At 40.0% G+C, this 60,948-nt stretch overlaps 1 protein-coding gene across 1 annotated transcript; it reads left to right on the top strand.

Annotated features, from left to right (window-relative positions):
* The first annotated feature begins 1,731 nt into the window (after nt 1-1,731).
* Nucleotides 1,732-55,809, top strand: ZDHHC21 (zDHHC palmitoyltransferase 21). The gene is made up of 8 exons (XM_074954106.1): nt 1,732-1,827; nt 12,621-12,824; nt 15,032-15,130; nt 18,461-18,572; nt 21,331-21,469; nt 35,917-36,033; nt 54,794-54,837; nt 55,345-55,809. The coding sequence occupies exons 2-8, from the start codon at nt 12,671-12,673 to the stop codon at nt 55,475-55,477; spliced, it is 798 nt and encodes a 265-aa protein (XP_074810207.1). The 5' UTR covers nt 1,732-1,827; nt 12,621-12,670; the 3' UTR covers nt 55,478-55,809.
* The last annotated feature ends 5,139 nt before the right edge of the window (nt 55,810-60,948 follow it).

Below are 60,948 nucleotides of genomic sequence, written 5' to 3'. Positions count from 1 at the left end.
TGAGGCACTGAGTTTATCCAAGGTGGCGCCATCTCACTGTAAAATCAGAGGGTGACTTTGTGGAAGCAAAGGGAGAGATGCAGATTTATCTTATCTTTTAATTTGGGAATGTATACACATTTCAGGGTACTACTGACGTTTAATGTGCGGGGGAGGAGGGAGGATCAATTTAAGATTTAAATCAGTATTCGGGAAATAGCATTTCAGCAAAATCTGGACAAAAGAGGTCTCTTCAGGTTTTTCTACTTCCCTTTTTGCTCCATTTTTTGTGAGTAAAGCCCATTCTAAAGTGATCAAAAAAGTGACAATATAAAAATGTCTTACTCATATGTTGTGTGTGTGTTTCAGTCATATTTGCTTGTCTTATTAAGAAAAACATGCCTGTTTGCACTCCAGAACCAATATAACGTTCTATTCTTTCTTATGCACCATAAAGAAAATTGTCAGCTACTGGAATCACAGAATCGTTATGAGTGCTGCTTACATAAGAGGACAAGACAACACACTGCACATATCTTACATGCTGCATTTGAATGAGTTAGGCCCTGTTCCTCCACGGATTGCCCTGTGGACCCCTGTACCAGCCCAGACCAGAGCCCAGCTGTCTTCAACTGGGGTTTGCACTGGAGTCAACTGTAAGCTCAGGGTCTTAAACGGTATGTTTTTGGGGAAGGAATCCTGTCTCACTACTTGTTTGCAACATGAATATATGCTTATAGTATTACATAAAAAACAATAACAATAATAAGCTTGTTTTCCACATCAAGAATGCTGGTAGTTGGAATATTAATCTTTAGACCTTTAACCTGAGCAAACTTAATATGGAAGCCAGAGAGAAGATAAATATAGAACCCCCAGTGTGATCTGCTATAAGTGTATTAATTCAGCTGTTGGTTAAAATTTTTTTCTGTTCTACCTTAAGCAGCAGATCTTATTTCTCAGTCACATCTGTAATGTGTCTGTCAGAGTCCCACATGACAATTAAAAAACATTATTCCTTGTTGTCCATGAATAAACACATTTCTTCTCTTCCTCCCACAAGAGGAATGCAATGAATACAAGCAGAGATATTCAAGAGAGAAAGAGGACATTTGTGCATGCATAGCTTTCATGTGGGAGTGCATATACTGCAAGCCTGAAGTAGGACTGTTCCTGCTCCTCATGATTTCAAAGGTCTCACATTATTTGGTGTTTTTCTTAAAGCCCCAACTCCTGGAGTCAAGTGATTTCATGAAAACCTCAGCTTTCATTTCAAACTGGTTAGTTTATAGTCCTCACGATTACAGAGAAAAGATTGAAACTGCCACCTGAATGTACCCAAATGGCTCAAAAGACAGAAAACAAATAAAAAAGAAAGCCAACTATATTATGTCTCTTAATCCTGTGATTTTTTTTAAGCCAGTCTCATTATTTTGGGGAGGCCTGAGGCCACACGGCCTTTGGAATGCTGGGGGGTCGGCAACGCTGGGCGTGGAACGTCTGACTCGGACGGTTTGTCACAGGGGCTTGCCCCACATATCACGCCACCCCCAGGTCTGCCGCGGCTGAGGACAGGGAAGGGCGCGCGGGCGAAAGGAGCGCGCGCGGGGCGGGAGTAGAACGCACCCAGCGGCCAGCAGGGCGCACTCCCGCCCTCAGCGCGCTTGGCCGCGGCGCTGAGTGTGTCCCTATTCAGCAAACCGCCGCCCTCCGTGCGCGCAGGCGTAGAATCCTGCGGAAGCGGAAGGTGGTGGAAACCGACAGAGATAGAGTCTGCGGCCGGCGGTTGGGTGAGCGTGGGAGCGGTCGGGGTGGCTCCTGCGGGGACGGTTTAGCCCCCGCGTACGGGTCAGTTCTGCCTTGTGCGAGGAGGGGGCGCTGTGGGCATTCCCAGGGGATTCTGCGGGGGTGGGGGTGTCAGGAGGAGTCTGGGGGCTGAGGCAAGGGCGGGCTGGTGCGGGGGGGAGCGCTTGAGTGTGGGTGGTCGGGGGCAGGGCGGGAGTGGGAGGGGTGGGCGAGGAGGCGGAGTGGGGGGGTGGCTGGTGGGGGGAGCGCGGGAGTGGGGGGGCTGGCTGGTGTGTGGGGGTGGCAGTGGGTGCAGATATGGTGGTTGCGAGGGTCCCCTGGGTAGGGCACTGGTCAGGGTCACAGGGGTGTTTCCCCAAGCCTCCAAAAGGTGGGAGTCCTGCTGAGCCTGATACTCCAGGTCACTAATTCCAATTCATCCGTGGCTAGTCCTGCCAAAAAGCTGCTCCCATGTTGGTCTTAATGGTTTTAGCGTAATTAGTCCCCATCCTTTCTGCCTGTGTTAATTGTTTGGAGGTAGTTATTTTATACTGGGGCCAAGATGTGGCCCTTCCAGGGTAGGCTTAGTGCAAGGATTGGCAACCTTTGGCATGGGGCCCGCCAGGGAAATCCGCTGTCAGGCCCGGATGGTTTGTTTACCTGCAGCGTCCACAGGTTCAGCCAATCACAACTCCCACTGGCTGCAGTTCGCTGTGCCAGGCCAATGGGGGCTGTGGGAAGCGGCGGCCAGCACATCCGTCAGCCTGCACTGCTTCCCACAGCCCCCATTGGCCTGGAATGGTGAACCACGGCCGAGCCTGCGGCCGCTGCAGATAAACAAACCATCCCAGCCCACCAGTGGATTTCTCTGACGGGCCGCGTGCCAAAGGTTGCCGATCCCTGGCTTAGTGTATGTTAGCAGGATGCTGTGGGGAAGGTTGAAATGTTGCTGTCCCTAATGTGTTTCCTGGATAGATGACTTCACTCTTCAGAGCTTTCAATCTTGCACATTTCACCTGAATTAAATATTGTTTAATAAAAGGTGCATTATATTTTCTGTGTAGCTGGAAAAAGACTTTTATTAATTTTTGAATATTTCCATAGCTGTTAAATAGGAATCCGTTTTTGTTAGTGTCTACAAAGCCTCTGAACAACTCAGCCAGAGTCATCTCTGAATAGCTGTAAAGAATCTCTCTGCCTCTCTTCCAGTGTGTTTAGTAATTTCCCACAGTAACATTTTACTTCCAGAAAGGGAACAACACAAAAACGAGGAAGCTATTTCAATGGAAATTAAAAGGAACAGTCACAAGAGTGAAATGCCTGCAAGCTACATGAAAACTACTTAAAAACACCACAATAGAGGCTCAAACTAAATGTATACCCCAAATAATAATAATAATAATTTTAAAAAAATGCCACGGTGGCTGAACAACAGATTAAAAAAAGCAGAGGCAAAAAGAAGCAGGGACCCTGCCCAACAATCAGTGAGGCCACTGAACAGTCAAGGTGCTAAAGAAGCATCCAGAGAAGATAAGGCTGGATTGGAGAACCTAAAAGAATTCTTTGCATTCATCTTCAGTGCAGAGGATGGGAAGGAGATTCCCACATCTGATCTATTCTTTTTAGGTGACAAATCTGAGGAACTGTCCCAGATTGAGGTGTCAGAGGAGATTTTTAAACAAATTAATAAATTAAACAATAGTAAGTCACCAGGACCAGAAGGTATTCACCCAAGAGTTCTGAAAGAATTCAAATATGAAGTGGCAGAACTACTAACTGTGGTATGTAACCTAGTGCTTAAGTCTCTGTACTAAATGACTGGAGGATAGCTAATGTAGTGCTGATTTTTTAAAAAGGCTCCAGAGGTGATCCTGGCAATTACAGGCCGGTAAGCCTAATTTCAGTAGCAGGCGAATTGGTTGAAACTATAGTAAAGAACAGAATTATGAAAGACATAGATGACACAATATGTTGAGAAAGTGTGAACATACCTTTTGTAAAGGGAAATCATGCGTCACCAATCTATTAGAATTCTTTAATGGAGTCAATGTGCATGTGGACCAGAGTGATCCAGAGGATATCATGTACTTGAACTTTCAGAAAGCTTTTGGCAAGATCCCACAGCAAAGACTCTTAAGCAAAGAAAGCAGTCCTGGAATAAGAGGGAAGGTCCTCTTGTGGATCAGTAACTGGTTAAAGGATAGGAAACAAAGAATAGGAATAAATGTTCAGTTTTCACAGCGGAGAGAGTAAATAGCAGGGTTCCCCAAGGATCTATACTGGGACCAGTGCCATTCAACGTATTCATAAATGCTCTGGAAAAGGGGGTGAACATTGATGTGACAAAATTTGCAGATGATACAAAACTACTCAAGATAGTTCAGTCCAAAGCCGACTGAGAAGGGTTACAAAGGGATCTCAAAACTGTACAGGAAAGGGAGGGAACAAAATGGCAGAGGAAATTCCATGTTGATAAATGCTAAGTAATGCAAATTGGAAATTTTAATCCCAACTATACATATAAACTGATGGGGTCTAAATTAGCTGTTGCCACTCATGAAAGCAAACCTGGAGTCATGTTGGATAGTTTTCTGAAAACATCTTTTCAGAATGCATCAGCAGTCAAAAACGCTAACAGTCTGTCAGGAGCCTTTAAGAAAGGGATACATAAAAAGATGGAAAATATCATAATGCTATTATATGTATAAATCCATGGTATGCCCACATCTTGATTACTGGTTTTTCTGGCATGCAGTTCTGGTTGCCCCATCTTAAAAAAGGTATATTATAATTGGGAAAAGTACAAAGAAGGGCAGCAAAAATTATTAGGGCTTGGGAACAGATTCCATACAAGGAGAGATTAAAAAGATTGGGACAGTTCAGCTTAGAAAAGAGATGACTAAGGGGCTATAATAGAGGTGTGCAAAATCATAAATGCGATGGAGAAAGTTATTGGGGAAGTCTTATTTACCACTTCATAACACAAGAACCAGGGTCAATGAAATATAATAGGCAGCAGGTTTAAAAAAAACATGAGAAGGTATTGTCTCACACAACGCACAGTCAACCTGTGGAATTCATTGCCATGGGATGTTGTAAAGGCCAAAAGTATAGCTAGTATAGCATCCATATTTCATGAACTAGATGACCTCCTGAAGTCTCTTCCAACCCTAATCTTCTATGATCCTGTGGAGGATAGGTCCATGGATGGCTGTTAGTCAAGATGGTCAGGGATGCATCCCTATGCTTTGTGTTTCACTAAACCTCTGACTGCCAGATGTGGGGGCTGGACGACAGGGCCCTGTTCTGTTCATTCTGTCTGAAGCATTTGGCACTGGCTAGTGTTGGAATACAGGATACTGGACTAGATGGACCATTGGTCTGACCCAGTACGGCCCTTCTGATATTCCTAGCACCAACTTTGATTGTGGCCTTTATGCACTGCTATAAAATGAATAATAATAATAAAGGGGATAGTTTTGATTTGTGTAGTATTGCACATGCTTAAAGTATTCAAAAACATTTTGCAGAGAAGAACGTCAGTTCTGTGCAGATTAATGCACATGCCTAATGTCACACATTGTGAATAGCCCCATTGACATCAGTAGGATTACTTGCTGTGTAAAGTTAAGCATGTGCATAAGATTTTGCCCTATCTCAGGGCCTAACTAGGTGCTGGTACTAGGTATGCCTGGCAATTGCCTGTGTATGCCCTTAGATGCTCTCTCTTTTACTGAGAAATTGAATTCTAACTACTGTAGCAAAGTTTATTTCCTGCACTTTTCAAAATGTGTGGTGGAACCTGAGTTTTAAGGGAACTGTTGTGTGAAGGCAAGCTTTAAAAATAGATTCTTGATTTTGCTACAAACCCCTTAAACTATCCATATTTCATATAAACATTTCTGATTACTGTGTATAAAAAAAATTATTGAAGTGATTTCTCTGCTTGCCTGACTCATTTGGTGATTTTATAATCCAGTGTTCATCACATCACAATTCATCATCTTGAAGGTAATTCTAATGAACAAACACTGGATTTATGGCATCATTTATTGAAATGGGCAGGAAAGGGCGGGTTAGGAAAAGAGTTCTCTGGCACTAGGGTTGCCAACCCTCCCGGAATTAAAGATTAATCTCTAATAAACGATTATGTCATGTGATGAAATCTCCAGGAATACATCCAACCAAAATTGGCAACCCTACTGTGCGCACACATCCCTGAGTAACACAGCTTTCTGAAAGGGCAAGGAGAAGTTTTGGTAGGGAGAGAGAGAAGGGATTCTCATTACAAATCTAAAATTGCAACAGTTGTAGCTGGTGGTTTTCACAGCAAGAACTTCCACTGCTTAGAAATGCTTCATGATTATTTGGAGAAATGTTATACTTTTGGTGAGATATAATAAAATAAAAATAGAAGTAGAAAGCCCCAAGCACTAGAAAAATTTACAGCAAGTGTCTTCCCTAAAGAGTTTTGTTAGTAACCTGGTAGGCATACACAGTATCTACTTTTAATAACTACATATACGCAATCCTTAATGTTAATTAAATATTGTAATTATTTTGCTTTGAACCAAAGTTGATGCATTTTAAAGAGCAATATGACTGTAAAAATGACATTGTGGTGTTCTGTGTGTATCTTCATGACTTCTATATATTTTCTCACATTACTTGTAAATATGGATTTTCCAATCACAAAATTTGCAAATTCACCTTGCAATCTAAGAGTTAAATGAGTTCTTTTGGATTAATGCATCACCACCAGTATGTGTTTAAAAAAACTTGCTTTTCCACTTGTTAATTCTGTTACTCATGTACAAACAGAAAATAATCCAATTCACTTTCCTGTTGTGATGAGTGCCCCTCATACCGGTTATGCAGTGTTGCTAACAGCAATATAAGGGAAAAAAACCATAAAAACTTATTTTATCACTGAAATAATAATTTAGTATGCAAAACTGTCTCAGAATTCATAGGTTTCAGAGTAGCAGCCGTGTTAGTCTGTATTCGCAAAAAGAAAAAGAGTACTTGTGGCACCTTAGAGACTAACAAATTTATTTGAGCATAAGCTTTCGTGAGCTACAGCTCAAATAAATATGTTAGTCTCTAAGGTGCCATAAGTACTCCTTTTCTTTTTTCAGAATTCATACTGATTTAAATATATTGCGTGTAGTGCAATTTTTGCGTAGTAATTTGTTTGATCATAACTGTCCTTTAAAGGGATGTTGTGCAGAGAAATTTCCTCTCCAACATAGGGTGCCATGCCTTTCAAACTTTCACACCATAATAATTGTAATCCAGGGCTTCTGTTTAAAATTTTCTATGACTTGACAATTTTAGTTAGGTGACCATGTCTACAATAACAAGCTAGATGAATTGTCAGTTCAGTGACAGATGAAAGTCTTTATTGGCAAATGCAAGGCAATCCATTTTAAAAGAAATAATTTGAACTATTATTTATTTCTATGTTCTTAAATAGCTACATTGAAGAAATAAATCTTTACTCCTCGGGGGATTCTGTGGGACTGTGCACCCGCAGAAAAGCCCTCCCACCCCACAGATTTCCTGTGTTTCCCTGCAGGGGGTAGGAAGACGGGCAGGGGGTGACCATGGGTGCAGTTTTTTAGGGGGGGGGGGATTGCCCATTCCCCAGTCTATTTCTCCCTTTTTGCTTTTTCGAATGCAATTTGTCTTTATAGATTTCCCGTTATGCCAGCTCGCACAGTTTTCTGTCTGAACCACAAACAGCAACCGAAGTCCTCGCTGATGTGAGGCCTTCCCCCAGAGCTCCAATCACCTTCACCTGGATCCCCTGGGTCCCCCTCCCTCCCCCAACGAGCCTCTGTGCATCCAGATCTCTCACTGAGCTGCCCGCACCCTGATTGCCCCATACAGAAACCTCTCACCCCACACCTGGATTTCCCCACACTAAGACCCTCCACGTTGAATCCTGCTGGGCTGAGCCTGCCCACCCACATGTGGTCCACCTGGTGCAGAGGGTCAGGGCCCCGGGGTGTTTCTGGGGCAGGCCCAGCCCTTGCACTGTGTCAAGGTCAGGTGCATCCTCACTGCCGAGTCCCTGAACTTGGGGGGGGCTTCAGGGTGATCTCCCACCTTAGTGTAGCCAATGGTCTGTGCTCCCTACTGCCGTGCTGGAGCCACGTTTATTTATTGACAAATAAAATGTGAAGAATTTTAAAATATGGACATAATTTTTAATTTTGGCACATAATTTTAATTTTTTTGGTGCAGAATCCCCTCAGGAGTAAATCTGAGAATCATTGTGGATAGCTTGATGAAGACCTCTGCTCAGTGTGAAATAGTGGTGCAAAAATTTTAGGATGTATAAAGAATAGGATAATACTGTATACTTTCCTATTCTATAAATTAGTAATAACATTCTCACCTTGAATGCTGTGTTCAGTTCTATTTCCTGTCTTGGAAAACATATAGCAAAAAAAGAAAGGGTCCAGAGGTGGGTGGGGGAAATTATTAGAGGCATGAAGAAACTTCCATATGAAGTGAAAATGAAAAGGTTAGGAATATGTTTAGTTCTGAGAAGATATAAATAAAAAGGAATATGGTTCTGGTATATAAACTAAAGAATGGCACAGAGAAGGCAAATCAAGCTCTTACTTGTTACGTAAAGAAAGAAAAAGAGCCAGTAAAATTGAATGACAATAAACAGTGCTTCTAAAAGGAAATAACTTTTTACGCAATGTATGATGAACCTATAGAACTTACTGCTACAGGACTTCATTTTGTCTAAAGAGTTTAGCAGGATTTTTAAAAACTCTGTGTTAACAATAAGATCCACAGTTATAGTCTTTAAGGTGTGTGTATGTAGGTGTAGTTGAATATGTGTATATACATTGGGCTGTAGAGCATAAGGCAATCACTGACTTAATGGGGGTTTGGAAGAAATTTTCCACTGCGGGAATTTTCTACTTCCTCCAAAGTATCAATGACTGGTTGCTGTCAATGTACTGTACTGGAGGAGCCACTTATCAGAGCTGGGATAGCTGTTTCTAACTTCCGGCACTGTTTGTTTGGGCTGTAGTATTTTCCATTGTGGGAATGCTCTCCTTAGTGATAGAGTGTCTGCTGTTCTCTTGTGTTAAGAAGGAAAACTGAAACCGATTCCCTAGGAATCAGTGCTTTCTTGGTATTTCTGCTGCTTGCTGTATTACCAGCTTGTATGTTTATGCCAATACTTTGTATTGGCTTAGATTTAGATTTCTAAAAATATTTGCAAGACCTCTGTACCGTGAGCTCCTACCACAGTGTTTCTGGAAAAAATGTGAAACAAGTAAGTGGCATCCAGTGTGACTTAATGAGGAACTAAAACGAAATCAAGAAAAAGGGGAACCAACTAAACAAGAAATTCCTAGCTATTTATGATATATACTGGGGTGGGCAAACTACGGCCCATGGGCCGGATCCAGCCTGAGAGCTGTTTTAAGCCGGCACGTGAGCCGCACCACGCAGCTCGGCCCTGCTCCAGTGCTCTGGCCAGGGCACTGGGTCTGGGGCCGCACCACGCGGTTCAGCCCCACTCCAGCTGGGGTGCTGGGTCGGGGGCCGCACCACCCCCTGAGCCTCTCCCCACACCCCAAACGCCTGCCCCAGTGCTGATCCCCCTCCTGCTCTCCAAACCCCTCAATCCCAGCCTGAGCACCCTCCTACACCCCAAACTCCTCATCCCCAACCCAGAGCCCGCACCCCCTTTTGCACCCCAACCCCAATTTTGTGAGCATTCATGGCCCGCCATATCATTTGGCCCTTGGGCCAAAATGTTTGCCCACCCCGATGTATATAATGGCACAGGTATGCATTCAGTTTTGCCTTTTCAACTTAAAAGCTGGTTTCATCATAGACTTGTAGTTGCTTTATTAAATAGGACTTTTGAAAGGAGGACTTACATTGAAGAATTAAAGTTCATAAACCTGAAGAGTGAAGTTCTAAGGTGATTTGAAAGAGAGAGATGCTGCTCAGCAACCCTTGAGGGTTTTCACCTCCCTGGGTTTTTTTTGCCTTCCTCTGCAGCGTCGGGCACGGGTCACTTGCTGGAGGATTCTCTGCACCTTGAAGTCTTTAAACCACAATTTGAGGACTTCAATAGCTCAGACATACGTTACAGGAGTGGGTGGGTGAGATTCTGTGGCCTGCTTTGTGCAGGAGGTCAGACTAGATGATTATAATGGCCCCTTCTGACGTTAACATCTAGGAATCTATGAGTCTAGGTCAGGAATGTTGTTCACATTATCATCGGCGATCCCTCAAGGTCGAGGATGATCTCTTTCACAGGTTATATTTTATAACCAGGACTTGAAAAATATACAGCAATCCCATTAAAAGGGAATAAACCTATTAGCCAGAGGTAAAAAGACCTACTGTTGTGGGACTGGGGGAGTCCAATACTTGACTTCTCCCAGACTCTTGGGAGCTCTACTCTTCAGGTTAGAAGTTTTTGATGAGAGGGATTCAGCACCTTCTTCCAGAGGAAGTACTTCCAGAGTCTCAATGTGGCTTCAGACCATCATGAGGCACAACTGACATGATTTTTGCAGCCAGGCAGATCCAAGAAAAATGTTAAGAACAACACCAGGAGCTGTATATGGCCTTTATCGATCAGACCAAAGCCTTTGACTCTGTCAACCGTGAGGTGCTGTGGAAAACCATGTCAAAGTTTGGCTGCCCAACCAAATTTATCACCATTGTAAGATTCCTCCACACCCAGATGATTGCCTGCATCCTGTGCAGTGATTCTACCTCTGAGCCCTTTGCAATCCGAACTGGCATAAAACAAGGCTGTGTACTGGCACCCACCCTTTTCTCCACTTTCTTAGCAGCTATGAAAACATTAACCCAAGACCATCTACCCCAGGGCATTGGTATCCAATATCAAATTGACAGCAACCTCTTCAACCTATCTCGTCTCCGTGCCAGAACTATATTTTTCATGGGTCCTTAGGTGGCTGAGGAGTCCGATCCTTGAGCCACAGGCTCGTTGACAGACATTGCATGTGGTGTTGGAAGACTGGGTTGGGCCGCAATTGCTGTGTGACAGTTGTCTTTCCATTTTTTTTCTGGGGTTTTTCTGCTACCAGAGCAAGGTGATTTTCCTCAAAAGTGGACGTTCCCTCTCTGACAAGACTTCGCTTGTTATCTGTATCCTGAGCTGCTGTCTCGCAGTATGTGGTGTCGATGCCACATCTCTTGATGTTTATCTTGAGAGTGTCTGTAAAGGGTTTCTTTTGGTCTCCACGTTTCCTTTCTGCTTTGGTGAGTTGGGCATACGGTAGTTGTTTTGGTAAACATACATCAGGCATGCTCACACAGTGCCCGCTCCACCTCAGCTGGTGCTGGATAATCAGGGCCTGAACACAGAAGATGTCCTCTGTGAAGACACTGACATTAGTGCGATGATTCTCCCACTTTATGTTGAGGATCTGCCATAGAAAGTGCTGGTGCTGGAGTTCCAGGTTTTTCAGGTGTTTTCTATAGGTCCGCCAAGTCTCACAGCCGTAGAAGAGAGCTGGGATTACCACTGCTTTATAAACTAAAAGTCTAGTATGTGTTCTGATTTTGTGATTGTTGAACGCCCAGCGAGACAGTCTGCCAAAGGGAGTCTCTCTACGGACTACGGAATAACGTAGCTGAAGTCGACGTACTTAGATCTGCTTACCATGGTGTCTTCACTGCTGTGTGTAGACAGGAGAGCCTCTCCCGTCGAGTCCCCTTGTGCTTCTCGTTGAGCTGGAGTACCGGAGTCGACACTAGAGTGATTGGCGGTCGATTTATCGCGTCTATACTAGACCCCCATGAGATCGATCACTGCCCATCGATCTAGCCGGTAGTGTAGACAAGCTCTTAGATTTCAGAAGCTTTGCAGTAGAGAGAGGAAGGAAGTGAGAGGAAGGGAAGGAACTCTTGTCCTCCTCTTCACAATAGCTCTTTCACCTCCAAAAAAATAACCTGAAATCACTGTTCTGGCAAATGGCCTGCAGGATGATTTCACAGGGTTATGATTGTGTTGTAAATCATTAATATGATGGGAATTAGGGGTGAGCAAAGGGGCTAGGAGGTCACATTGTGACTGACCTATTTGCCATATAAATAATTTTTGGCATGCTGCTGTGACCCCTTTTAGCTGGAAAAATGTTTATGAAAGTGCAATTCCTTCCGCTTTCAGCATTTTAAAAAGAGGATACCTGATCAGTGAAGAGCTTCAACTGCAGATTGCTACAGAAGTATGTGAGGATTTAATTTTCAAATAGATTGAATATAAATAATCTTTCAAAATTTGGGTTGCACAGTTGGATGGAATGAGACATAAATAGGTAAAGAGAGCCTTGTGTGCTATTTGTGATAGCCCACATCCATCTAGTTGGCTTAGTTTTGAGAGAGAGAGAGAGAAAATCAACATTCTTTTTTATGTTAACCGCCCCTAGGCTGCTGAGTTTTCCTAAAATCATTGATTGGCTGATTATCTTTGTAAATGCACCTATTTTCATTTGCATTTGAAGTCCTCTTCAGGTTTTATATCCTTTGTCTTTTCACTCATCTTCATGGTAAAAGTTAAGCAATAGACAATGAGATGTTTACAGTGAAGAAGAAGCCATAAGTGTATATCCCATGGTAGTGCATGAACTCTGTGTATGAGGCTTTGAAACATTTAGAAACTTGCATCTGGTTTCCAAATCTGTGTACATGGACCAAATAAGTTATGCTACTTGAAGTACAGGGAACATTCTACTAGTATTTATTAACTTTCTAATAACCCACGATGAAGTTTTCATGTTACTACTTCAACTTACTGAGGGGGGGGGGGGTGTTTTTCTTTTTTCTTTTTTTAGGATCATCATTTTCTCCCTGTGTGTGGCAAGCTGCCTCCAGATAATGTACAATGGGGCTACAAATTCATTTTGTGGTTGACCCGCAGGGGTGGTGCTGCATGGGCATGATTATCTTCGTTTGGCTTTACAACACACTCTTTATTCCCCAAATTATCCTCTTTCCTCACTATGAAGAGGGACACACTTCAACTGCAGCGATATTGTGTAAGTTGCATTGAGCCCAATCTCTCCCTCTCCTATCTAGTAAAAAAAATGGTACCTGTGGGCAATAGCACCTACTCTGACCTATGTAGTATCAAGTTCCAGAATTCCGGGGAAGAAGGAGAGCAATCCAACAAAAACTGGTCTTAATGCTGATTCTTAAAAATCCAACTTCCTCCTTATTTTTGAAATACAATAAATCTGAAATAGCTTATTTTGGTATTACTTTAGATTAAAGCCTTAACTACAGACAGAGACATGCTAACTGTAATTGGGCTCTGACATACTCATTTGACACAGTTCAGTATGTCCATATATGTGCTTTTTTTCCCAACACCGCATGTGTGAATCCTGTGGCCAGTCTATACCTACAATCTGCGTGAGTGTATATCAGTATCAGGAAAAGCTGAGCAGGTATACTATATATCCTATATTTGCATCAGCAGCTGATGCTGGGAGAGGGGATTGTGGGTGTATTTGGGTATATTTTCACTGCAGTTAAGTTTTCTACACTTGAACTACTCCTCTAAAGTTAGCCTCGCGCTGGTGAGAGCAGCTACAGTTTGAAATAACATTCAAGCTGCTGTGTACACACTGGCACAGCACTCACGCGTGTGTGGCACTTAAGGCTTCGGGGGCACATCTAGGGTTGCCAACTCTCCAGGATTGATCTGGAGTCTCCTGGAATCAGCATCGATCTCCTGGTGACTATTGAAAGCAGTCTAATTTTAATAGGATATTTTAAGAAAATGACATTGTCATGTTGGGAGAAAAAAAAAATCTGGAATAGCTTCAGTCAGAGTTGGCAACCCTAGGCACATCCCATATTTCTTTGAAGTGCAGTAAGCTGAGCTGTTCTACAAATTATTTCCCAGTGAATTGTAAGAGAATTTCCCTGTCCCATCTGGGGACATGGTAGAATTGTGGGAAGGCACTAGAGGACTAGCAGCAATCAGGTGGAGCTAGGCTGCATCAACACTGCAGAGGGGTCATGTTAGCAGTTAATGAGTTGCGCTAACTCAGGCTGGCTATATGAGGAGAATGGCACTGGGACAAGGAGCCAGGGATGGGGAAGAGATAGGACTTGGACAGTGACAGGTTGGAAGGGATGGGGAAGAAGAGGTCAAGCTTTGAGGGCAGAGGGGGGTATAGGAAGAAGAGTCCGTGTCCACTAAAGCACACTCCCCTCTAGAGACTGGAATGGGACTCAGGATTCCTGAATTTCACTGTTCCTCTGAAGTCAACAAATATCTGTGGAAACCCATGGGCAAAGTGATTCATTCAGTGCCCATGATGGGTTGTGTAAAGAGGCTGTGGGCCATCAGAGCCCAGCTTCATTTGCTGCAGAAATTGGAAGGTGTGTAGGGAATGAAGCAGGGGACTTCAGGAAGAGAAAAGTGCTATATAATGCTAAATACTCTGAAAAATGAGGTCCTAGGTGTCTCTGTTTGGACACCCAAAATTAGTGGATACTTTTGACCTTAATTTCTCTGTATCTCAGTTCCTCATCTGTAAAATGGGTATAATACCCCTTTATCTCACCGGTGTCATGAAAATAAATTGATGTTTGTGATGCACTTATATGCCACAATGATGAGCACCATTAGAAAAACTGATGAGGAAGCTAATAATTCTGTCTTTGTAGCAGTGTTTGAATATGTGCAGTAAATGAGGCATGTGTCCACATATTGAACAACAAGGAGAAAACAAAATATTAAGTAGCTGCTCATTCAGTGAGCACTGTCCATTTTGTGTGCTGAATGAGGCAGCAGTCCTGTGGAAAACATTTATTGCAATCATGTAATTAAAGCCTGTCATAATGCATATGTACAAAGAGCCCAATTAGATGTGCATAGGCAACCTTAATTGTGGTATTTCCTAACCTTTGTGTGTTTGACTTTGCAATCTTAATATGTTCTTTTAAGGTTGTTTTTATGTATAATATATGTATGAAATATTTATATGCATAAACGGAATGCTGGTTTACATGTGTTAATTAAACTATGTTAGTTTAAATCAGATTTACTTTTCAAATATGCCAATTATTGCAGCTTCTTTTATTCTGCAATTTTCTGTTGTCTTGCCTCATTCCTATAAAGTAATCTTTTGCTGTGCTGGAACTATTAAAATGTGACCCATTACGGCATGCAATCTTTGGCCAAAGATGTACTTGATGTAATATTCTGAAAACGTGCGTATTTATTTTTCAGGTTACTACTTAGTCTCATTGTTCTGTATAGTTTCGTTATTGAGAGCCTCCATAGCTGATCCAGGAAAACTCCCTGAAACGCCAAAGATACCACTTACAGGTACTATATTGCAAGATGTTTCTAAATAATACAATGTTGGTTGCTTTGCATAATCTCTAATATTAGTTTTAATAGCTGTTGGAAGCTTACTAGCCTTGTTTGCAACCACTCCCTTGAAAACCAAACAGGGTTTGGAAAATCTAGTGTTGGTGCTGTTGTGATAGAGCTGAGCAAGGTCATACGCTGTGTTGCAAGGGCATGTGATCAAGAGCAACCCAAGTACCTGTCTGTGCTACTCCATCAATCCGCATAGCCCATTAGCGGGAAGGGATACTACTCCCTGGTGATGTAGGCCTCAGTGTATCACTACGGGAGATTTTTGGACATCAAGATCAGCTGGTTTGGAAAAACGCAAGTGAGGATTTTTTAAAAACATAACTCTTCCTCAGAGGCCAAAGTGGAACTCTTCTCTCTAGTAATATGACACTAATGGTGTTGTGGCATTAATGTGTTGGAAATATATGGCCCCAAAGAGTTAAAGTTATGACCCTGAAACTGTCCAACATTAAGCAGTTTTAAACACGGTTTGGTATACAGAGACCTTTGTCTGCTTAGTACTATGGCAAACTCACCATTAAAAATCCTTTTAAACTTATTATTAAAGAAAAAGAAGGACAAACAGTTAAAGCATTTGAAATCTGAAGTATTAAGTAAGGCTGTCATTTTTAACAACATTTCATATTGCATTTTACTTTGGCCATGGAGAGTTTTTAGAAGGAAACAACCCCTTTTTTGTCAACCTCTTAAATGGTATTAAAGATGTTAATAAGGTCCTTTTGAGGAAAAGAAAAGAAGTTAGTTGAGATGGGCTAGAGCTGCTGTTGCCTGATCCCGTTTCCTAGAAAACAAAACAAGACACACACAAAAGGAGAGAGATAAAAAGAGCAAAGATGGAGCTTCAGTCTCTGGCGTTGACTCTCACTTGCAACTTCACTGCTGAAGAAACACAGGCATGGCACATGGTTTTATGAGCAACTCTGAGATCTAGTAAACTTGTTCTGCCATTGGTCTGTTTGCGGCATTGCTTTCAGCTTCCTCTTTCTGATCACAGGCTTGCAAAATATACAGTCTTGGCTGGTTAAGACAGACTCTTGTTAGGCAGAAATTAAAATAAGAGAGACAGGAAAGAGAAGAAACAAAATGGGGAAGGAAAAGGACACATTGGGGGAGGCAGGGTGGCAAAGTCTCACATCCCAGGTGATAGTCCAGATTTAACTGGAGGTGGTTATGTCATCTGGCTCCCTCTCTCTAGCCTGGTCAGGACATATCTCAGGATTAGGTAGAAATTTCTGGGGTCCCAGAAGATGATGGGGACGGCAGGCAATGATGGTAAAGCTTGTTCGTTCACTTTCTCTGCCTCAGGGTGCTGTTGCTCATGCTCCTGGATCTGTTCGTGACTGGTAGGGGCTGCCACTTCTTCTCCGGATTTGGGCTCTCCTGGTTGTCAGAGGTCTTGTCATTGTCTTGTCTCTGAGAGCTCTGCTGCTGTCCAGTCCCATGTTTAGCTTATTGGTGGGATCTTTGCTAAATATCATGTCTAGTTCCTCATGGAATGGATAAGTAGTCTACCTGGCACTGGACTTGCAGGTTGCTATTTTTGGTTTCCTGGTATGTTTGCTTTAAGTCTTAGCCTTTCTGCTGGCATTGGGCTTCAGACCTCTAAATGCCATACTTCCCAACTGAGTGTGTCATCACCGTCATCACCACCCCTTTCCTTAGTGAGAGGAAGGTATAGTTGTTGTTAGCCCAGGCAGCATGCTGAGACATTGCAGTCATGTCCTGCAACTGAGAGTCTGGTTCATTCTCCATGCCTCATTCATTTAGTGAGCTCTGCGGATACAGCTGACAACTGGGCAATTAGGGACAATTGTGATCATGTTTTTGCATCTAGTCCCATTAGTGACAGGACTGAGACCAAAAAATCATATTTAAGCTTCACTTCAGCTCTATGGTATTGTGTAGGTTGATATGGTGAAATACATTTTTTGCGTAGTATAACTTGTATTTGAAAACTAGCTTCGGGTGTTTCTGAGCCCACTGTTAACAGTAGCTGTCTTATTAAAGAGTGACACCTTTGTGACACTGGCTTTATGGGAACAGATTGTAAATCAGTTTCCATCTCTCATTATTACTAGTTCAGTGATCTTGGGTATTGGGCTTCTGTACTTCCAGGGTGAAAATATCATTTTTCTGCAAAATGGGAAAGATGGGAGCTGCCAGCAGGAGGCTCAAAAAGTGCCAAATTGAATTTTAAAATGTGTTCCATACATCGTTGATTATAGTGAAAAGCATTTCCTCATGTAAACTTTCAGAATGTGTTGCAATGAAAACTGGTGTAGCTTTCCTTTTATAAGTTTTGATTTTTCTCAGGTTAAAAATAAAAAGGATGATGGCACTTGTTACAAATAGAAATTATAGACCAATGATTTTGGACTTATTCCATAACACCTTTACTGCACTCCTTTAAAAAAAAAATTAAGTAAAATACATTTTAAATGATTGACAGCACTAAGGTGTCAGTGTGTTTTCATCCTAGAAACAATGCGATCTTCGCCAACTCTCTGAGGCCTAAATTTTCAAAAGTGTCTACTGGTTTTAGATAGCCAACTTGAGGCAAATAAGACCTGTATTTTCAGAAATGCCTAGCAATGTTAGCTCATGTTAACTTCAGCTGGAGTTGTGGGAGCTCAGTACCTCTGAAAGTCAGTCCCTACGTATCTCAAGTTTAGCTCCCAAACTTAGTATACGCCTTCTCTGTCCTCCAGGTTCCTCATCCATAAAATTCCTACTTGTTGGATGTTATGATATTTGTTTAATGTTTAAAGCACTTTGAGATCCTGCAGTGGAAGACCTTTCATAAATCTATTTTGTATTTTATTATTTTACTGGTCAATTCTTTTGGACTGAGCTGGGGATGGCAGTGGGATTTGATACTCTGGCTGAGCTTCAGAGCTGACACTGTTGGTGATATGTGCTAGAAAAAAAGCAATCCAAGTGGAACTGAAAATAGTTTTAGAAACACAAAAATTCTTTATTTCCCAGTTCTTGCCTTGTTCCTAGCCAGCAGTTTCATGTTGTATTGACGACTCTGAAAAATAGTAGGGCAAGATGGGGATTAGGAGTAAAAATCAGCCCACAATGGTAGAGGTATGCCAACCATCCTAGAGCAGTTGAAAGAAGAGTGGGGGAGAGGTTCTTGCATGCTGATTTCCATAGGAAGAATATATTTTTTCCAGAAGCTCAAGCATGTGTACCCATTGAGATCTGAAAACTACTGGCACTTCAGCGGACATTCATTTTTATTTAACCTGGTTTCAATTTTCTCTCTAGAACGAGAATTTTGGGAGCTTTGTAATAAGTGTAATATGATGAGACCAAAGCGATCCCATCACTGCAGTCGCTGTGGACACTGTGTTAGGAGGATGGATCACCACTGTCCGTGGTAAGACTGGATCCATTGATGCAATAAGTTCTTGCTGCACAGAAACTTTCATTATTTACTGTTTGTTTAAATTGCAGTTTTTTGATCAGGGTACTTTTACTACAGTACAATTCTTATTGAAGCATTCTCTTTCTGACCGTAAGACTTCATCATTAAAGGTATCTAATGCAGGAGGGTAGATAGGATTTTCATTGAGAAGTGCCTGTGCCCATGCAATCAAACATTGATAGTGAGAATTGTTTGCTATATAACATATAATCATTACTGTTTTGTCATGTTGCTGGATGCCAGTATGAGATGCTCCTGGAACTTTCACAAATTTTGATGAAAGAAATGTTTAATGTTGGGAAATGCAACTTTAAAAAACAAAATTGCTAGAGCTGAGCAGCTTCAATGTAAAAATCAGATAATCACAATTTAGTTTTGTGAGATGGTGAGATAATTTGCTTTCAAATAAACTGAAATATAAAAGCTTGTTTTGCATTTTCTCATGTTGGTGCTACAAATTAAAAGTTTAAAGTGCCAGGGGATGACTTTAAAAAAACAAAACAAAACCAAAACAGTTTGAATATTTTGTGGTGGTAGTTAATTTGTTAGATATCTATGGGCTTGCTCCAATTCTCATTAGAGTCAATATATGGATTAGGCTGTGTCTTAACTAGAAACAGTGCAGCACTTCAGTGGGGACACTCCTTATCCATATATGACTATAATGAGTCTCCTGTCACTGTAGTTAATCCACCTCCCCGAGAGGCAGTATTCTTCTGTCAACCTGATGATGTCTGCTCTGGGAGTTAGGTGAGCTTGACTACATTGCTTAAATGTGTGGATTTTTCACACCCCTTTGCAACATAGCTGAGGCAACCTAACTTTTTGGTGTCGATCTGGCCACAGAAGCTTGTCTACACTAAAAAATCTCTCTCTTTAACTGTATCAGTATAGTTAAAGCAGCAACCCCTCTTCCCACCCTCTATTGTTGATGTAGTTATACCAATAGAAAAGTACTTCTACCCAGGGGCATAGCCATGGCCCACCCACTTACCATCCAGGCCCACCCAAATGGCTTCTGGACCCCGCTGGTGGGCGGAGCAGGGCAAGCCCCTGGAGCGGGCTAAGCCTCCGCGCCCAGACCCCACTCCCTGGCGGGAGCGACAGACAAACAGCCGGAGCGGGGCAAGCCCCCACGCCTGGACCCCGCTCCCTGGTGGGAGTGACAGACAAACGGGCAGAGCAGGGCAAGCCCCCGTACCTGGACGCTGCTCCCTTGCGGGAGCACTCAGGGACTGCAGGTGGAAGAGGTGGGGAGGGAAGGGACCCCCACTTGTCTTGGCCCAGGCCCCACAAAACCATAACCCCCATGGGGGCACGTTGCCCCCCATCGTTGCTCGCCCACCCAAAAGCCCACCCAGTTTTCCTAGCTTAGCTACACCACTGCTTCTACCACTATAACTTCTTTCTGGTTTGGGAAGTAAAATAAACTATATTGGTGTACGGCACCTTTTATACCAGTATAACTGTATCTATACTAGGCTTTATACCAGTATAATTAAAAAGCAAATCACACTCCTAACTGATATATTTATACCAGTAAAACTTTTGTAGCGTAGATTGTTGAAAGTGTTAATTAGGAAAGTTGAAATATCTGAACTGTCAGGATTGTTTGACACTGTTTTGATAAGGAAGTTGGGGGATATTCTTGTTTTGTTGGGTGCCACACCTTCTCTTTCCTCCAACTTTTCTCTTGCATATTTGAGATTTTTTTTTTTGATGTCAGGGGACTGCTCCCTGATCATAAGGCAGTTAAACCATAGTTTCCAGCATTTATCGATATGTATAGTATTTGCATTCCCAATTTTCCACTTTCTGAATTGAATTTATGTAAATTTATACAGAAAAAAGTCAATTTTGTATCACTTTAGATTGTAATCTGTGTTAGTAAGTGGTAGAAAAATATGAATTGCTGTGACATTTTTGCAGGCTGTTTTATAATTTTGAAATGTTTTTACAGTTGCGTGGGATTATCTTTGGTGTTTAAGGCAAAAAGAGATTTTTTTCCATTTTGAGTCTCTTCAGAAGACGCATGTACCATTCTACATTATCAGTGTATGTAGTAACGTGAAATATGAACATAATCAACTAATACAATTCTGTACTTTTGAGAAACAACCAAGACTCGTTTTTTGGGTTTTTTTATTGTTTTAATGCTCTCAAATCCTGATCAGGATCAGGGCCCCCTTATGCTAGGTGCTGTACAAACAGAAAGGTAAACATGTTTCCTGCCCTGAAGAGCTTACCCTTAAATTTGTATTTTAACAGAAAGAAAAGGAGTACTTGTGGCACCTTCGAGACTAACCAATTTATTTGAGCATAAGCTGTAGCTCACGAAAGCTTATGCTTAAATAAATTGGCTAGTCTCTAAGGTGCCACAAGTCCTCCTTTTCTTTTTGCAAATACAGACTAACACGGCTGTTACTCTGAAACCTGTTTTAACAGAGAAATTCCAGTCTTGCATCCTATGCACCAAATGAAAATGCAGGCAAATTTTTAACGACAGTAGGGTTGCTATTGCTTTAATAGAGAAGGCACATCATTCTGTAGAATGGATACTGTGGGTATTCAGTTGTAGTTGCATATGGCCTATACATTACCATATCCAGCAATGCATTTATAAATAAGTTAAGTTGTTTTGTCTTTGGTACTTATCATGCCTAACTATAACATTTCAAAAGCCTTGTGTATTTGCTTTGTTTTGTTGCAGGATTAACAATTGTGTTGGTGAAGACAATCATTGGCTGTTTCTGCAGCTATGCTTCTACACTCAGCTTCTTAGTTCCTATACATTGATACTTGATTTCTGCCACTATTATTATTTTCTGCCCCTGAAAAAAGTTAACTGGGTAAGAATCTTATCCTTACATAAAATAGGGTAAATATTTAATATTGCAATTGTAATGGAATTTATTCTGAAATCTAAAAGCCAAAAAATTTCTACTGTTTTATATACACATGATGATGAATACTAGAGTAGGGAAAATCAAGGCTGATATTACAAATGGGCAAATACTCTCCTGGTAAGTAAAGGAATGACAATTGTAAAGAGGAGCAGATTTTCTCCTAGATACAAACAAGATTTTAGTTGTGATGGAAGCCTTGTAAAACAGGGTCAAAAACAATTAGACTTCTTTAAAAGTGATCTGCAAATGTTAGATTTTTTTTTTTCCTGAGTAACTTCTGAGTTTGTTGAAATGCCTCTCCTACACTTGTTACGTGGGGGAGTCCATGCATAAGATAATTTACTTAATATGTACCTTTTCCATCCAAAGTACCTGACATGAAAACTTAAAATTTTATTATCTTATTTTGTATCCTAAATGGTAAAACATAAGACTATTAAACTTTCTGAAAGAGGCACAGTACCAGAAAAGAATGGGACTTATCTTTATAAACATCTTGTATACTTCCATGTTGATCTATGGTGATGTGATGTGATGTGATGTCCTTAGTGAAGTACATGCAGAGGTGAAGCAGCTGGCAAATATGGGGAGCTGTACTCTTTGGACATGCAAGAAGGGGTAAAATGTGCTAAGCGTAAGTTATTAACATGTTGAAATGCCCCTCTTACTGCTGGGGACATTCAGTACTTTCTACTGAAATTTTTTGTTTTTTTTGCAGATCACTTTGAAAATATTTTGCCTTATTTATAATATAATTATGGGTGTTCTCTCAAAATAGATTTTCAGTCTTAAACTAAATTAATCAAATTGGATTTTCTGTCACAGACATGAATACACTTGTGTAAGTTCAAATGCTTTAAAATTTTTAAAGTTTCAGTGCTTATATGGAGCTAGTTACTTGTCTCCTCCTCTCATATAGCCTTGTTTCTGGATAGTAGATGCTTTTCTAAATGAATAAAACACATTCCCTAAAATGTAGACTGCTTCGAGAATATCTCCAGTTTTACTGGGTCACTTCATTATCTGTAAAATGGGTTTAATGCTTAGCTATCTGACACTCACTTAAGGCCTCATACATACAGAACTTCAGAGAAAATGCTGTATAATCATACGAACTGCAGAATTGGCCCTTACAATGTAGTAAAGTGAATTTATTTTCCTAAGATAAAATCTTTGAATGGTGCAGACAATTTACTCTTGACATGTATCTGACAATGTATTTTAATGGTTTTGAGTATATCCTCCATATTTATAGGAGCCCTTTAAATGCTGTTGTCAAAATATTTTAATGTAATTATTTAATTTCCTTTAAGTAATTGCATTCTACTTAGTTGTTTTACTCAAATCTTGGATTTTCAGCTTTGCTTTTTAAAGGAAAACGATTTGTTTTTTTGGGGTGAGGCGACGTAATGGGAAATTATGTAAATTTTGCCATGTTCAGGCCTCCCAACACTGACAGTATAACTTTTAAGAATTATCTGTCTTAAAATGAGTAGATCTCTCTCTTTATTTTAGTTTTCTAAGAATTGTATTATCAAATGCGTGGGTAGTTCAGTATATTAAATATATTAATAAATTCCAATCTGTTTTTTCTGCACATGAATGGAAACGTGTTTATCCTTAATACTTATGCATCTATATACAGTCAATGTGGCAGATGAGGAGTAGACTTATATAGACAGACTGTACAATAACCATAGTCTAGTTGCATGTGATTGCCTAAATAACACATCCAGATCCCACGTTTAGGGTCTTAAATCATCAAAGAGCCTCAAAAAAAGCGTGTTTTTACTCACCCGTGTGCCGAATAAAGTGCCCAGATGTGGAATCAGGATATTTATCAGGGACGTACTTTTTTAAAATTGAGTCCCTGGTACAGTATGTTGTGCCATACAGTACAAAGAAGTAAACAAATAGACATTTTGTGTACATTTGTTTAATAGAGACTGCAAGTGTCGCCTGTTACTAATTGTTTCAGATTTGCTTTCAGAAGGCTAGTATTGAGCTGATAGTCTTTACCTCTTCTTTGTTTTTCATCTGCAGGATTGGTGGCTGAAATTAAAGAAAGGAAAAATAAATATAATTTGTTTGGGAATCCAGCCAATATTTCAGCTTGAAAGATGACATCAGAGTCCCATTTGACTGATTTCTGATTGTTAGGTCCCTACCAATTCATGGTCCATTTTGGTCAATTTCATGGTGATTGGATTTTAAAAATTGTAAATTTCATGATTTCAGTTATTTAAATCTGAAATTTCACAGTGTTGTAACTGTAGTGGTCCTGACCCAGCTCTGAAGGCAGCAGTGCAGAAGTAAGAGTGGCATGGTATGGTATTTTTACCCTTATTTCTGCGCTGCTGCAGGTGGGGCGCTGCCTTCAGAACTGGGCACCTGGTGTGCAGCCACCGCTCTCTGGCCACCCAGCTCTGAAGCACAGAAGTAAGGATGACAATACTGAGACACACCAACACACACAATAACCTTGCGACCCTCCCCCCCCTTCTTTTGGGTAGGGAGCCCCATTTTGAGAAACGCTGGTCTCCCCATGAAATCTGTGTAGTATAGATAGGTTAAAAGTACACAGAAGACCAGATTTCATGGGGGAGACCAGATTTCACAGTCCGTAACACATTTTTCATGGCCGCAAATTTGGTAGGGCCCTACTGATAGTGTTGCTGAGGACATCAGGTCACGTAACAGTGTGCCACATAATCATACATCCATCCCTTTGGGCACCAGAAGAACAGGAACATCAAGAGGACTTGGTCACAATTAGTTAGGAATTTAAGAAAACCACTTGCAAAATTCTTTTAATCTTCCCACACAAATTAACCTTGAAATGCCACAGTAATCCAGAGACCTGAGCGTATTCTACCTTTCTCAGGAGTGCCATTCTTTGTAGAAATTCTGGCTTTAATCAAGAGGTTTCATTTCTTTAATCTGTAAGGGCATGTATTTACCATGAAATCCAAACAGTGGATACATTTTAAAAAATTGGCCATCTGGAATTAGAGTTTTCTCCTGGCTCATTAAGAATACTTGTGAAATTTTTGGCTGCATGCCTTCACTTTGTTTTATTTTTATTCTTTGGTATACATGGTACAAAAACATAAGATTGGGATGAAAATAAAGCTGTTTTAATAGTATAGAAGAACACAATACTATGTAGTATTTTGTTAGTATAATATGAAAATATGTAAGTTTATTAAGCGGGGCAGTAGTTGGAAAATAGTTCAAGAAGCCACCTACTTGAATAGAAATATGAAATTGCAGTATGATACCACCAAAGTCACTTCCTTTAAGTACATAGTCAGTTTATTACGTAGCATGTTTGGCTCTTTGTAGCCTGAGTGGTGTCTGAATGAGAGTTGCAATTAGTGCTTCTGTTTGTCCAGTAGGAGGAGTACTATTACTGCTGAAACTGAAGAAGAACTGAATATAGGAAAGAAATGAAAACAGTGTTGACTTCTATGCAAGACCCTTGCAGGAAGCATCATGTAATTCAAATAAGACAGTGATCAAATTCCTCAGCTAGCTCTGATGATTTGCAAAAGATAGAAAACTCTAATCTTCCTAGTTTTGTATTTTCTTTAAATTATCGAATTTAATAAATCCGTGATTTCTGGGAAAGATTTCGACTCCCAAAGTAGCAAGAAGAGAGGAATGAAAACCATCTCTCTTTCCAGGTTGACCTGTTCTGGAGAAAAATGTTTTTGTCTTAAAAGCCTTTCCTGCTGTTACTTCTCCTTGTCTCTCCTCCACTCCACCTCCTGCAATGTTTAGTGGCTCTAGAGTAGAGTATGGTAGTGGTGTAGTAGGATTTGCCCGACATTACAGCTTTCCAGAGTATAGCCTCCGAAGAGGAAAAATGGAAGACATCGTTTACATAAAATACAAATATTTTTTAGAAGTAAAAGACAAGATTCATGAGCCACATGTATGAGAAGGAGCATAATTCTGTGGTTAGAAATCTGTAATGGGCATTTGGAGACCTGGATTCTATTCCCAGGTCTGCTACTGACTTCCTGTGTGATCTTAAGCAACTCTGTGGAGAATTAGTATGTGGCAAGCTGCAGTGTAAAACTACAGCTTGCTAGGATGCCACGCACTAACAGACCATGTGGATCCTGCTACCGTGCACTGAAAGTTCCCTAGTGCACTTTTATCTACTCCACTTTGAAATGAGAGTAGGGTCAGGGTGCACTATGGAATTTTTCGTGCATGGTAAGCAGGGTCTATATGGCTAGTTCTTGTGTGATACATTAGGGAGCTGTAGATTACACCCTAGCTTGCTGTGCACTAATTCTCCATCAGATAAGCCCTAAGTGTGACTTAGGGCTTGGGTACACTTGCAATTTAGAGCGCATTAAAGCAGCCCCAGGCGCTCTAGCTCACTACCCGTCCGCACTGGCAAGGCATGTAGAGCGCTCTGACTCCACGGCTAGAGCGCTCCTGGTACTCCACCTCGGTGAGAAGATTAACACATGGTGCGCCTTGGCTGAAACGCCCGGGCGTCAGTTTGAATGAGGTGTTGCATTACTGCGCTCTGATCAGCCTCTGGAAACACGTCCCATAATCTCCTTAAGTCAAGTGGCCACTCTTGTCACTGTTTTGGAATCGCTGCAGGAATGCGGATATGCCCTTTGAAAGCTCCGTTTCTGACATCCAACATGTTTATCTGCTCAGAGACAAAGCAAACCATTACTGTGGAATGCTGTGTGTGTGTGTGTGTGAGAGAGAGAGGCAGGGGGTGGAGCGGTCTGCTGCTGTCTGAACTTACAAAACAGCATGCTGACATGCTCTCAGCCCCCCCAAAACCCACTCTCTCTCCCCCCTCATACACATAACACACTCCCTGTCACACTCCACCCCACTCCCTACCCATTTGAAAAGCACGTTGCAGCCACTTGCATGCTGGGATAGCTACCACAATGCACTGCTCTCTGTGGCTGTTGCAAGAGCTGCTAATGTGGCCATGCCAACGCGCTTGCAGCTGTCAGTGTGGACAGACTGCAGCGCTTTCCCTACTGTGCTCTACAAAGGCTGGTTTAACTCAAAGCGCTCTATATCTGCAAGTGTAGCCATGCCCTTAGTGAATAGAGCAGTGGACTGGGACTCAGGAGACTTGGGTTCTATTCCTGACTGCCACTGGCCTGCTGGGTGACTTGGGCAAGTCACTACACCTCTTTGTGCCTCAGTTTCTCCATCTGTAAAATGTGGATAATGATACTGACATCTTTTGTAAAGTGTGCTGAGATCTGCTGATGGGAAAAGCACAACATAAGAGCAAGGTATTTATTATCTGACCTACCTAGGCCTCAGTTTTCCCCATCCATAAAAAGGACATGACATTACTTCACAGAGGATTTGAAAAGGAAAGGGTTGTGAGGCAGTACATTAATGTTTGTAAGAGCAAAGTATACAAATATATTAAAATTGAAGCCAGTAAGTTTAAATCATGCTTTAAGCTTCCAAACAGATGGGATATCAAATAACTGTTTCAATAAAAATCCCTTTAATAGGATAAATAACGTATCTACCTCTATTAATTGTTTATTCTAAGTCCTGGTCTACACTGGGATGGGGATCAATCTAAGATACGCAACTTCAGCTGTGAGAATAGCGTAGCTGAAGTCGACATATCTTAGATCGACTTACCTCGCGTCCTCACGGCGCGGGGTCGACTGCCGCCAGTCCCCCGTCGACTCCGCTTCTGCCTCTCGCCACAGTGGAGTATAGGAGTCGACGGCAGAGCGATCGGGGATCGATTTGTCGCGCCTACAGTAGACGCGATAGATTGATCACTACCGGCCGATTCGGCGGGTAGTGTAGACGTACCCTAAGACTATGACACACTATTTTGGAAAATGAGATGTGAAATTCTACCCTGAGTGTTATAGTAAACTGGCTGGTTTAGGGTCATAATTACAGTTTACAGGATGTAAGAGTTCTGATCCCTCCCTCCAGTATAATTGTAAGCACTATTTAGGAATCCTGAATAACCTAGGAAAGAAGATAAAATATGCTATAATAAAAAATAGTGTTTTGGGGAAAGGATATATTGAAAGGCTGCTGTCTGGCTAAAGGTAAAACAGGTAGATTAATAGTCGTTTGTGTTTTTCATTTTTATGCTAAGAGTGACAAATTATATTACTCTTTGGTAAACTTTTTTTTAATTAGAGATATCTGGCTTGTTTATCTGACTGTCTGTGGTTTTGTTCTCTATTCTATCCTATCTTCTTCTATCCAGGTTATTATATTGAGCTCATCACCATGATATCTGAGAGACTTCCAGAATTGAAAATAAACAAGCAGACTAGCAGTGTCATGTGAGGTTTCCTCTTCATCCCTCCCCCAGAGGGAAAAGTCATGTGTATGTGTTTTACTTTCTTCTGTTGGCATATTAATTTTTATATATATTATGTGTTAACAGGAAAGTGAGATCAAAGAAGTGAGATTCCATTTTGATTGTAAATTTGTCAGGCTTGTTCTCATTCTAAGTACCTATATGAGTAAATCTCAGAGCCTGGGGCCAGTTCTTTGGGAGACAGAGCTTTCAGCACATGATACTGAAAGTACAATTGGAGTAGTTGAGGGTAGTCCTGATCCCCAAAGGATAAAGTTGCTTTTTTAGGAATCCTCAACCCAGAGCACGCAAAGCCTTAAAAATAAGGACCTAAACTTGCGAGTGACAGTGGCCAAATAAGTGTGCAGACAAGACAAGAATTAAAAATCTTTTGGCTAAGTGGCTGCAACTTTATTGAACCTTTAACTTTGAAAAGGTATCTCCTACAGGCTTTGAACTGTCACCAGCTTTCCCTCCTTTGCTCAAAGTCATGAGCATCATAGCCTTGCCTATGTCTATCAAGCCTGCATTTTTCTAAGACCTGATGTATGGTTAGGCAGTCAACCCACTACATGTAGCAACCACCAGGCCTTGTGCCAGTGCACAGGCCTCATTACAAATCCAAGGCTGATGCCGAATTTGCACAAAAAAGGCATTATCCCAACCCCTGACCTCTGTAGGGTTGGGAGCACTATCTACCTGATTCAGTCCCCATTCATTTTTCTCTCTATAAAGGGGAATCTGATCCATGCTGCTAGGGCCAATTTACAAGTTGTAATCGTAAAAATCATCAACAAATTAAGTGTACTGTTCAACTGCAAGGATTTGCCAATAGCAGGGTCTCATACAATTGCTTTCAAGTTGCGAGGTGCTGCATCCCCAGGAGCTGGGACTGTAGCACCCTGCCTTATCACAGTTGGCAATACAGACAGAGTAACGAGAAATAGATACCCCATGGAAACAATAATTATCATAGAAATAGAGGGTAGGGTTGTGTGAAAGGCAAAGTAAAAAGAGGCCTGCTTCTCACCCATGCTGACCTTTCATGGGTGACCTTTAGCTGCTTGCCATTTAACCCCAGTGCCTCCCTGACCCTGTAAGCTTGTCTGGACAGTAAGAGGCCATCCTGCTTAGTGTGGTGATCTGTAGGAAGCTAATGAAGTAAACAGCCTTGCTAACCAGTGTTGTTGTGGAAGCGTGCTCCGGCATTCTGCACCTCTGAGTTATTTTCAGAGTTGATATTTTGATGTTGGAATAAATTGCATTGCAGTAGTCTGGTTGGGAGATAATGAGTGTGTGTAGATTGAAGCCAAGTCATCATCTACAAGGATGGGACACTGTCTCCTACCAATTAAAGATGCTAGAATTCATTTGGTGCAGATGCAGCTAGGTGAGACTCCAATTCTAAGCCATAGTGTCAAAACTGCACCCCCAAACTGCAGAATGTTTTCACAATATATGGACGTCAGTCTTTGCCTAGTGTAGACAACATTTCTGTGGACAGCCCTCTGTGTGTGTGTGTCTGTCTGTCTGTCTGTGTCTACCAGCATAATCTCGTCATCCAGTTTTTCCTCATCCGTGTGCTGATCTTGCCCAGATGCTGGGATAATTGGGAGACGATGAAGATATGGTAGGTTGTGAATGACAGAATTGTGTTCAGTGGATATTGTTGGCAGTTGAAATCTTACAAATCTTACAATCTCCAAACACCTGCATGTAAATATTGATTAGATCAAAGGAGAGATTATAGTTCTGTGCTTCTTCAAGGCAAGGGTTTGATAGCAGAAGCACTGTTGCCAATCATTAACTCTGAGTACAACCCTTGAGGAAGGATTCTGTGTGTGTGGTTTTTTTTTTTGTCTGGACCCCTACTGCCACTCTTAGGTGGGATAAAAGTGTTCTCTGGTAGATAGAGGTCCAAGAGTATGAGTGATTTCCATGGGTAAAGCAGAAACATAGTTTCTGTTTTTGTTTCTGTTCCTAATCCCAGTTTGAAATCTGAATGAGAAGGATCTAGTTATTGCCTGTAGACAGATGTTTGGAGTCAGTTTTTAGCTAGCTTTGAAACAAACATTTACTCAGGGAAGAGCTATTTGATACTCGGTGGTGGCTGGCAAGATCCGATGCATCAGGGAACATTTCTTTTTAGGGACTGACAGACTAGAGTATGTTCGATGTATTTTATTTTTTTCTTTGAGTTGCTGGCAGTCTCGATCAAAAGGGTTTCTGTTGCTCTAGACTCCCCATCTAAGAGGGGCAAGACAAAGGTATAATTTGCAGGTCTCTCTCAGTATATCTGGGACTTACTTAGTGAGCTGGGGCTGAATTGGGGAAAGGAACTAGCCATATCCTTGACACTGTGTGTCATATGTGGCTAGCCTCCTTCCCCAGATGTGGATGATCTTGGAAAAGGATGAAAACTGTTTTGCAGTGAATGATGCTGGATTCTGCTGTGGATTTCAAGAATGCGTGTTTGAATCTGTTCACCACCCTGAATGGTTCTTTTCAGAATGTCTTTGGCAACTGTTACTAAGATGGAGAAGGAATATCTCTTGGCCTGTAATACACTTCAGCATAAGCCTACAGACATTAGTTCTGTCAGTCTTTCAGCCCAAGTTTCTTGCCACTGCTTCGCAGGTTTGTCCATATTTTTGCACAAGGAATCCGAGAACCATAGGAATCTGTGTGGTGATGGGGAGGAACAGGCTGTTGGGGAGCCACTGTGTTAATGTGATAATGACTTACAAGCTATGCAACTCCATGATTATTTGTGAAGCATTGTCCTTGAGCATGTTATGGAATGTGATTGGGTAAGTGAACCTTTGGGGTCAAATTGTGGTTGCATGGCACTCGTGTTGCATAGAGGTAAGGAGAGTCCTGACCACTGCTTGAATGATGAGGTGAAGATCTGTCCAAAATTGATTAGACTTTATTTTAACCAGTATTGGTTGCTTTAATTTTTGAATAGCTTTAAACTGGCAATTTTGTAATCTTGGCTAGTTTTGTTTGGAAAAATTGCTACTTCATACTTACTGCAAAGAAATAATAAAATAAATTGGGGGAATCTACGTATCTAAAATCCTAACTACATTATTAATACTTTAGGTTATTTAATCTGAATTTTAAAGTGTAGGCTTTCTTTTTTCCCTTTATTATGTTGTTTTTCTGTTTCCAGGAAGGGCAGAGAAACTAAACTGTTATTTTTACTGTTAAAGCCAGATTTGCAAAGGGTTCCAATGTTGGCAGACACAAGTGGGATTCTGTGCAGGAATATGGGTCTGCCCATGTGGATCCCTTTGCAAATTTAAGGCCCTAAATCAGTTTCTCTGAGTTGTATAGTACCTAGAATGATGGATCTTTGTTGGATCTCTTGAGAACAGTGATGGCTAGTAAAAAGAAGCTAGTAGAGCTAATCCCCTCTACTTTGTGGCAGATACCTTTCTTCTTTCTCTTCAGTAGAAAGAGTAACAAGGAGAGGAAAGCTGGGAAGATTCTAGCATTTTTAGTGGCATATCATAGGTCTTGTCTTTAATAGAGAAAAAAGTGTGTTCTTACTGCATTTTAGCGAACACAGGGTAATTAACATGAGTTAAAAACAAGGCATTTTGTAGTTTTAACACTTTAGCCATTCGAGGCGCTAACATATGTAAACTGCAAACTGCCTTGTCTTCATTAGGATTTTAACCACGTTCGCTAACCACATCGCAAGAACATGTGTTTTTCCTACTGATCACAAGGCCTATGGGTACGTCTACACAGGGACCCTGGAGTGGTGGGAGAGTTCCAGCTTGGGTTCCAACCTGAGCCTGGAAGTCTACACAGCAATGAAACAGTCCTACAGCCCAAGCCCCAGGAGCCTGAGCCTCCTGGCATGAGCCAGCTGCGGGTTTTTGTTTGCTGTGTAGACATACCCTGAGGTAGAGAGAGTGATGAACTGGCCAGCCTGTGACTTGGAGGCAGTGGGTAGGGGCCTGAGAACAACAAGAAAAGAGGGAATAAGAAGCCTCTGACAGGGTAGGTGTGTGTGTGTGTGTGTGTGTGTGTGTATATATATGTATATGGGTGTGTGTGTATATATATGATATATATATGTATATATATATAAAAGGAAGAGTGGGGGACATAGGGCTTTTGCAATGAGCAGTATGTGAAATGTGGGGCTTGTCACTAAACCAAAGAGATGGGAGGGTAAGGAACAGAGTGAAAGAGGTTGCCTGCTTATTTTCAATAGTAGTGGAGCAATGGTAGGAGTTACAGCAGAGAGGCGATCTTGTGGGAGGGAATTCCCAGTTTGTTTAGTTGGTTAATTTTATTTGGGATGAGAAATGATTTTGTGTGGGTGGGATCAGAAATATTTTTGCGGGACATGGAACTTCCAGCCTCAGTCCCACCATTTAGTTTGTGCTCTTGTCACCACTGTTGGGTACTAATGTAACATAAATAATAAAAAGTTCTTTCTAGTTCTTAATCTCACAAACAGCACTGGAATTCTTCAGTTATAAACCCTGGAAGAACATGTCTGTCTTAAGTGTCAGCATTAGGAAATAAACTTGAAATTATGTTTAGTTTGATTTAAATCACCAATTTTAATCATGATTAAAATTAGCAATCAGGAAACCTTGATTTAAATAATTAATTTTTTGTATGTGTACTTTTTAGTTATTTTCCTAAAGAAAGATTGATTATCAGGGTGGTATAACCATTAAAACATGTATTTTGCAATTAAAGATAAACTTTATACTAAATTTGGTGCAACTTTTTTCTAAACAGGAGGATACACTGTATCTGTGTGATTTATTTAAGCAATTATATAGCTTATACATTTATTCAGCTTGCTGATATTTATATTTTTATTATGTTAGAAAATAGTGAATGACACATTTCTGATTTACTAGATTAATGTTTTACTGTTGATTTGTGTCAAGGTACATTTGGATGGAAATTGGAATTCAGTGAAAAATGTACAAAAATAGCATTTTAAAATTATTAGTTAAACAAAACCGAGTATTGAGAATATTTGCAAGAAAATGCGCTGGAGATAGTGCTTGTTCCATTAGTTTTTTTAGTGCTTGTAATTTAACTCTGTCATTGCATATTTCTCTTTTTAAGTTCCTTCCAAATTTCAACAGTGTCAACAATAAAACAGCTGTTTCCTTGCATTTTGTTCAAGGCTGCAGAACTAGGCTTCGGAGTACTCGGCATGTGTTCAACATTTCTCTTAAGACCAATGTTGAGAACTTTGGCTGTGACAGGGACATCTATTTTTTCATGATTTTGTTCACGAACTGTCATCAGATTAGGCCAGTTCTTGATATAGTGCTCAAAACAGTCCACTATTGAGTTCCATCGCACGTCTTGTGGGAGAGTTAACTTGGTTCCTTCCACTTTTTTCAGAGCAGCTGCTGCAAGGTGGTTGTTACGGAAGTATTTTGCAATTTCAACAACATTAACCTTTATTTCTGGAACTCTGAAGTCTTTGGCTACGAGATGCATCAAATGAGCACTGCAACCATATGTTGTTAGCTTGGATCTCTCTCCTAAATTATTTCTTCTAATCTTGGATACATTTGCAGCATTGTCTGTGACCAAGCTGCATACTAGACATTTGAATTTTTTTTCACAGTTTGTTATAGCTTTTACTGCTACTTTTTGTAAGTATTCTGCTGTGTGTGTGCATTTTCTGATGTATCAATTGTTTCTGTAAGGAAGACATTCCCTTCTTCTGTTGTCATACAAGCACATACAACAGGATCATTGTGGACATTGCTCCACCCATTGCTCCACTCAGGTTAACACTTTATCCAGCAATTTGTCTGTGCCATCTGCTCTGTTGGGTGGACTGTATCCTGGTCTTAATAATTGAACCATGTTAATGAAGTGTGGGTTCTCAATCGTACAGAAAGGAGAGTTTGTTGTATAAATAAACCAGACAATTTTTTCATCAATTACCTCTTTTTGTAATCTGCTAGTTCTTATCACAGATTTATCTATGGTTGTTTCTGGATGATGGAGATTTTTTTTTTTCTTTTTGCTACAGGTGATATACTGTAGCTATGTGACATACATGATGTGACTGAAACACTATCATTGGCAGATAACTCTGAAACTATAGAAAATGATGGTGATCTTGAAGGTGGATAGTCTTCAGAATCCTGTATGTTGAGATTCTCCTAAACAAAATAAGTCAATGCAATTATTTAATTATTATTACCATACTGCTCATTTAGTATTACTCATTGCATTCACTGGCAGTACTACTTTAAAGGTGAAATTGTAAAAGGAAGATCTGCCTATTTCATCTATTTATTTTTTTATCACAACTTCATCTAAAATGATAGTACTGTAGAGTAACAACTATATTTTTTGCTCACACATGAGAATTCAAGAATAGTCCAGAAGGAAGACAGGCAGTCATTAAGAAAGAAGTATGAAATAAAAAAGTTTAACAACCTGAAGATCCTGCATGGTCAGACATGTTCCTTTCATCATCTTCAACGCAGCTTCCTCCTGAGAAGGAGCACTTCTCATGAGGTTGTTTTATTCAGGCGACCAGGCCTTGCATTTCTTTGTTGCACTGTTTGCATTTTGCACGCACACCTGTCTTACCAACAGGTAGAGGAACTTCATTAAAATATTCCCAGACTGGGTCTCTTTTATGGCCTGCTGCCATTATAGGTTTTCCCTTCTAGTGAGAGAACGGTATGGTAGATCTCAAATCAATGAAGGCTACACTCAGAAAGACCTCAAGTCTTCTGGAATCTGCTGCTCAAAGAGTTTCACTTTTGTTTCTACTGCCTATCCCTCCCTTCTCACATTTATCTCCAGACTTCTTCTCCTTGTCCAGATCTATTCCGCCCCCAACGATCTTCTATTCATTGAACTTTTTGAAACTTTGCACTTTTAGAGAGAGGTAAGGGATTGACTCTGTGTACACAAATTTGCAGAGGGACAATAGGGTTGAGGTCGGTTACTTCTCACCCCTGTATTTTATTTATTTATTTAAAAACATTTTTGCTGTTAACAAGCATGTTATCTCTGGAGTCACAAATCCATAGTTTGAGAACTGCAAAACTAAGCATCTCTGATGGTATCTTCTAGACTGAGCACTGAGTCCCATTGGGTACATAGAAAAATTAACCTAAATAATCTGTACAGAAGCCCCTGGAACCCCATAAAATTGAGTCCCTAATCCATGAACTATTGGAACTCATTTACAAAATTTTTCTTAAACATTACATGAATATATTGTCTCATACTATAGAATTAGAATTTATATTCTATTTCATGATGAGATACCTATTTCATGATGAGATATCTTTGAGCTATAATGTATCTTAATTAAAACTATCTTTTTTAATCAAAATGCATTTTATCAAAAAAATTTGATTTAAATAAAAAAATCTGGTTTTTTTTATTTTTTTGAAAAAAAAATCATTGTTTTTTATCCACCCTGAAATAAATGGTATTCTATTATTGTTTAACAGCACGATTAATCATGATTATTTTTTTAATTGCTTGACAGCCCTAACTCTATATTTTTATTTTATTACAGTGCCATCTTTGAGTCAAGCTCTAAGTGTTATTTTTTTTTAAGAAGTGTTATTAAAATAATGTAATAGACTATGGCTAGAGCCAAGATACGGAAGCCTTATAGCAGAGAAAGTTTCCTTGTGAAGACAAGTGTGTACAGAATAGCATGTGGCATGCTTTGCTGCGGAAAAGCCAGGAATAAACTGGCAGGGCTTACTATACTACCAAACCTTAAATAGTGGATTGAGTTTTTTGAAAATCTAGCACACCTTTTTGTATGTCTGAATGTATAAATAGAAAACACATATTTTATAGGTTTTGAGTTTTTAGCATTTATGCATTGAAAAAATACCACCGAGCTCATATAAATGCATTGCTTTAGTCATAAATGTCTATCTTATTATTATCATAAATGAATCACTTCTTATCTAATGTTATTGCTTTGTTCAGGAATCATTTTCTTCATGTAATTTTTGAAAACTAAACAGTCTTTTCTGTTTCCCTTTGTTCATAGGATCTCTTTGTATTTAGACATGAACTTGCCTTGCTAAGAATATCGACCTTCATGGGCATAATAATGTTAGGTGGAATAAGTGGACTCTTTTACACTCAGCTCATGGGTATTTTCACTGTAAGTATTTCGTTGTTCAATTTTTCAGATAGTTTATCAGTGTACTGTAACTCAGTTATATATTTGCATACTGTCAGGCAGTGTGGACCATATATAAAATCAATAAAAATATATGAACAGAGGAACTGTTGTATTAGTAGTCCATCTTTGTCTGGCCGTACTCTGTAGGAGGGGAAAGTGTAAGAAACCCTTGAGTTTTCCGTAGTGGAACAGTTATGGAATAACCAACCCATCGGGGAAATCTTTTCCTTATTTCCATCAGTTAGTGAATGGCTTTTGCCCTGTTTTATTAAATGTTTAATAAAAGCATATATTTTGAAGTTTTCTATTGTTAAGTTTGCAGAAGCTTGGTTTCTTATTATTAGCAGATATTTTGTGTTCATGTTCATTCAAGTTGGACAATTTCCTTTTTGCTGTACCTTGTTCTTTCATACCCAAGTCCGCTTTGTTGTTTAGTTTGCCCCCTTCATTCCACTGCGTGAAATCAGATTGTAAGGTCTTTTGAGCAAAGAGTTGGTGTGTTCTAAGCTGTACTGTGGAGTGCCTCGCATGCTATTGGGCAGTGTTGTAGAATAATGAATACTTGTAAACTGAGCAAATTTGATATGAAATCGATAAAACACCAATTTATTTTTAAAGAGCTGTTTTAATAAATTAAGGGTAAAAGTCCTGATAGGAGTTGTAGTTAGCAAGAGGCAATCATTAAGCCAGGAAATTCAGAGCTGAGGCTAAATTTAAAAGAAACCCAAACATCTGAAAGTACGGGAAGTCACAGTTTAAGGTATTTATGCTACATTAGCATCTGCCCCCTGGAGAGCTCTCTTGTGATTTACAGAGATGCACAAGAGTGGGTGTAAGTGGGATTGGCTAGAGCAGAGGCCTTTGGAGAGTGGTGAAGCAGAACAGGCAGAATTCCTGCCCTTTTTCCAATGCTCTGTGCTGGATCCTCTGTGCAAATTGTGACTAGATGAGTTCAGCAAACTAAAGTTTCACTCTTCTTTCCCTTTTTTTAGAAGGGATGCTGAAATCAGGTTTACAAAGAAAACTGAGTTACAAACTTAAATAATTCTAATCTGCTCCATAATCCAAACAAACTAGCACCTCTGCATAATACAATCTGCTAAAAAAAAGCTCAATCATCGTCCTATAACTTTATAGAAACCAAAGCCAATAGTCCGTGTTGGTTGTTGAGAAGGGATAATGCAAGTATGCTGAAATGATTAATTTTAACTTCATCTAAATAAGATTCAGTTAATTTTTACTGCCAACCCTGGAGACTCATCATGGGATCTGTAATGTAGCAGGATTCTTACCTTCTTGTTTATCACCAGAAATAAAGAATCAGGCCCTCAAACTAAACCCCTGCAACTTCATTGTCTTTATAGATTACGCCCACAGTGATTCGGTGCAACTGCATTCTCTTTAATAGGTTTGCAAGGTGTAAGTGATTGGAACTTAATAAGCAGTCTTGTTAATGAGGCACAAATGGAATATAATTCATAGCTCTCTTAGCTATGCCAGTTCTACAAGGCTAACAGGAGTAAAAACAACTGAACATGTATTTTTGTCAATACACTGAGAAGAGAAACTCTGAATGAATACAATGGGCAGATGAATGAGGTGGCACCTCTTTATACTGCTCTTCATTGTGGATTGAGCTAAATGTTATCTTAACTAGAACTTGTTGAAAAAGCAGTAAACATTTCACAATTAAGAAAATTGGTTTTACAAAATTAGATGGATTTATACAAAAATTTTAAAAAATGACCAGCTCTAGTCATAAGAGAAAGTTACAAGCCATTACAAAGTATTGTATTTGATCTTCAGGTGCATGTGAGTGTCATTACTGAACACCTGAAGGAGGGAGATGGATGGGGAAAGAGGTGGCTTTCTGCCTCCTCCCTGTTATCCTTTCTCAAAATCCTGGAGTTAGGCAGGAGCTGCTTTTTCAGCTCCTAATGCAAGTTAGAACAGCATTAGTCCAAGATTGCCAGAGCACAACTCTGACCGTTGGCAGCCATCTGCCTGAAGCGATCGGCCACTTCTCTTTCATTCATTTTATATATTTTATTTATATATATAAAAACAAACACACACACACACACACACACACGGAAAATCCCATCTTCCCATGGTTGGTGGAAGGTAACAGGATAATCGCTTCAGCAGGATCCTCTGATGTCATGGTGGGAGGCCAGTAAAAGCGGATTATCTGTGACCCAGATAAAATAATTAGAAATTACTTGGACACTTACACATAACGGATCTACTAATCTCATTTCCAAAGTTAAAAAAGATCTGTCTCGCAACATAACACTACCAGATGTTTCAATTGAACTGCATCCTTTGCGGAGACTAATCTGAACCCTAATTTTAAAGGATTACCTTTGATTGTTTTTATTTAAAATACCAAACGGGATGTGTTTTCATTTTTCCGTATGTTCTTACAAATGATTAATATAGAATTAAAGGATTTTTGTTCAGTTTTTCAGCACAGCCCAGCAATTTCATGTCTTTCTGTATTACATAATATAGCTGTATTACACAGATGATATGTTGTTTTCCATGCTAGCTATTTAATATTTCTCCAGTCATTGAGCTACATATTGGATAGATTACCATAGTTCTGATAAATATTGTGTGGTCTCTGCTAAATGTTGGTGCTTATATTATCATAAATTTAATGGGCGGTGACTTTAGTAATTTGATTAATGCTGCCAGGCTTTCCTGTTAATTAATTCTTTAAACAGTGTACAGTGATATGCCAATATCATTGGACATCAATACTGTGTGGATGGGGTAGAGATGTTTTCTCTTTATTTACTCTGGGAAGGGCTGGAAGAGAAAATATTTTAGCACCTGGTGTTGAGTAGCTTGGTCTGTTGTTCTTTGTGATGCCTTGACCATCCATCTAACCTCTTGTCCTTTATCATTTTAATGTAATCATTTAGGTTAACTACTGTATTGTGTTTCAGAGTTACAGCCGTGTTAGTCTGTATTCGCAAAAAGAAAAGGAGTACTTGTGGCACCTTAGAGACTAACAAATTTATCTGAGCATAAGTTTTCGTGAGCTACAGCTCACTTCATCAGATGCATACTGTGGAAAATGTAGAAGATCTTTTTATACACACAAAGCATGAAAAAATACCTCCCCCCACCCCACTCTCCTGCTGGTAATAGCTTATCTAAAGTGACCACTCTCCTTACAATGTGTATGATAATCAAGGTGGGCCATTTCCAGCACAAATCCAGGGTTTAACAAGAATGTCTGGGGGGGGGGGGTAGGAAAAAACATGGGGAAATAGGTTACCTTGCATAATGACTAAGCCACTCCCAGTCTCTATTCAAGCCCAAGTTCATTGTATCCAATTTGCAAATGAATTCCAATTCAGCAGTCTCTCGTTGGAGTCTGGATATGACGTTTTTTTGTTGTAATATCGCAACTTTCATGTCTGTAATCGCGTGATCAGAGAGATTGAAGTGTTCTCCGATTGGTTTATGAATGTTATAATTCTTGACATCTGATTTGTGTCCATTTATTCTTTTACGTAGAGACTGTCCAGTTTAACCAATGTACATGGCAGAGGGGCACTGCTGGCACATGATGGCATATATCACATTGGTGGATGTGCAGGTGAACGAGCCTTTGATAGTGTGGCTGATGTTATTAGGCCCTGTGATGGTGTCCCCTGAATAGATATGTGGGCACAGTTGGCAACGGGCTTTGTTGCAAGGATAGGTTCCTGGGTTAGTGGTTCTGTTGTGTGGTATGTGGTTGCTGGTGACTATTTGCTTCAGGTTGGGGGGCTGTCTGTAGGCAAGGACTGGCCTGTCTCCCAAGATTTGTGAGAGTGTTGGGTCATCCTTCAGGATAGGTTGTAGATCTTTAATAATTCATTGGAGGGGTTTTAGTTGGGGGCTGAAGGTGACGGCTAGTGGCGTTCTGTTATTTTCTTTGTTAGGCCTGTCCTGTAGTAGGTGACTTCTGGGAACTCTTCTGGCTCTATCAATCTGTTTCTTCACTTCCGCAGGTGGGTATCGTAGTTGTAAGAATGCTTGATAGAGATCTTGTAGGTGTTTGTCTCTGTCTGAGGGGTTGGAGCAAATGCGGTTGTATCGCAGAGCTTGGCTGTAGACAATGGATCGTGTGGTGCGGTCAGGGTGAAAGCTGGAGGCATGTAGGTAGGAATAGCGGTCAGTAGGTTTCCAGTATAGGGTGGTGTTTATGTGACCATCGTTTATTAGCACTGTAGTGTCCAGGAAGTGGATCTCTTGTGTGGACTCGACCAGGCTGAGATTGATGGTGGGATGGAAATTGTTGAAATCATGGGGGAATTCCTCAAGGGCTTCTTTTCCATGGGTCCAGATGATGAAGATGTCATCAATATAGCGCAAGTAGAGTAGGGGCGTTAGGGGACGAGAGCTGAGGAAGCGTTGTTCTAAGTCGGCCATAAAAATGTTGGCATACTGTGGGGCCATGCGGGTACCCAAAGCAGTGCCGCTGATTTGAAGGTATACATTGTCCCCAAATGTAAAATAGTTATGGGTAAGGACAAAGTCACAAAGTTCAGCCACCAGGTTAGCCGTGACATTATCGGGGATAGTGTTCTTGATGGCTTGTAGTCCATCTTTGTGTGGAATGTTGGTGTAGAGGGCTTCTACATCCATAGTGGCCAGGATGGTGTTATCAGGAAGATCACCGATAGGTTGTAGTTTCCTCAGGAAGTCAGTGGTGTCTCGAAGGTAGCTGGGAGTGCTGGTAGCATAGGGCCTGAGGAGGGAGTCTATATAGCCAGACAATCCTGCTGTAAGGGTGCCAATGCCTGAGATGATAGGGCGCCCAGGATTTCCAGGTTTATGGATCTTGGGTAGTGGATAGAATATCCCAGGTCGGGGTTCCAGGGGTGTGTCTGTGCGGATTTGATCTTGTGCTTTTTCAGGGAGTTTCTTGAGCAAATGCTGTAGTTTCTTTTGGTAACTCTCAGTGGGATCAGAGGGTGATGGCTTGTAGAAAGTGGTGTTGGAGAGCTGCCGAGCAGCCTCTTGTTCATATTCCGACCTATTCATGATGACGCCAGCACCTCCTTTGTCAGCCTTTTTGATTATGATGTCAGAGTTGTTTCTGAGGCTGTGGATGGCATTGGAGAGTGGGTTTGTGGGGGGGGGGGAGAGAGAAAACCTGGATTTGTGCTGGAAATGGCCCAACTTGATTATCATACACATTGTAAGGAGAGTGATCACTTTAGATAAGCTATTACCAGCAGGAGAGTGGGGTGGGGAGGAGGTATTTTTTCATGCTTTGTGTGTATAAAAAGATCTTCTACATTTTCCACAGTATGCATCCGATGAAGTGAGCTGTAGCTCACGAAAGCTTATGCTCAAATAAATTGGTTAGTCTCTAAGGTGCCACAAGTACTCCTTTTCTTTTTACTGTATTGTGTGTTGTTACAGTTCATCTCCTTTTCATCACCAAGTGGAAAATGGCTTTCAGCACCTGCTTTTTGTTGTTAGTTGTAAACAGTGAACTCCTGAAAATAACTTGTAAATTCTTATATATCAGTATTTGACCTTTTTTGACGAACACTTGCCTTGACAAATTAAGAGGGACATTGTTCATTTCATTAGATTTGTTTTTCTTTTAAAAAGAAGATAACTTGTGTTTATGTTCCTTATTTTTCCTGTGTGTTTTTGTTTGATTGTTTTAATTCCCATTACTTAGGGAAATGAAGAAAAAGTTGAATTTATCCAAATGAATTTTGTGTAATATTGTTGTCCCCTTGGGGGATTTTACTTGTCCCCTTGGGGAATCTCAGTTTTTATTTAGGAGATTAATATTTTATTTAACAATGCATGGTAATTGAAAATTTTAAACTGAAAAACATACAAGAAAAGAAAAGAAATTTAGATCAGCAGATAAAATCCCTGCATTTTTGTTGTATAAACAGTGACTCAGATAATCATTCTCAGTGATGAAGTATATAAAGAATACTACATTTACATAATTAACTATTCTGTAAATAAGGAATAAATATATTCAAAATACTTAATTGCTGTTTTGCTATTCTTTTCCCACTTTGCAATTTTAATCCACTACTTTTTCATGTACGTCACACATTTTCTTATGCTATCATCAATACACAAATGATATAACTCTGATCTAAAATGCTTTTTGTCTCAATAATTAAGTATCTTATCATTACAAATATTTGCAGTCATATGTTTAATCAGATAATCTATTAAATACTGTTTTGATTAGTCAAATAATGAGGGCTTTACCTATTTTTCAGACACACCAGAAATGTAATCAAAGAACTATAAATCCTTGTAATTAAGTTTACCAAAGCAACAATCAGGGCCAGAGCTGGAAATCAGTATTTTAAGGCAATCGCCTGTACCTGGACAGAATAAAACAGAAAATGATCATGGTATTTTGTGTGTGTGTGTACTGCAAAAATAGAAAATTATTAGAAAATGTATTCAGGCAACATTCTGTCCATCTGTCTCTCCCTTACTCTTATTCCTCTCTCTCCCCCACCCTCTCCCCCCAGTTTTCTTCCTTCTCTACCCCCATCCAAATATAGGTAAATCTACCCTTAAAAAGCTGCATAAAGCTCTGGAAATTAAACTGTAGAAAGCAAGTATACACAGTCCTTGAATGGAGGTTAGTAGACTGGATCATCTAAGAGGTCTTTTCGATTTCTAAATTATTACTCTATTACCTGCTAAACCCTTTATTTTATTTTTTCTAGAAATGTGGTCTATATTTATTTCATATAGTTAACATCCTACTCTATCTTTGAAGCATTTTGTCTTCCAGGTAATTTCAAAAACACAACTTTTATTTAAAAATTATGATTGAAACCATCCAGTCCCTTTTATGACATGGTCTAAAGCATAAGGAGTAAATTTGTTTTACACCCTGCATCTTCACAAATTTACTTATGAAAAATAATCAGAGCCCCACCTATCTCACCAGGTATCTTTTTTTGTTTATCCCAACATAAACTTCAAAATGAGTAGTAAATATTTTTATTTAAATAAGTAACATACAGTATTACTAAAGGGAACTGATGGCATTATTTTTGAAAGTATAATTTGCAGTTGTAACAAATTCTGCATATTAGAATATTGTAAAAAACTTCTTATCCTCTTCATGGAAATAAACACAGAAATTAAAATAATCCCGTTAGGCAATTGCGGTAAGAAATCATTTTTGTATCTAAGATACTTAAATGCTTTTCTGAATGGAAGCGTAAATAAAACTGAGACACTGAAATAAGCAACCATAATAATAAGGCAAAGTGTGACCTCTTACAAAGTTCAGGATTTTTATTAGAATATTTAATTTTCTGTCAAATTATACATCAGATCATTTAGCTAACAGCTTCTTGGGGAGAAAGGAGAGTAGTCAGATTTGATTTGCTAAACCTTGTTCTCTGAACGTTCCTAGTGGTGGTAATGATGAGGACTAAGGGAAATGGTAAATTTCATAGTGTGATCTGATTATGCATATATCTGCCTCTAAAACACCACAAACTTGGAAATAGATTGGACAGTCGCTCTTGATCTTTTCATATTATTCCCTCTCCAGTTATCATGAGTTCCCAAAATTGTTGTCAGATGCTTTCTTTTCATCACATCACTTTTTTAGGCATCTGACAAATTGGGCAGAAAATACATAATCTGCCAAAAAATCTGTTTAGCCAGATTCATCAAGGCACTGAGGAGAATTTGGGTTATTTCCCTAGAGGTAGCATAATGCAACTTTCTTTTTAATCTCTCACACAAAGAAATCTTTTTAATCAAAGAAAGATAGAAGGGGAAATAGAACAACTAAACTGAACCCAGATTATTCAAATAACTTCCAGGCTAGATTTACAAACAAACAAACCCTAATCACGTACATTTAATCACATCAAAATTCTAGATTAAAAATAATTTTTAAAAAAGTTGGCCAAAAGTAAAATCATAATGAGACTGATAACCTATATACAGTATGGCCAGCCTTGTTGTCTGGGCAAACAGTAAATAGAAACGTTAATTTAAAAATATTTAGCATTCCTTATGAAATGTTGGTATTTGATACTTCACAAGGGCTCACCTGTCATTTCCATATGCACAGTGAAAGGATGGTAGACAGATGAAAGAAATAAAAGACTGATGTTTTGTTCACTAAGGTACAGCAGTATGCTCTCTTGTATTCTGAGATAACAGCTATGGCCGCAAGTTCAGAAGGGCCACTAAGGTTTTTTTCCTCTTTCTTCTTAATTGCTCTCTCCTTCTACATTGCAATGCACTGAAGGGTTGGAAACGATGCACTGTGCAGATATGACCGTATGCTTGCGTTCATTATAATTCAGGTATTAAGTAGAGCTCTATTGATTAGACATCACTTCTGCTAGCCACAAGAAAGTAATTGAACAAGAGATTTCTGCTCCATGCTTCAGAGTTAGTCCTGAGAATTACAAATTGGTGTTTGTCGATTGGAAAACTCAAATCTACGGTCTAAGCAAAGGGAAAATATTCTTTCAATATGTTTGTTCCATCATAAGTTAGTTCACGATGATTCCATCTTCTAGCACAATTTGTTGTCTGGTGCACATTATCTTTTCTTTTAATGCTTTTCTTCAAGTAGTCAGTTATGTTAATTTAAAAAGTATCTTTATGAAAGATGTATTCCTCTTAGCAGGCATTCACCCAGGTGGGGTCATTTTTTCAAGTGCTTCTTTAGATTGGTCTGCAGGATTCACTCAGCTCTCACTGATATCTCTTCATGCCTCTCATAACAGCCTTAGTCATTGCAGCATCTTCTTTTCCTTGGAGATTGCAGGCAAGCTGCTCTTTCAGACTTGTTGCCAAAATAAGAAGACAGTCAGCACCCCACCACCAGAGACCGAATGCAACACCTGTGCTGCATCCCTTGCTTCAGCTCTTAAAATTATAAGCTAACTGTAGCTTTTCTACTTATTTCCTTGAGATTTCTTTGCATTTCACACTAATCTAACCTTGAATTCTTTTGCTTGATTTAGCGATCCTTATAACTCTTCTGTTTCTGAATAACCACATGCACACTAATTCTAATGATAATAGGTGGTTTTGGAGTGCGGAGGACCAGATTGTTGAGTTGGTCAGATGCTTTTTCTTCAAGGACTGTCCCTGTAGGTGCTCCACTTTAGGTGTTTTAGCGCCCTGCGCTTGTAATCAGAGATTTGTAGTAGCAGTGACCCTGCGGGCCACACACGGGTGGCAGCCATCTCGCATCACTTGGAGCAGTTACCTAGTGTGCACAGCCAACCATCCCCCAGTTACTTCTCTAGCACCTTTGGCTTGAGTCGGAGCAACAGCAGTGCCTCTTTTAACCTTGGATAGCTCAGTAGTTTTCTGTTTTTCCCAGCCTTATTAGCCTTTTCATTTAGTTATTTACCCTTTAATTTATAGTTTACTTAAAACCTTAAAAAAAAAAAAATTCTGTTAGCTGTTCTCTCTCTCTCGCCTGAATTCCCCCTCTCCCACCCCGCCCCCTGTCTCCCAGGTGGGTCTCCAGCTTCAAGACAACAAGAAGAGGGAAACGAATACGGCCTTATCTTCCTTCTTTCTCAAAACAAGAGGCAGGGATATACACCCCTTGCCACTCCTCCCCTAAGCCAGAGTCCTCTCAGCATCAAACATCTGCTGATATGCGAGGCAGGCAGGCTCAACCATGGGTACCACCTCCTATGACTTTTCAACCGAACTGGCATACTGGGATCCGGATAGGGCCCAGAGCCTCAGACCCCCACAATCTACCAAGTTCTAGAACAAAGCAATCCGCTTTACCACCTGCCCCAGCTCCCTCAGAGACGCAGGAGGAGGAGATAGAGGAACCCGAGGACACACCTGCCACTGACCCGCATTTCATCTTTATTGCCAGACCAAACAATAATGCCAACCCCTTCCCCCCCCCCCCCCACACACACTTAGGGGACAATTTCAAATCCTTCCAGGATCTATTCAAAAGGGTAGCTGAATCCTTGGACATTTCCTTAGCAGAGGTACCAGAGACCCTCCACAAGCTTACAGACATCCTCCAGGCATCTCCATCAGCAAAAATTGCACTGCCTATTAATGCTGCCATAATGGACCCTGCAAAAATAATCTGGCAGATACCTGCCACAGCCCCACCTTCGTGTAAGAGATCTGACAAGAATTATTATGTGCTAGCAAAAGGGGCTGGAACCGCCCCTTACGATAAGGACTGGCAAAGGCTAAACCTTTTTGGATGGAAAGTGTATTCCTCAGCTACACTCCAATTTCGCATAACTAATTATTCAGCCTTACTAGCCAAATACACGCACAATCTGTTCACTAAAATGTCAACTTTTATCAGGTGACAAAAAGGAACAGTATAAGGCTAACATCTCCGAAGGGTCTCGCATCGCCAGGATGGCCCTACAGGCCTCTCTCAACTCTGCAGACATGACAGCCTTCTCCACCGCTACGTCCGTGGTCATACATTGGGTATCCTGCCTCCACCTCTCTGGGTTCCCTAGAGTGGTCCAGGCCACAGCAAGGACTTTACCTTTCGAGGGTCAGAAATTTTCTGAGGAAAACAGAGATGTGTCTTTAGATACCCTGGAGGATTCCAGGGCCACCTTAAAACCCTGGGTATCTATGTTCCTGCGAACAAAAAGAAACAGGGCTGATTTTACAACCATCAATTTCGAACTGCCACATACACCCAGCCTCAAAGACGGTATGACCAATGCTGTAAACAAAGACAGGCAAGATGCGAAGACCAGCCTTCCACATCTCAACCATCTACTTCCAGACAATCATTTTGAAGCTTTGGTCAAGGGCATGAGACCTCCACATTCTTTGATCCCGGAACTAAACCTGATCTCTAGCCCATTTGGAGACCATCTGTCACCATACTACCCAGTCTGGAACACCATCACTACAGACAAATGGGTTCTGGAAATTATCCAGAAGTGTTACTCAACCCCTTCATTTCTATTTCACTTACTCACCCCCCCTTCTCCGTCCCTCTTCAGGGACCCCTCTCACGAGCCCCTTTTACAACAGGAAATAAACCACCTCTTACAATTAGGTGCCATGGAACCAGTACCAGCTCAACACAGGGAGAAGGATTTATTCCCATTATTTTCTCACTCAGAAAAAGACCAGCAGATGGAGACCCATCCTGGATTTACGAAAACTCAACAAATTTGTGAGAAAGCAACATTTCAAAATGGTGACTCTATCCACAATAATTCTGGCATTAGAGAAAGGAGACTGGCTCTCGGTCCTCGATCACCAAGACGCTTACTTTCATGTTACCATTCATCCAGTGCACAGACGATTTCTGCAATTCACCCTGGGGCACCAACATTTCCAATACAGAGTACTCCCCTTCAGCCTGTCAACTGCCCCAAAGGTCTTTTCCAAGGTTCTTGCCATCGTTGCAGCTCGCCTCCGCAGACAGGGGGTGATGATTTTTCTATACCTAGATGACTGTCTTTTAAGGGCACCAACACAATGGGCAGCACTAAACACCACACAAACCATGATAACCCTCTTTACAGATTTCAGGCTACAGATAAATGCGCAGAAGTCCACAAGGTTCCTGTCCAACAACTGGAATTTTATAGTCGCCTATCTCAGTTGCCTCACCGCAACAGCAAGGTTACCCCAACACCGCTTTCTCACCCTAATCAATTTGATTACAACGATCACGCACAGTCCACAAACATCCACCAGAACATGCTTACAACTTCTGGCGCGCATGGCTGCGCTGACGTTCATCATAAAGTATGCCAGGCTAGACATGAGATGCTTACAGGCCTGGCTTTGCACTGTCTACATAGCACACAAACATTCTCTCAACAGATGTCTCACTATGCCCCGCAGGGTAAAGGACTCGCTCACATGGTGGACACAATCACAAAACGTCTGCTCAGGTGTCCCCTTTCAACAGAAAGCTCTTACTACAATGATCACTATGGACACCTCCCTTGTGGGATGGGGAGCTCATTTATGCGAAAACACAATCCAGGGTCGCTGGTCTCCATCGGAATCCAACCTGCACATAAACATACTGGAATTAAGGGCTGTCAGAAATGCATGCGAACACTTCCTTCCTTTAATCCAAAACATGACCATCAAGATTCTTACAGACAATATAGCATTCATGTTTTATATAAACCGCTAATGGGGAGCACGATCATACCTTCTGTGCACAGAGGCAATACACCTCTGGAACTGATGCATCACCAACAACATAGACATTTTGGCATCTTACTTGCCAGGATGTCAGAACACAACAGTGGACCAGCTGAGCAGAGACTTCTCACAAATTCATGAGTGGAAGGTGGATCATGCAACTCTCACAGTCATATTCAACCTATTGGGGTTCTCCATTATAGATCTATTTGCAACAGCTCAGAACGCAAAGTGCCCACAATACTGCTCCGGAGCTGTACTGGGATGCCGCTCCTTGGGCAACGCTTTCCTCATAAAATAGGAAGCGCCACTAATGTATGCATTCCCTCTGATTCCACTTTTGAGTCGGGTCATCACAAGATCAGGCAGGACAAATCCAGGGTTATTCTCATCACACCCACATGGCCCAGACAAACTTGGTTCCCAGACCTGAGACAGATGGCAGTGAAACCACTTCAAATCCTTTCAATGATACCTCACTTTCTGACTCAGGACGCATCCATCACCCCAACCTAGCCCTTCTCCAACTCAAGGACGGGTTACTCCATGGCTAATGGGTGTCAACAAAGACTCTTCTGAAGAGGTGAAAGACATACTATTGAACAGTCGCAGACTAAGCACACACAAAACACACACAGAAGTGGACACAATTCTGCATTTGGTGCCATGATAAACATATTTCTTCACAGTTGGACCATTACCCAGGATCCTAGACTATATACTGGGCCTTAAAAAATCGGGGTTGTCCAACTGCTCCATCAGAGTACACCATCACCTCATTCCACAACAAGGTGGACAGAGTCACTATCTTTGGTCACCCAACCACTAAACACTTTCTAAAAGGCATAGAAAACACATATCCCACACTAAAAGACCCAACTCCTATGTGAGATCTTAATCTTTTTCTCTGCAGTCTCATGGGGAAACAGTTTGAACCCCTAGCAACCTGTTCTCTGTTACTTATTCATGGAGGTGGCCTTCCTCATTGCTATCACTTTGGCAAGAAGGGTGGGAGAATTAGGTGCCCTAATGGCACATCCACCTTATGCCACATTTTTCAAAGATAAAGTGATCTTATGGCCACATGCCAAATTCATACCCCAGGTAGCCTCTCTTTTTTTCATCTAAATCAACCCATATACTTACTCGTATTTTTCCCGAAACAGCATGTCGACCGCAGGAAGGCCTCATTTCACATGCTAGACATTTGCATAGCACTAGTTTTCTACCTAGAAAGGGCAAAAAGTTCAGAAAGTAATCTTGACTATTTCTCTCTATCACAGAACGCTCCAAGGGTCAAACCATTTTGAAACAGAGACTATCTAAATGGATATCGGGCTGTATCCACTTGTGTTACCAAAACAGCCATGTACCAGCTCCGCTAGGAGTTTGCACACACTCCACCAGAGCGTTATCAACATTGGTGGCCTTTCTCAATAATGTACACACCACGGACATTTGCAAAGCAGCTACCTGGGCATCTGTCCATATCTTTACTAAACACTACATGCTATAATAGCAATCAGCTACAGACACTCAGTTTGGACTCATGATGCTATCTACCATCACTGAACCAACTCCGAAGCCTCCCCTCCACTAAGGTGCCCTGCTCAATAGTCACCTAAAGTGGAGCACCCACAGGGACACTCCTCAAAGAAGAAGAGGTTACTCATCTTGTGCAGTAACTGAGGTTCTTTGAGATGGTTGTCCCTGTGGGTGCTCCACTACCCCCGTCCTCCCCTCTACTTTGGAATTTAACGCTTATCCTCTGGGGTAGAGAAGAAACTGGGGGGACGGTTGGCTGCGAACGCGAGGTAACAGCTCTGAGCAGCGCGAGATGCTCCTACAAATCTCCGATTACAAGCAGAGGGCGCCAAAGCACTTAAAGTGGAGCACCCATGGGACAACCATATCAAAGAACCTCAGTTACTGCACAAGGTGGGTAACCTTCTCATTTTTCTTGAAGGCAGACGTTAAGAGGACTGTATTAATTATGCCATACTTGTGCTACTTTTAAAGTTATTTGTAAATTAAAAACACTCAAAGGCTTTAAACATCAGAATTAGCTGGAAATCAGTACCAAAAGTAGCTCTTAAGAATATTATTAGTATTTCCAGGACTCGAAGCTGGTCATCCATACAGATAACCAAAACCTCTTAGGTTGAACAGAATACTAACATTGAACAAACTAATGCTTTGCATGAAGCATAATAAACCGTGACAGTATTCTGACCTACAGTCCTCTGGTGAGGTCATACGTTAGAATGTTGGTTATTCTGTTCATTTGGCACCTGAAATAAAGTTGACATTGCTGGGCGCTATTGGGTGGTCAGCCCTTGAAAATTAATTCACTTTTTTAGGCTCCTAAATAAAGACTTGGGGTATGTATGCAGTGCAGTTAGACACCCATGGCTGGCCCGTGCCTGCTGGCCCGTACCGGCTTGCAAGGTGCAGGGTGGTTTAATTGTGGTGAAGACATTCCAGCTCAGGCTGGAGCCCGAGCTGTAGGAACCTCCAACCTCACAGGATCCTAGTGCACTCCAGCCAAAGCCCAGATGTCTACGCTGCAATTAAATAGCTCCTCAGCCTGAGCCCTGTGAGCCCAAGTCAGCTGGCATGGAGCAGCCACAGGTTTTTAATTGCAGTGTAGACGAACCATTAGGGGCCTAAGTTTGAAAATATAATTGAATTCATTTTCATTGTTTTCTTTGAAAAGCTGATTTGTTGTTTGAGAGATGGAGGTTGGGGAAAGCAGATAAAAAGAGCAGTAGAAATAGTGCTTCTGCTCTGAATCAGGGAAGTAATGGTAAGTGCCTGATAAATGTGTCAAAAATCCTCTTACTAAGTGTTTTGTCAAACCTGTGGTTCCTTTCTTCATTTGATATCATGGAGCCTGATAACTATATCCATGGTTAATAAAGAAATAAAATCACTAGTTCAATAAGATTTTAGAATTCTTTTTCTAACATCGAAGTTCATCCTGGTGAAAACTTTAAAACAGATGCCTTCTGTCCCGCTTCCATTCTTCTCCCTCTAAAAAGAAAACAAAACAAAAACCAGTCAGGTTTAAATCAGTCAGACACTCCTCATCTTTCACTGGTTCATTACTTTTCCAACTATATATTTTGCTTATTGAAGAGCTATGGCCTGTGGCCATATCACCACAAGCTGTGATCTCAGATACAAAGAGCTAAGCACAGTGAGCCAGAATCAGCAATAGGATAGGAGACTACTAGGGAAAGCTTTGATATAGCAGGAAGTTATATTGGTGATTCAGTGGATGGCACTCTTTCCTCTGAGCTATACAGAATGAATGGATGTGATATTAAAGGCCTTTATGCTGCTGAAGGTGCATTATTTAAGATGAGACTTAGACATAGTAAGTCCTGCCCATATGTGGTAATTACAGTTCCCCCGACCCTTTTTGGTGGAGTAAGGCACTCTAGACACCTGGTCATATTGTAACTTGGGGAAATTACATTCTGCCTTCCTATGTTTCCATCCTGCATTTTCCTTTGAAATATTATTCTCTTCTTTCTGCTCTAAACTAGTATGCATTGTTGCAGTCTATTGTTAAACAGTTGCCACATTTCACCCCAAGAGATGGGTAAAATGATTACTTTGAAGCATTTGTACCATCAGTAAGCTTTGTAAAGTGCTTTAGTTTCTAGCTAGGTGAAAGATGCTATGTAAATGTGAGATCGTTCATATTGGTGTCTAAATAAGGTCTTCCTTCTTCCTTGGCTGATTCTGTACTGAAGTCATAGTAGTGAAATTTGTGCTAACCCACTGATTTCCACAGCAAAAGATTGTGTCCAAAACATTTTTTTCCTTGATTGAAGCGTGAAGCAGAATAGAAAACTGGGATGTGAACAAGAACCAGTTTATTCCATCACACATCAGAATTAATTTCAAAGAGATTACAGAAAATTATGGGCAAAAAGACATTGTTTTGGTTCATTCCAGTGTTCAGGTCGGTCTTTAAAGGTTTTTTACTGTGGCAGCTTTACCTTTCCTTCCAGCAGGACTGAATTTGTACTTTGGAAAATAGCATTCCTTCCTGAAATATGGTATTTCTTTCTGATGTTCCAGGATATTATTAACAGGATTTGCATCCTTTCACCCTTGAATCATTGGTTCGAATTGGACCTGTCTCAGCTGTGAGGAGGAAGAAGGATATTTATGTTTCAGCTGCCTAAGAAGCAAACTGAAAAAATGCCCATTGTGTCCTTCCTCCCCAAGCCTGGCTGCTAAGTTTCTTAGGTTGCTGTGAAGTTTCACTTTCATGTGAAAGTAATTTTCAAATTGGCCCAGCTGCTTGGAAGCCATGCTGGGGGAGGGAAGCAGCAGAGGGGACTTGGTTTCTTAAGTTCAGCCGCCAGTGCTTCTCAAGCAGCTGAACTTCAAAGGAGAACTCTCCTTTCCTCCCATTCCTTTCAGCCTAGCTCACAGCTCTTCAGAAGTGGCTGAGCTGCTTTAAATTCTGAAAAGGTATCCCACAAACAAGGCATTCTGTGCTTCCAATTCAGTTGATGTAAACTGAAAACATTAGCAGGTGGACTTCAGAATTTTTCATTCTGGGGAGAGAGATGGCCACCTGCTTTCACTGCCTTTGCAGCTAAAATCTTTAGTATTTTTAAATGAGTGGAAGGTCTATAAACTTTTGCCCTCTTCCTATTTAACCCTTTCACTTATGTAAAGGCTGTAGTGGGTTATGAGAGAGAAAGTTTAGATGATCATTCCATAGGTATTGATGCTGTAATGTCAGTGAAAAGGCCCTGCCAAGCTGTAGACTCAGTCAAAAAGTACAACCACTCAATCAGAATTTTGCTTTCAGCAGTCAGTGTCCAAAGTTATAAATGTTATGATTTTCAGATGAGTACAAAAAATGTTAATGGGTCGACAATGTAAAAAAACATGCTACAAAACTAGATTATACTAAGACTAACACGGCTGCTACTCTGAAACCTGACATTTGGAATGTTATTTTTGGAAACAAAAGTGCTAGTATGACGCCTCAAAGCTTTAATAAATAGGAATTATGTGAGGAGAAAGGGAGGGAGAGGTTTGAGCTAACAGCCTATCCCACAGCAGCACCATCCATTCTGAAATTGTCTAATTAGTCACTAGTTTTAAAAGTGGCTTTATTTTTGGTACTATCAAGAGGTTGATTTCCAGAACTGAAACATCTTTGCAACTATAGAGGGAGCTTTAGTTTAAAATGGAAACATTGATGTGAACTTACTGAAGCATCATGTGGTAGCAATGTGTATTTGGTGCCTCTCATTTGAAAGCTCTTAAACTGCTTGTCAAACTAAAATTCAGGCATCTGTAGAGTTCACAATAATAGAAGATGGAATTTTGGCTAAAGACAGAGATGTACAAAACCACTATTCAAGAAAATGGGATCTTCACTTCTACCAGGTAGAAGGGACAGGCCCTTTGTTTCATCCAAAAAGTAGTATATAATATGACAGACACATTATGTACCTGCCTAAATTAATCATTAACAGAGAGACATATCAAACTGCCTTGGAAAAAAAAATTTTTTTTTGAGTTATTACATTTTGGATCAAATGGTCTAAATTATTCTGGGACATAATGATCCATGTTTATCCCTTCAAAAGTACTATAACGTTGCTTGAGTTTAAAACTGAAGTACCACTGACTTGTAAAATAATGGTTTTCATTTATGACACACACCTTGGGAATATGAACACATAAAAGTACAACCATTGGAAGCATTTAAAGATGTATTTGGAAATGCTGTGAGCTAAAACAAATTACTTATCAATTAAAGCACTTTGTCAAATGAAGCAAACCATATTGGTTTTGGAAGTTAATTATGAATTTTATTATAAGTTATAGAAGGGGTTTATCTTAACGTTAGAAACAGTTAAGATGTTCTTTAATTTTATTCTCTTTAATTTTAGCAAAATCACCTTTATCTACAGCAGTTACTTAGAGATCACTGAAACTGTGTTAATGTACTCTTAGTGGCACTATTCACATTGCAATATTTGTGAAAGTGAATATTTTAAAACTACTTAATCTGCTTTTTGAAGTACTTCTGCTGATGGTGACATTTTAAATAGTGGTGGAAATTTATTTTGTCCCTGTGATAATCTTCTGTGTGACAACATTCGTTATACAGGTGACTGTATAAAGCATGACAAAAATGTGCTTTTCAGAAAAGTATTGTTCTTTGTGCGTATTATTTTAAAATGTTCTCTGGATAAATAAGGTTTTGATTAATTTAGCTATAGTAAGGTTCTAATCTGGTTGTTAGCATTCCATAGTGTGTCCCATTCTAAAAATCTACACAGAAAATAGTTTTTCTGCATGATCATTTATCAGGCTGAATACAACTGCTCTACATGAAATTTTACGATGGTTTGATATTTGTATGGGGTATAGCTCTATATAATCCTACTAGATTTTCTCCAAAAGAATCTACATTAAGGGTCAGTTAATTCTTTATTTACATACTTTAATGATAACATTTTTGCAAGTTAGGTATATGAGGAAATATTTTCTAATAATGTTTTCTTTCCCATAACAGGATACAACTAGTATAGAAAAAATGTCAAACTGTTGTGAAGAAATGTAAGTACAACATAAAGACCTAATAGAGCTTAAAAACTGTATGTGTATGAAAGAAAACTGAAGGCACTGGTGGTAGTTTTTTCATGCTATCATGTTTTTGCTTCTTTTCTGTAGCAGTGGTTCACTATTTTTATACTTGTTTTTATATAAAATAGCTATAGATTATTCTTCTTCCCTGCCTACCTAAAGCAAGCAAAACTATATGTTGTCTCGAAAGCACAGATCAAAAGGCACTTGCTACTGTGTTGCTGACATGTATTTAATTGCTCCTGAGAATTTCCTCCCCTTCAGAAGTTGCCTGTAGTTGATTGACGACACAGATTCAGTTTCTCCTATCCAAAGTTAAATCTCAGCCGCATGTCATAATGAAAGAAAAGCTGTATTTGTGATGCTGGGACACAATTCATCAGAGTCCAGTAATGGATCCCCAGCCAATCTGTATTGTTCTAGCTGACTGAAGTGCACCATGGGAGTGCTGTCTTTCACTAATAATGCTGTCTTCTGTAGATCGAGGTCCCGAAAGCCATGGCAGCAGACCTTCTCAGAAGTTTTTGGCACTCGCTGGAAGATCCTGTGGTTTATTCCTTTCAGGCAGCGGCAACCACTGCGAATTCCCTACCACTTTGCCAATCATGTCTAAACAGATGGATAGTGGGCACAGATGGGTCCTCCATGCTGGAAGTGTGTTACCGGTTTTATGATAATAGAACTATGACAGTCTTCAAGTCAATTAAAATCCACCCACCAATCTTAGACATCATAATGTGCCCCAGGCTTTATTTTAATAGTGTCTTGGTTCTGTTGTGGGATTAGTACTAGTTCTAAGTTTAAGGCATATTTACTTTCAAATTAGTTTTCCAGAGGGATTTCTTGTGTGTTTGAGGTTAATAACAAAAACATAAATGATTGAGATACGTTACCCAATTTTGTTTCGATACTGGATATTTTTATTTTTATTTTTTTTGAAGGAAACACTGAAGTTTACATAGATTAATAGATTTCAAACAAAGTGTGTCATTCTGCATTTAATTTTTTAGTGTTTTTTATTAGTAGATTTATCTAGATTATGTACAGGTCTTTGTCTGCTAATTGTGTTTAAAATTTTCTAATGCCTTCTTTTATTTATGATGCATGATATTAATCATGCAGTACAGCACTGGAAAAAGGTGGTATTTTAACAGAAGCAGCCTTTTTCCTAAACTTTTTCCAGAAGTTTTTTTAAGATATAAAGGGAGATATTGCATCTTATAGTCTCAGTTTTGTAAAAATGTAGTCTTAATACAATAGGTTATCATTGTCCCTGTGTCAGTAAAAGCTATGAGCTCAAACACTCTTGGGCAAACTATGCAGATATAAAGCATGTTTTTCCGTTTTCTCCACAAGGATTTCCTTGTAACTTGCAATAATTCCACATATAATCGATATGGTACGAATATTAGAGTACATACATTTAAAAAATGCAGGTTTAATCAGTCAATATAAAGTATCATGTATGAATATACAAAGTAGTGTGTGGTCACTAAAGTTATACTTTACATTTTGTTTTGGTTAGTCACTACTAGAACTAGAATTAGGATTACTTTTCAGGTGTTTATGGAAATGGACAATGTGTATGGAAAGTACTTTTTAAGTATTTTATTTATATGTAAATATTGATGTTCTAGATAAGCACTCGTTTCTATGTAAACAGGGTCATTGAACTGCACTAACTTCCTCTTCTGTGTATTGTGTGGACAGGAGACCATTTTGCTCTTTTTCTGGGATAGGAGGGTCGCTTCGTATTAGAAGTGGTTAACAAGAAATGTTAACCTTAAGATTAGAGCTGGTCAAATAGTAAACTGATGCACACATAGAAGTATTGCCTTTGTTTTGCTATGATTTAGAGTGTTGTGTTGTGTTTATTATTCATGTATGGCTCAGCAATTGTCAGGTATTTGTGAATCTTGAAAGTTTCATGAATTTTCACAAAGATAAAATTCATAGTTTGTGTTGCTCACTATTCTGCTGAAAAGGTTTATCATCCAGTCTAAGAGCAGAAACAGCAGGATGCATCTTAGGTGACTACCATAACATGAATAACAAATAGTGAATAGTCAAAGCAAACAAGACATAAGCTGAAAATTATTCATCCAGGATATCTGGGATTTCTAGCATTCTGAGTGAAAGTTCCTTTCACTCTCTCTTTCACTGTTAGTTTCTCTGTAGAACAGTCTTATGGCTGATGTTTAAAACCAAAGTTCAAAATGTCCAAGAGGTGATGAAAATGCTGAGGTGGCCTTTGAAATTTACAAATGGGCACTGTATAAAGTAACTGCTGCATCTCCTTTAAGAAAAAGGAAGTCACCTATTGTATCCTCTGTGATACTCTGGATGGAAATTAAGTTGTTTTCATTCTGCTTAAATGTGTTTTGCAAAACACACGTATATAAATACAGGGTTAGGATTTTTTTTTTTTTTACTTTTCTTGATTGCAGGTTATATCATTTAAATCAGTGTTTCTCAACTACCGGTCTGTAAAATGGCACCAGTCCCTGAGATCTGCCTGATACAGTTTAGGAAGGCAGCAAGCTGGTCCCTGGTATCAAAAAGCTTGAGAAACACTGATTTAAAGCACTGAAGCCTTTGATTAAAGAGAAGATCAACGAGTTTAAATGTCCTTGATTCACTCATTGTGGGATGTATATTTATTCCTTCTGTGTTTCTTACATCTTCCTTTCAGTTACTTAACTTTGGATAAAGCACATTTGCAATACATAAATTGTTGCAGTATTGGACCATGAATTGTAAACAGTGTGTTTAAATTTGGTAAACTGTACCTATACATGAAATGATGAGAGCATGAAATCTTTAGAGACAAAAAATAGCAATTAGTCTAAATCTAATATTCTGTAAATATATTCCAAATAAGAGGAAATAACTAGGTTGTGACCTTATCCTAAAATGACACGGATCTTGAGTTAAACAGAAACAAAGTCTGAATGTATATATTGTAAGCTGTACATATGTATACACATATGCATATCTGCAGTTTACAAGCTGTCCAATTTGGTTGATTAGCAGGTGTGTTTGCCTAGTATGTACTGATTTAGGACTCTGGCCGGTTGGGCTAGTGGTGAAGCTGACATATACTCAAGTCTTAGGGAGAGCCTTTCATCTCTTGTTCCCCAAGTGCCCTCTTTTGGCCAAGTCATGCAATGACATTAGCTCTTGTGTTAGAGAAGAGATGATGTCCCTGCAGTTATGGTTCATAGATTGCTGAGGCCTCATACTCAGACAATGGTGATTTGGAGACATAACTGTTGAGGAGAATGGAAAAAATACACCCAAAGTACGTGGTTTGCAGCAATCTATATTCTTGTGGCTCTAGCATATATCCCAAATACAAAAGCACTGTTGTCTTGCCTCGGCTCAGATAAAAATGAAATATGTCAGACCTTTTGGAAATCCTCAGAATAGGTCTGTGGTTTCTATAACTATACTCTCTTTGTCAAGTGACGCAAAATATAGATTGCATAACCCAATCCTGACGTTCCTTTTGAGCAATGTGTTGTACATTAAAGTTCAAAAATAAAGCATCAGAGTTACTGTTGCTGAAATACCAGATACTCATTCTCATGTTATGTGATACACTCTTAAGTTTTGTCTGTTGACTGTTATGTGAGAATGGTAATGCCAAAGTGCAGAGGTTCTCAAACTTTTTCACAGTGATGGACTTCCTTGTAGACCTCTCCCTTTTCAGCCTCTGAATCCCATTCCCACACCTTGCCCACAGCAACTGTAATGTTCAGTTATACAGAATGATAATATTAGGACAATAATGAGTGATCTGCTTCATTTTCTACCCCATTTTGCGTTTCTGCTGTTTATTTCTATAAAATCTTCAAATTTTGTGGGGCCCAATTTGAGACATCTTTAAAGGGGTTGATTTTCAGAAAGTGTTGAGTTTCCATCTTTTGAAAATCAGGCCTCTTTAATGTGTCTGAAGTTAGGCACCCAAAATCAATTGTCTTCTTTGAAAATTTAGGGCAGGAGCGTTCTCATATTATTCACTTATTAAAGCAGTTGTTCTGAAATTGTGATCTCCAGAGCTGCTTCTCTCACAGATGTAAAGGATCTTCCAGCAGTAATCTTAGTAACACTTCTCCCTATAGCTGTAGCCCCATATTTGGGGCTCTGGTGGTTCAGACGATATATTTGACCACCTAATCTTAAAAAAAACCAACACACACACAAAAAAAACCCTATTCATATTATACCCCATGTAGCTAGTTTTATTCACTTCTATCAGCTGCCTGTTTCTTTGGTGTCAATTCAATTCTGATTAAATTTATGGATGATATCAAAATTGGAAGAGGGACAGAACCACATTTCAAAGTAGCCTGGAGAGAGTAGAACGGTACTGTATACTAGCTGCTATTTATTTTCTTGCATTTGTTCCCTTTTTGTTGTATTGCGACTTTGGTCAGGTTTTAATATTAATCTACTCTATTACTCTTTTGTAAGGCTTGTCTAGACAGGGAAGTTAATTCAGATTAAAGTAGGGTTTTATTAATTTTATGCAGAGTAGTTATTTGTTTCATTCCCTGTGTGAATTATTAATCTATAATGAGTGTCTACACAGGAGGTTATTCAGGAATAGCAACTCCAGAATAACTCCTCATATAGACAAGCTATAAGGTTCATAACCTTGTGAATACGAACAGTGCTAAGGGATTGCCTACTAATAAGTACACATGTAATTGACTGTTGTAGATATATTAGCTATGAGACAATAATAGCTATATTTACTGCAGCATATAAATGGAAATCCAAGCTCTGAGAGTGCTCTGGAAACATTTTGTTTCCTTTTTAGCAACGGGATGTTGTGATGTAGTAGAAGTATGACATCAGAAGGGTTGGTTGGAGTCTGGACAGTAAGGCGTTTGGAACATTAACATCTTTTGCCGTGAGCTAGTGGTTTCAAGTTGCACTTAAAACATCTGAGCTACAGCATGGGCATTTTGAAAGTAAATGGAAGAAAGATTCCTAGTTAAAATGTTGGCCAACAGTATACCTTTGGTGCTGGGCATTTAAATGAGTGAGCCACATCACAATAATTTCTCTGTAAATGTTACTAAAAACAGTTCTGGCTGGCAGTGAAGTTAAGAAATATTCTCTTTTCACTCTTGGGTATGACTTATTACTAATCAGGTTTGCATTTCACTGAAGAAACAGGCAACTGATAGACATGACTAAGAATAGCTACAAAGGATGTAAAACAATGGGTGCCGATGTAAGAACGTGGATGGTTGGACAGACTTTGCAGTAGGAAAACTCCTGTGCATCTTGGATATTATAAGAGGACGAATGGGGGAGAAAGATTCATATCCAACAAAAAGGAAGTTAGGATGGCTCCAAAAGAGTTGTTTGTTTCAGCTTTACTAAACTGTGAACAAGATGCAAACAGCAGGAACTATACAATTTATATGTACATTGTATCCCTCTTTTCCATTCATCACCTTATAATATTTGACACAGAACTCTTTAAAAAGCACATCCTGTGCTGCCCAGTTTTATTCAGTAAATGTGCAAATGATATTTTTCTTCAGTAATGAGCAAATAGTTGTTGCAGTTTGTATTGTAGCAAACCTCTAGTTATCTATGTAAGGAGCCTTGATCATGAAGATGGTATCTGAGCATCATTGCTATGGAGAATTTGCTGTAATAAGTCAGTGAAACATTAGTTACGTAAATGGCTTCACTAGTTCACAGCAAAACTTATGCTTATTTTATAAGTTGTATATAATCTGCCAGCCTTTCTGGCATCAATACAACAATAGCAGACTTTTCTGTCATGTAGAAGATACATCATATCATTTAACATGTCTATGATTTCTATACCCTTCCTTTCCCCAAACTTGATTTTACTGCCAACCACAAATAATAAGAGACCACTGTAGCTTTCTTAAACTAACCAACTGTATTACAAGACAGAGCTAACAAACAGTGCTTATAATTAGTCCTGAGCCCAGTTTTCCAACTGGATATAACATCCCTCTACTAAAAAGACTAACTGATCTGTTCCAAATATGGTGGAGTCTTGACCTCCTGCAAAATAATAGTCACTTCTTC

The sequence above is a fragment of the Natator depressus genome, chromosome 5 (genome assembly GCF_965152275.1).
Source record: "Natator depressus isolate rNatDep1 chromosome 5, rNatDep2.hap1, whole genome shotgun sequence".
Lineage (NCBI taxonomy): Eukaryota > Metazoa > Chordata > Testudines > Cheloniidae > Natator > Natator depressus.
Note: the sequence above shows the minus strand (reverse complement) of the source record. Positions and strands in the feature narration are given on the sequence as shown.

What these genes read in the sequence shown, in the direction of transcription:
- ZDHHC21 (XM_074954106.1), top strand. Translation starts at nt 12,671, where the DNA reads ATGGGGCTACAAATTCATTTTGTGGTTGACCCGCAGGGGTGGTGCTGC. An exon ending in AGCTCATGGGTATTTTCACT is followed by an intron (nt 36,034 to 54,793) that starts GTAAGTATTTCG and finishes TTCCCATAACAG; the next exon opens with GATACAACTAGTATAGAAAA. An exon ending in TCAAACTGTTGTGAAGAAAT is followed by an intron (nt 54,838 to 55,344) that starts GTAAGTACAACA and finishes TGTCTTCTGTAG; the next exon opens with ATCGAGGTCCCGAAAGCCAT.